Here is a 70,230-nt window from a genome sequence, read left to right on the forward strand (position 1 = left end):
ATAGGGACTGAAGGTGAAATACTTAAAAGAGTTTATTATATTTTGTCTTCAGCGTTAATTCACTTCACTCGTATTCTGTTATTTGTTTAATATATCTTCAGCGTGACGTGGATTTTATCTTCCTTTCGGTCTAGAAGCTACGTTTCTTATAACTAGTAATAACTATAGGGTAGACAAAACAAATCCATTTCTAGAAGCATGAAGATTGAGAAAAATATTTATCAGATATGGCGGTTCAGTGCATTATTTCAGATGATGCAAAGTCCAGAAGGGGTTTTGCAAATTTTCTTTTTCGCATTGCTCCAGAAAGCAAAAATTTTGCAACATAACATCATATGCCCTTGATAAAGTGTTGTTCCTTCATAACAACCAAGCTGGAAATCGATTTATGAAGAAAATGAAGCAGGTAAAAGGAATTAAAAAAAAGCAAGAAAAATAAACTTTTCTCTATTTATAAGAAATAAACTTTTTGGTTAATCTCAACCCACCCCATACCCACCCCCCCCAAAAAAAAAAAAACACCACTTGAATTGCTTCTGGTGGCAAAGAATACCCTTTAGTGCTTAAAGTTGACATCCTTCCTTGCAGAAGGCGGCCACATATCTGCGGTTTGTAAATGGTTCGGCTTCATTTTTTCACTCTTCAGATGGTTAGGGCCATTTCGTTCCTCCCCCGTGTTCTCCCCCGTCCAAGAGGGATCCACCTGAGGAAGTTGATATTCATCCGGCTTCAAGGCCAATGAAAAATCAGGCAAAATTGGCGCTGTTTCCATGATTCTGTAATAAGGGCAGAGAAACGCAACGGAAAATTTGATCAGCCAACATGCCGTTTTAATCATCCAATAATTATAGTGAAACAAAAGTAAGGCAACAGTCATCAAGTCTGGAAAACTTTACCTCTCATAAGAGTAGAATTCATGGTTTATTCGCACCTTGCTTGAGGCATCCTTGGGAATTTTTTCAGATAGATACTTCATGGTTCCCCAAAGTGGAGGATTTCTTCATGGTCGGCCATGAAAAAATAAAAATAAAAGGTCTTTAGTAATACTGTAATAGTCATCATGAAAGGAACATTACAAATGAAGTTAAGCCATCATGACGGAGAACATCAATGAAGTAGGTTCAGCAAATATAATAGGGAAATAAGAATGATATGATCAAAATCCACCCCTAAAATCATAAGTTATTACCAGAAAGCATTGTGCATGACCCCATGGCTAACACTAATACAATGTTTGGTGCAGGAAAAAGTGTTTTTTGAAAATGGAAATGGGAGATTGAAAACCCGAAACAAGACATAAAGGGATGTATAAGGGAAATAATAATAACCTTGATAGTGGAGGTGCAGCATTGAATGCCTCACAAAGCTTCTTACTTTCTTTGAAATACTCGTCTGCTGCTTGCAAAGCGGCAGCAGCTAGACCTTGAGATTTCTCTGTATTCCCCTCATCAAGAATCAAGCCATGATAATAATATGCCGCAGCCTATTCATTAATTACAATTTATGACAGATATCAACGACTTCAAATACCTATACTTAATAATTAGTGTGCTAAGACTTGAGAGCAGAAGAGACCATCACAGACCTGTGCGCATGTCTAGAATTATTTTCATTGTCTCATTAGCAGGGAACTCAGCTTAGAAACACCAAGATCGGAACGTGGCCAGTATATAATATAAAGACCAATCAACCTTTCAGTTTGTGTATTTTAATAACCAAATTGGGATACCAAGAGCCTTTGGCTCCAGTGGCACCCACACCTCTCTTCAATGAAAGAAGTTGTGGGATCAAACTCTAAGTGGGTATGTGTGTCAAACTTCCTTTTGGGGAAGGATATGCCCACTTGGAATTAGATCCCACAACCTCCCCCATGTAAGGGAGTTGTGTGTGCCACTTGAACCAAAGGTTTTTGATTCAAGTAGGTGTGTGTATTAAATCAAACTTGAATAACCTAATGAGCTCAACATAAATGCTAGCACCCCATGTCCTCAATCATCATGCAGGGAGGAGGGAGAGGAAAGTGAAAGTCTGAAATGCTTAAGTTTTGAAATAATTAAAACAAAATTAATTTAAGATATACCTTTGATTCAACATACTTCCACTTCACAAAAAGAGTGTTTTTGGCCCCAACCATTGGCTAATGGAAGGTTCATAATGTTGTCTTGAGCCTGTGAAATGCATGTTGAACAAATGTTATCAATAAATAATAATAATAATAATAATAATTCTTCACCACCCATTCCCACAAAGTCATTGGAATAAAGTTTTTTGGGTTAAGGAAGAGAAACTTGTAAAGGTTAAGCCAACCAAAAGAAATTAGATATTTTCATAATAAATTTTAGATATAACCAATAACATATGAAGGACCCCAAAGGACGATACAGTAAACATAGCCAATGACTAACTATACCTATTAGAGGAATAGAAAATGATAGCAAAGACTCAAAGTAAGGAGGGATTAATGAGAAAAAGGAAAGTATAAGCACAAGAACAACCCTTACCAATGAAACTCCAAAAATAACGAAACAGTAATGCAATATTTGGTATTTAGAGAAGTGTTTTTTTCCACCAGGGAAATGAGAAATGCATCTATCTCATTTTCTTTATAGGTTCACTTTCCATTTCCTTTCTAGAAAACACTTTTGTGCATACCTAACATAGCAACATTGCCCACAGGAAAGATAAAAAGTGCAACCCAGCCTTTGTACCTGTTGCCAATACTTGACCATCTCACATGCAAGTCTACGCTTCACTGCAAGAGTGGCTTTGGTATCATCCATTGCTATTCCAAGCTGGACATCTACACCCTAAAAATGTCAATGGAAGAAATAAACACAAATAAATCCAAATGGAATTGAACACCCACACCAGGCATGTGGATGAGTCACCCACAGATGAATCTATAAAATTTTGAATCCATGAGTTCTATCTCAAGGCACTGATCATGAGATACCCGCTTTAACAACCTTCAAACAATATTTAGCTAAATTTAATTAACTTTGGAAAATGGGAGTTGTATCAGAATCTTGACTGCTCGGTCATCAAAGCTTTGGTTTCAAAATCTTTGGTGAGGATTTCAGTTCTCAAGTCTAGGTCAGCTGTCTTTCAATTTAAACTTGCCGGATGAAAGTCAGCAAATATAATAATTCTTTCTTTATGTACATACAAATGAACATCACAATACCTGCCCCAATGCCTGTAGACATAGTGCTTGAAGAACCCCTTCTGCCAGGTCTACTGGTAAATTTCTCCTAAAATCAGAACCAGTGGTAAGGAGAAATAAATATAAAAAAAAAATGCCACGAGATTACCAAAAAAAGGTGCTGTCGCATCATATCTGTACAAACCTGAGTTCAGAAGGTAACTGGGGAAGAACATGTCTGATTGCACAATCCAGATATCCAGCTGCCTTCAAGAAGATGTCAATTGAAGTTCGTTGGCTTTGTGTCAGTGAGTACCAAAAGTCAAAATTGATTTGTACAACTAACATATAGTAGGGAAGCACTTGATATAAAAAGCAGAACAATAAAATTATTGCTGAAGTTTAATTATTTTATCGTTGAAATATAAATTCCTTTTCCAGAATACAGGTAGATTGGCACAAAAACAAACGGGAACATTATGTACTCCTTTTCCATATATCTTGTGCATGGATTTCTGTTGTACTAGAGAGGGGGGAAGAGAATCCCGTCTCTTGTCCAACACCAAGAAGAAGTACGACTCATTAGTAATTACTTTTAATCAAAATAACTTTTCTTCAGCAGTAAATCTAATTAAGTTTTCCATGAAGAGATCATTTAAGTTAAAAAAAATCATAAAAATCATATGTCTACATAACCAATGCGAGACATCTCCAAAGAAGCACAAAATAATTCAAAAATTTAACGCTTGAAACCAGTTTATCAGCCAAAAAGCATAAAACTGGGGGCAAGTACATAGCCAACAGAAGGCCTAGATCAATCTGAATTTATGCTGATTATTTGGTATGAGAAGAAAACAAAAGGGTAGAGAGAAAAAAGCAAGGAACAAAGTTATCGTGTACCATAAATTGTTGTTCAGTATTACCCACCTTCTGATACTTTTGGCTGATAACCATCAGCAGATGTTCTAGGAAGAAGTAATAAATTGGCCTGTGACAGAGATAACATTGCCATCAAGTGTAAAACTGACAACACTTCATACCAAGCATTTGACATGGCTGTTTCCTACAAGATAATAGAAGGAGAAAAAGAAAAAATATCCGCACTCATAAGTAATAACAATTAATAATAAATTCTCAAACCAAGACCTGTACAACATATCCATTATGAAAATTTGCCTCCGCATCATCCTCTTGATTAATCCAAACAAATGGTACTTTGCGTTGCAGTTGACTTCCTGCACAATAAAGATATTTAATAAATGTTAAGACATAGCCTAGATGGAGCATACTTCAAGTACATATAGAGTAAGCATGCTTACCATCTTTAACTAATCCCAAAAGGACTGGCAAGTAGTCTTCAAGAGCCCGCTGAAGATCAGCCAATGTTGAACCTCCTGCGGCAGATGGAATAATACGATGCATGAATAACATTAGACAACATTCTTAAATAAAACGTTTTCATCTTTTCCTAAGCTTACCATGTTGAGTGGCACTTTTTCTTTTTGTTCTTGTAGTTGTAGGACCTTCTTGGCCACCCATCACAACTACACGAGTTTTGAGAGCAGATAGACGTTCCACTGCATTCTTAGATAAGTAATCACCAAGATACTGAGCAAAATCGACAGGTTTGGGAATTCTTAGACCAGGAACATAGACTGAAACTTCGCCAATACTTCCTGGTTTTCTTCTATTTCCACCACATTCCCTTCGAGCAGACACTACGCAGCCCATATTGTATGGTCCGCTACACCTGCAGATCAACTCAAGTAAAATAATCATCTCAGAATCTCAGGTGGTTTCTTCGCAATAATTTGACATGACACTTCGGCGCCAAGAAGTAATGCTTTGATATAATACGGTGACAAAGAAAGTGATTTATTATGCCTAAATTCCAGGAAGGTAGTGACACTTGGAAAAAAACAAAAACAGAGAAGGGAAAAGGCCACAGCTGAGGGGTTAACCAACAAATAAGTCATTGTAGGTACTTACAAGCAGCATAACAAAAATAAGGGGGGAAAAGAGGAACTCTCTTGAGAATTTTCATTATGTTAAGCCCCATCAAAAACAAGAGACAAAGATTATCTAAACAACCTTATCCCTCACCCTTCGATGGCTCCGGTTGTCCAGTCAGGTCAAGAGGTCCAGTAATCTCTGTAAAAAATATTCAAGTAATCTCTGCCAACAACAATCGCAAAATCTGAGGGTCAGAAAGACATACATTTAAAAGCCTTTAAATCACAAGAACAGCATGAGACTTGATAAGTATTGTCTGAGTCAATGTTCTATTGTGATTAACAGAAGAAAGAGACTCCAAAAGTTAACACCAGGCCAGCATGACGATCAATCATAAAACTTAATGGTATGAATCACCCGGCAACCTATTACACTGGCCACAAACCCAGCCACAATAGGGAGAACTGATAAGTAAGATTCCCGCTCAACCAAAATTAGAAGTTGGGAACTTCAACAAGGTAAAGTGGCGTCAAGCAAAAGGTGTTAGATCATAAATTTCAACCAGGAAAACAGCTAAATTTCAGCTAAGAGTGACACTTGCGAGTAAAGGATCCCCAAAGATAAATAAACAAGCAACAATTGCAGAAACGCAAAGGAATATCAGCATTCTCTCGTCTCTTTCTTGCACTTTTTGATAACCTGTTTTCCGGCAGCCTTGAATCACCCCGTCAAAAAGCACAAGATAAGGCGTAAAGCAATAATGAACCAGAAAACCAGTGATGTTTCGAGGAAAAAAGTGAAAAAAAGCCGCATTGCGTGCATAGAAAACACAGAATCCTGGGTTCCCGAAGTGGCATTACAACCCAAAAACTCCTTGTCCGAATTCTTCTTGACCCATAGACTGAACATAGCTTGACTGATTTTCCATCCAAAACAGTGCCCATTAGCGATTTCGTTCGAAGAAGAATGATTTCTACGATTCCATTCACTTTATTTCTGGCTTGTCTCACCCTTGCATTTACCATCTCCTAAAACCATTAAAAAAAAAAAACATCTCTCTCCCCCCCCCCTCTCACACACACAACAATCATATGCTAATGGTTCTTACCACCAAAAAAACACGGTAGTGGCAAGGGACAGTTAATATCAGGAACGAAACTGCGCCATCGGCCAATTCAAAAGCAAAAGAACCCCAAAAGTGGGCTGGTTGCTTGAAATCTCGAAAGCTAAATTCAGAAATGTGATCATACCATATTCTATACCATTGCTTCAAAAAGACGAACAGATGAGGAGACAGAGACAGAGAAAGAGCTTGCGACGGTCAGAATTAGAATTAGATTAGAAAATTATATAAAACAATTAGAATAAGGTACGAGATTATTTGTTTATACGTAAACACTGCACCTAAATAACGGCTGATCGAAACAGTATTAGGTAGTGTATCAGTTTATTTATAGTGAATTTAGTGATTGCGTTTCAATGGCGCTAAACTCAACGGCCAGACCTTCTCTTTATAAAACTGTTAAAGAGTACGTAACTTCGAATTATAATTTTTTTTTAACAACTTAACGGTTTTCGTTTCGACAAATGCTATCACATTTCCATAATTAATGCCTTCGTCCTATTTACATAAAAAATTTCGCAAAAAATGCATTTATAGTTCTTTAATTTTATATAAGGATTTAGTTTTTTCTGTTAATTTTAAAAAGTATATTTTTAATCATCTAACTCAAAAAATTATTAACAAAAGTTGATGACATTGAGATCTTAAATGTTAATTAAAATATTCTTAAACACTGATATATTAAATTTAAATTTTAAAATAACTATGATTATTAAAAAAATCATCATTTAAAACTAACAATAATTTTATAATTAAAGAACTAAAGATATATTTTTTAAGTTAATGAATCAAACTGAAACTTTATATAGAATGAGAGGATCAAATATATGCTTTTGGTTGAAAAATTTTTAGAATGAAATGTTTTCATTTCTAAAATACATTAATAATTTATCAAATTTTTTTAATATAATTCTTTTTTTGCCTCGGTAATTATTTGTTAATCTTACTACATTAATTATCTCACACTACCTCCCTCTGAAAAAAAAAAGTATTTTTAAAAGATAAGGTGCGTTTTTTAGATATTTACTACTTTTAATTAATTTTAATCACATATAATTCGATCACTTGTATCCTGTAAAAAGAATAAGTTGAAGTAGAGTATTAAATATTAATATCGATATAATGAAGATGAAGAATAATCTATTAAAGGGATGAACATTCTTAGATTAATAATAATTTAATTAGACATCTCATGTGCCGAACGAATCGAAAAATTTGTATGCTTAAAGTCATGAACAGATTAAGGCCATCCTCTTCATATATAAGACGTATATGTGAATTAAGAAATGCAAGAATAAAGTTTAAGCATATTTTGCTGATTTTAGGTGTAACGACTCCAGTGATTCAGTTTTAAGCATATCATAATCACTTGAATAGTAAAAGGTTCAATTTAAAATCATGCAAGTGATGCTTTTATTTAATAATGCATTAATTTTAATTGTGGAATGGATGGTCAATAATAAGTTTGCGGGTAGGGCTTAACTGCTCATCACCCAAAACGAACGAATTTTATACTAAAATGGATGACTTTGTATTTTACTTATTTGAGTGGATTAAAAAAATTATTTAAGTTAGTTATTTGTAATAAATAGATGTTATTTTTCTTAAAATATCCTTATTAACCATATCTATTAGTTAGAATTATCATCTGGTAAAATATTTAATATGTGTAATTACTACAAAAACTACTTTAAGAAAAAATGGGTAAATATGAGAAATAAAGTAAATTGAAATCTTAAATTTAAAACTAATTTAGATATTAAACTAGTTCTTATATAGAAGATAATGCATATATAAATCAGATATTCTTGGTAGATTTTGCAGGTTTGCAGTGTATCAATTGGTTTGAATTTATTATGAATATCATTTTGTCTACGGTCCCAAAAAAAAAAAAAGAAATAAAGCGTTCCAACGGATTCGGTCCCATGCTTCATTCGTACTGGATACTCTCAGTCTTTTTTTTTTTTGGAATTACATCAGGGCGGGATCAAACCTGCAACACACGCACCCACACACACGCCACTCGGCCAAACGGCCAATGGCTGAATACTCTCATTCTTTACAGCTGGGGATTTGCACTTAACGTTAAATATAACATTTTTTATATTTATTTTTTTTTAAAATTAATTTACTTAACTCATAAGTTTATATACTACCAACAATTCTTGATATAAGATTCAGTTAAGTAATTTAGGAAGGTTAAAAAAGTTACTAAATTATTTAATTATATCACATGTTACGTGATTCTCTAAAAAATTTATATGGATCATTAGATCATATATCAATTTATAAGTGAGGCAAATTTGTGTGGAGAAAAATGATAAATACAAATAGTTTAAAGTAATGTAATAACTTCTTTAATTTTTTCAAATTAATGAATTGAGTTTTATACTAAGAACCAAACATAGTATTTTCTCCGATTCTAAATATAAGACCCATTTTATAGTATAATTTATACTATAAAATAGATCTCATATACTATAAAATGAGTCTTATATTTAGGACCGGAGGAGTATAATTTATTGTTACACATGAGTATCTTGCAATTTACAAATTTATATTATATTTTGGGAAAATTGCAGTAAAATTTCACTCAAGAGAATTAAATACAAAGATATTTTTTGAAATCATCAAATTATTTTGAAATCCCAAATTGCCCCCTTTTTTAAGTATGAATAGACAACTGAAAAAACAGTCGTTAACAATTTAAGGGGTAACAATTAACTATTATCACTGTAGGTATTAACAACAAATTGTTTTAACACATCACAAAAATATAATACATGAGTGGTCAATAGCTACTGTAATAGTTATTAATTATTACATCTTAAATTGTTAACTACTGCACTTTCAGATGTTAATGCATATTTTAAAAAAAATGATTTCAAAGGATCTTTTTGTAATGAGATCCCTTAGGACTTTAGAATAATTTGATGATTTCCAAGGATTTTTTGTTTTTAATTCTCTTAGGCGGGAACTGATTGTAATTTTTCCTTATATGTTTCATAATTAATTAATTTATTTAATTTTCTTAATATATTTAAATTAATTGAATAGAGCTATCTTTAAGTAAACAATGACCAATGAAAATGTGATAAATGGTGAAAAGCCTAGAAGATCTTGTTCTTTAAGTAAATTTCAAAATTCAATATATAAAGAATCTAAGTGAGAATTATTATTTTAAAAAAAACTTAGGTGAAAAATTCGTCTGTACAGAAAATGCTGATTTGGTAATATAAATAAAATTGTATTAAGAAAATGTCTCTTGATTTTAAGAAATTTTAAGGATATCGACGTTTTGCTGTAACCATGATATGAAGAATTATCTTCAGGCAAAAAAAAAAAAAAAAAAAAGATATGAAGAATTATCAAGCAGCAACTAAAATTAAAGTTTTGTTGGTTATGAGCAAAAGAAAAATCTGTTAAGCGATAACACATACGAGTTACCGAGTTAGGAACAATAATGATAATAAAAATTCATATATCCATATTAATATATGAACTTTAGCAAATCATATTCTTTACTAATTATATGTAATTTTTAAGGAATATAAATTTATCAGAAATTCAAAATAAAAAAACTCAAATTATTATGGTAACTCTCAACAAATTATCTAAGTGACAGGTTTTTTTCTTTTAATACATTTTCAACGCTTGCATGCACGCAAAGGGATCACTGTCGAATTTGAGCATAGAAACTCGTTCTATTTGCAAATTTAATTTATTACTAATTTTGGCCCCATATTTGCAAATTTAGCTTATTTTTACTTAAAAAAAAATATATAACTAATATTGGCCCCATTTCCATGAATTCTTTCACCCAAACCAAAACGAGTTATCCCCAGGATTATATGCCATGAACATATGAAGCCAGGATTGAGAGCAAAATTAAAAGAAGGAAGCATGAAAAACGAAAAATTGTGATGCATGAGGGTTTTGCCCCTGTAATGCCACAATTGCATGGCAGGTTACTACCCTTTCATCTTTCTCTCAGCTCTCAACTTCTGAGTCTCTCAGCTGATATCAGAGTTCAGAGGCATACGTAGTTCCTGGCAAACACTGGCTCCTGTGTTGCTCTTGAAATTAACTCAAACTTGGAGGGCCTGGAAGTAAAAAAGAGGAGGGGGGAAAAAAAAGATAAGGGAAAAGTCTTTTGGTCAGGTCTTCTCAGTCAACCGTTGGTGGGGAAAAGTAGTTGTCACATTCAACTATAGAAACTGATAAGTTGTGGTGTCTGGTGAATTATAATTAGAGAGAAGTGAAACGAAACTTCCTTCCTAGATCGCCGTTGCTGCTGTGCGAGTTCTGCCGCAGGTTGGTAAGCTTTGATTGATTACCCTGCTATCGAACTTTGAGTCTCTCAGCTGACGCCAGAGGCATCCCTAGTTCCCAGCAAAGCAGCAAATACCAGTCCCAGCGTTTATTTATCATGGCAAGTCGAGAACTACCATCCCCCTCCTTTGCCGGTGAATGGACTTACGATGTATTCCTTAGTTTTAGAGGTGAAGATACCCGCACCAATTTTACTGGCCATCTCTACAATTCTCTAAAACAAAAGGGTGTTCAAACCTTCATCGATGATGTGGGTCTCCAAAGAGGGGAAGAAATCACTCCAGCTCTTCTCGAAGCCATCCGACAATCGAGGATTGCCGTCATCGTTTTCTCCAAAAATTATGCATCCTCTACTTTCTGCCTTGATGAACTCGTCAACATACTTCACTGCGTCAGAGGAGAAGGTCGGTTGGTCTGGCCGGTGTTCTACGATGTTGATCCATCAGATGTCCGACACCAGCGTGGGAGTTACGGACAGGCGTTGGCAAAACACGATGATCGATTCCAAGCCAACAAGGAGAAAGTGAGGAAGTGGAGGGAGGCTTTATGTGTGGCGGCTAACTTATCTGGCTGGCATTTCCAACATGGGTACATTTCGCCGCAACTTTCTGTTATTTTTCATACTTATTTCTTCAAAGAGTGGAACTAAAATGAATCCTGATGTAGGGAGTGTACACTAAATTTGGCTACTAACTTTGGATTCACTTCACATGATTTTCTGCCCTGTCGCAGATCTCAACCTGAATATGAATTTATAAGTGGGATCATTGAAGAGGTATCCAAAAAGATCAATCGCGTTCCTTTACATATAGCTAATCACCCTGTTGGACTGGAATCGTCCGTTCAAGAAGTGATCTCACTTCTGGAACTTGAGTCTGATAAGGGGATTAACATGGTAGGGATATGTGGAATTGGTGGAGTAGGTAAAACAACAGTTGCACGGGCTGTTTATAACCTTATCGGTGATCAATTTGAAGGTCTATGTTTTCTTGCTGATATTAGACAGAAGGCTATTGGCGTGCATGGACTTGTGCAACTTCAAGAGACGCTACTTTCTCAAGTAGTTGCAGAAAAAAATCTCAGACTTGGAGATGTTCATAGCGGAATTTCAATCATAAAAAGAAGGCTCCGCCGGAAGAAGGTTCTTTTGATTCTTGATGATATTGATAAGCTTAAACAGTTGCAGGTACTTGCCGGAGGACGTGATTGGTTTGGATCTGGCAGTAGGATCATTGTCACGACAAGAGATAAACATTTGCTTAGTACTCATGGGGTAGAAAAATTATATGAGGTGAAGGGGCTAAATTTCAATAAATCCCTTGAATTGCTGAGCTGGAATGCCTTTAAGAATAACATGGTTGATCCACATTACATGGACGTTTCTAAACGTGCAGTCTCCTATGCTGGTGGCCTTCCGTTGGCTTTGGAAGTAATAGGGTCTGACCTATTTGATAGAAGTATAGAAGAATGGAATTCTCAGCTAGACAAGTACGCAAGAACCCCTCATGAAGATGTCCATGAAATCCTGAAAGTAAGCTATGATAGTTTGCAAGAGAATGAGAAGAAAATTTTCCTTGATATTGCTTGTTTCTTTAATAAATTAGAACTGACTTACACCAAGGAAATACTGTGTGCACATGGCTTACACGGAGACATTGGAATTAGAATCTTACTGGAGAAATCTCTCATCAAGATCGATAGTTCAAACTGTGTGAGAATGCACGACTTAATTCAAGACATGGGCAGAGAAATTGTTAGACTGGAATCAACATCTGAGCCTGGCAAGCGTAGTAGGTTGTGGCTTGATGAGGACATTGTTCATGTTTTGGAAGAAAACACGGTAAACTAGAATGGTCTCCATGGTTTTACTTTTTTTTCCCTATGAACTATTTTGGTGAAGATGAAATGGATCATTTTTTTTTTCAAATAGTTTTTCTTGCCACTTTATCGTGCTGTCAACATTTGCCTGAAGCTCAACATGCTCCTCTTATCCTTAATATAAGATCTAATTATTAAATTTGAGTAGATTAATAATGTTAGTTTTTTTAATGTTAGTTAAAATTGTTAATATGATATGTTTTTTTTTTTCCCTAAAAACATCATAAGTACTTTCCTTAATTTCTTCTCTCTCCTACTTAATTATTTTTAAGGAAATATCAATAGGTGTGAAATAGGTGATATATATAGGACCAACATTAATTGCCCAATTAGGTTCTATGTTAAGTACCAGAGGAGTGTTATGAATAAAATCAGTTAGGTGGTTAATGTGAGAATATGGATATGACATTCCTGATAAATCTGTGTGGTTTGTTTATGCTTTGGCATTCAAAGGGAAGTGAGAAAATTGAAGTCATAATGATTCACTCATGCAAATATAAAGAAGTGCAATGGAGTGGAGTGGCATTCGAGAAGATGAAAAACCTGAGAATCCTTATTATTGAAAATGTACGCTTTTCCAGAGGCCCCGAATATCTCCCTAATACTTTGAGAGTATTGGACTGGAGTGGATATCCGTCATCATCTTTACCATCTGATTTTAACCCCAGGAATCTTCTCATACTCAGCCTACCTGAATGCTGCCTTCAATTTTTCAAACCACCAAAGGCATGTGTAGATTTTATTTTTTTTCCTAGCTATTTTCATATATTCCACTGGTCTTATATATTAGTGGTAAGTTAATTTTGATCATTTTGCAGGTGTTTCATTCTTTATGTCTCATGGATTTTGAAGGTTGTAAATTCTTAACACGAGTACCTAAGCTATCTGGACTGCCTAACTTGGGAGCGTTGTGTCTTGATAATTGTACAAATCTGATTAGTATTCACGAATCAATTGGGTTTCTTGATAGGCTCAGATTGTTGAGTGCCCAAGGTTGCACTCAGCTTGAAATGTTAGCAACTCGCATCAATATGACTTCTCTTGAGACTCTGGATCTCAGGGGTTGCTCAAGTCTTTGGGAGTTCCCAGAAGTACTGGGACTCATGGAGAATACAAGAGACATTTATTTGGATCAGACTGCCATAAAAGAACTTCCAGTTTCAATTGGAAACCTTATTGGATTGAAACGGCTATACTTGAGGCGTTGTCCACAGCTTAGACAGCTACCAGGCAGCATATTCATGATCCCCAAACTCGAGGTGGTGCTGTCTTACAGGAGCAGAGGATTTCAATTATTTAGAGGGTATGAAATTCAAGAAAAACAGAGGTCCGAAGCGTCTTTGGCCAAGATTCTACTCTATTCTCTACCAGATTCTAGCAATCAAAGTATAAGGTACGCTAAGTTCGATCGCTGCCTTAATGGGTACTGTATAAGCAAAAGCGAAACAAATTTCGTTCAAATATTTCCTCTTCCACAAACTTTGGTTACTTTTGATCCGCTTTCCAGCACTAGCATCGGATGTCCTCCTTTTGGGGACCGCCCTACTACCCTCCCATTGTTGGAGAACAAAAAGACAACATTAAGAGCCTGCCGTGCAAGCAGCGAATCATCAGTTTCTTTCTGGTTCTGTGAGAATTTCCCAAAGATAGCCATATGTGTGATTGGGGCATCAGGCACAGAAATAGAGCCCGCAATCTTGGACATTAGGCTGAGAGTGTTTGTCAATGGTTCTGAACAACTTGTTTATTTGTGTAATTACATAATTTATGAACAAAAAATGCCAAAACATATGATTTGGTGTGGCTTGCGATGCAAACACAATAGGGTGATTTCAACACATAAATGGAATCATGTTCAGGTTTCGTGGGAGTTGAAATACCACAGGCCATATGATCCTCATAGGGTAATTTCAGACGACAATGGAATCCCAACAATGGAAATAGATTTGTCTGGAATTCATGTCTATGAGGAAGAAAGCAGCAGCATTGAAAATATGCGGTTCACAAACCCTGATATTTCTCTGTCTCAGGTTGAAACGATGCGAAATGACCATATAATCTATTTTCGGGGCACATCGTTTTACTGGAATGGCCGGTTGCTCAAACTGATGGAAGGTACCATCTTTTTCTCTAGCTTGATTTAATCATCTTGGTTGTATCTTGTTCATCGCTTGAGGGATGTGTTCGTGCTGGCACACCACTTTAATAATGAGTTATTAATGTAAATGAAATCAGTTTCTTTGCTTGCCTTGAAACCGGTTTTCACTCGACACTAAAGTTGTTACCGTTTGCTGCAAAATTATCCTGTGTTTTTGACACCGCTTCTCAACTAGACTCTAATAATTTCCTGTCAAGTTTGATTCAAGAATTCAGTTATCAATAGAGCTCATTTAGATTTTTATGTGCTTTATGTAAACACAAAAAGTATGATGCCAGCTTGGAATTTCTTGTGAAGGTGAATGCTCTTTTATTGATTAATATTCCAGCTAATTTACTAATTGAGTTTGAGTCAAATTTTGAGTCTTTGAAATTAATAAAAATCTGTCTGCAGGCATAGATCTATGTTCCATCTTTTGCAGGACAATATCTTTGTCAGTTACACAAATGAATATATCGGTTAATGTTTTTTTTTTCTCTTTTTTTTCCTCTTCTTTTTTCGGCCCATACATCAGTTTATGTGTATGTATTGTTATCATATAATGATCGGATATGTGCTAATCAGAAGATATCAATGTAACTGATCCTAATGGCTGAATTTCAGTCATAATCTTTATTGGAAAACTTCAACAATATAATGAAAAAGGGACCCTTGTATGGGGAGCCATTACAATTTTAGAATGTTGGGTGTTAAGTTCTTGGAGCTACGTGACGTTTGCAATGCTATCTCTTAATCAAACTTGTCGGTCTTCTTGCTTAGAGGTTAATTTCTAGAAGTTATGGATGCAGCTCATACTTTTATGGTGAATCAATCATTCTCATCTTGTAGTAAATATTTGTCATTATGATTGTTACAAAAAAACACATTTTTGAGAGGAGTGATCAAGATTGAAGCCAAAAAAAATAAGAAAGAAAGCGCGAAGTGTGCAAGATTGGACGATGGTGGTGATTATGCAAAACTTGTGACTGTGCGGCCTTTATTACCACTATTTAAGAGGTCCAGTGTTCAAAGAAAAGTTCACCGTCGGTTATAGCGGTTGTCGGTGACAGACCGCTGCTAAAACACATAAGGAATGCAGGCAGTTATAAATGACATCAATAGAACTGAAAATTATAAGTTTGATATTTTTTTTTCTCTATTATTTTAGTTAGTTAATTGAGAAGTTGTACACTGAAATGACAAATGTTTGATCTGAAAAAGACAAAAATGGAACTAGAAATAACAACTTTTGTAGCCTTTTTTTTTGTCACATTTGTGTAATTTTACAACATTTTCAAAATGTCAGTTCAGATATATTCATACTTTTTTTGGGAGATTTTCTCAAACATTGATTACAATTTTCTTTTTTTACCCAGATAAAAAAAGTTGTATTTGTTATTGAGATCAAATAGTGAAACCCAATAATTAATTACTGAATGAGGACATTTGGGGAAAGAAATGTACATTTGAAAGATATTTATTGAATTCAACTCCTTTAGCTATTAGTATACTTCAGAATTAGTTATTTATTTCTTATGAAAATGATAAAGGGAGTATAACACAGCTGGTGCTACTATTGCAGCAGCGAATTCAACTCCTTTACTTAGTTTTGAAGAACTTCGGCAGATACTTGTTTGTGAAGACTCGAGGGAGCTGGAACTTCGGCAGATAATTGGTTTTGAATACTCGGGGCTGCTGTTTCATGTGGCTTACAACTTGGATCGGTTGGTGTGGGGTACAAGACTACGCTTGATTCTAAGCGCGGGATGTGACGGGATAGAAGGTAAAGTGGACAACTATTTATTCAATCTTAACCAATAACTTTATCTGAGCGTTATTGACGCCATTATATTGTGCTGGGTGTTGCCCCCAGCTTGAGGGATTTTATCATTGTTTTTCTATCTTGTACCTCACCAAGTAACATAGTACTCCTAACATTTGTTCCCATTATGTGCGCTTGTAATGCATATGTTGTCTCAGCTAACAAAACAATTGCATTTAATCATACCATAACTAATGTATTATGCGTACATATAGTTACACGGGAGAAGATACGTATGTCCAAGAAAGGGTCGGTGGATGCCACCTGTCACAGTGATGATAGTGATGTTCCGGGTGCCGCTGTTGAAATTATCGCCGTAAGTTGGGAATAACCAGTGAGGGAGTTAAATAAAGTAATGAGAATGTTTGAACTGCATAGTGCTTAGTGCATTTTATTGCGTGCATATTGCAGGATGCCACGACTACGGAGCGGGGGGAGGGAATATCTTCTCACCAGTCCATCAGCCACCAGAAGGAACGTTGCTATCGTGTGACCTGCTTTGGATTGACCGACGAACTTATTGAGCGGGGGCGTCGTTCGGGTAACCATTATTTGGAATGGACGGACGAACTTATGCAGCGGCGGTATCGTTGGGTTAATCAGCATTTGGAATGGACGGACGAATTTAAGCAGTATTTGGAATTGCTTAGAGAATAAACCAAACTATAGTTTAGAGAATAGTTTTTGAAAAAAAAAATATATTTTGAGAATAAATTTTAAAAGAATAGATTTTACAAAAAAATGACTTTGATAAAATAAGAGTGTTTGGATAGTTGTTGTTAGAAGAAAAATTTTGATGTGCAGATTACTACAAAGAACAAAAGTTAATATGATAATTATATAAAAGATATATTTTAATTTATATTTGTTTGAAATAATAAATTTGTAAATAATATATTTTTCTCAACATAATAAATCATACTACCCCTTGTCTTAATTTATTAGTTATATAATTAACGAATAAGTACTGTGTATATAAATATAAAATTAAATATACTTTTAGAAAATTGATAATTTTACGTCAAAATTATAGACACCAAGTATTATAAATAATTCTACTGAACCTTCCCTTCCTATTTTTGTTTGGGCAACAAACCTTCTCTTTTTTCTTCATGGGCGTCAGAATCTTCTTGTTATAAGTAGGGGTTAATATTCGGTTTTTTAGTTTAGTTTTGGGTGGTAACTGAATTAACCGAATAACTGAATAGAGTAATTTTAAATACCGAATCGAAACCAATTAATCAATCTAATTGAAACCGAATTAATCAAAATATTTTGGTTCGGTTAAACGAAATATATAAATGCGTAAAGTAATTTTAAATAAAATAATAATAAAATACAATTACAACCATTAATTAATAAATATTCTTTCATTCAATGTGATTTATTATAATAATGTTTATTATAACTATATTTATTGAATATAAATATATTTAATGTTTATTTATAATATTTATTAAATTTATTAAATATAAAATATAACATATTTATTTTGGTTTTTCGGTTTTAACTGATTTTTTTCTATTAATCGAACCAAACATTGAAGTCAAATTGTTAAAAAAATAAAAACCAAATATATAATAAAAAACTGAAATAACTAAACTGAAAAACTGAAATTAAATTTGGTTTGGTTTTTTGTTACGGTTTGATTTTACTCAATTATTGGGGGCGTTTGTCATACATACATGTAGTTACACGGGAGAAGATACATATGTCCAAGAAAGAGTCGTTGGATGCCACCTGTCACAGTGATGATAGTAGTGTTCTGAGTGCCGTTGTTGAAATTATCGGTGTAATTCTTAAAACGGTCGGTGTTTGGATGGTTTTCAAGCCAAACCATGGCTTGAAGTCCAAAAGTGCTTTTTAAAGTTTGTCAAATGCCTCTTTGATATAAAATCCACTTAATTTATTTAAAAAAATTTAAAAATTTAAAAAATTATCTTAAAGTATTTATATTTACTATTTAGTTTCTCTAAACTATTCCTCTTATTTTATTTATAAGATACTTCTAGCATGTTTTACACAGATCGCGTTAACTCTCCATTAAAATATAATAACTTTTCAACTTTATCTTATTTAATATATACATGTTTAAAAAAAAATTAGACATCTATATTATAATAAATGAAGGACAAAATAATATATTTACGTTAAAAATTTAACGAAATGACTTGTAAATAGAACTCCAAAAAACCTTTTCTCTGTCTTATAAATAGAATTAGAGGAATAATTTTTACTCTTATAAATTAATAAATGATTTAATATTACATGATCATAATCATATTATAATTAACTAATTTAATAATTTTTTTAAATTAGTTAATTGACTCTTACATGAATAACCGAAGCCTGAAGGCAGCAACAAATTTCGTCGTTTCGCCATCAACGATTCGGTCTATACAATTAAATTAGAAAACAGGTGATTCGTATTTTTTCAATTTAAGTGTGAAGATGATATTCTGAAAGAAAAAGAAGAGAAAGGGACTTTGCGAGGACCTAGATAAATTATAGGACAACAATGCGTCATACGACAACAAATGGAGCTTCTCAGAATGATTAACTTTGCAGGCACTAACAAAGTGTAGCTGAATTCCTATAGTGCTCTGGAGTTTCAAATCCGCAAACTTGTGGGAATGGCACGACTAGCTTGAGTGGATGGAGGTGTTAGCTGGCACAATTCATCCCTCCTCGGAAGGAAGTCCAAAGTTCTTGATACTGACGATCGATAATTATATTGGTCTTCTTCAATGCGTTGCTTGAAGGGATTTACAAGACCAACGAACAAGTCAACTACTATGTAAATTACAATCTTATTACCCCCAAATCATCAAAGCATAACTTCTCTCAAATCCTGTGTGAACTAGAGTCTTGCGTTGTGGAAGCATCTTGTGAATGCATCAAGGATCAGACATGGTGTGCAAGAGTAAGATGTGCAGGGATTTTTTATTTTTGAAAAAATTACATGCACAGGGGAGCTTCATGTGGAGCAAGCAGGCAATTTTATATCCCTATACTTTCAATGAAACAGTTAAGATCCAATGATTTTTTTTAAGAAGAGTTGATGACAAGGATAATCTCTTTGTTCTGGATCTTATTTACTTCAAGAGAATTGGGTATGAGTAAGACAGTATTCGTTAAGGTTAACTATTGCTCCAAGTTTTTACGAAGTGTTCCAAAGAGCTCAATATCCATGTAATGTAAAAGATTTATAAATTGGATTTCTACTCAATTTATGTCATTATCATTCACATTTTCTAGGAATATCTGCGTTGTGCTGAGACCGTCTTCCCTTGATCATTTCTAATACTGATGAATTTCTCACTTTATAATCATCTATCAATGATCGATGAACTATAGATGCTTGCAAAGATCACTACAAAAATGTAGCAGCCTTAAGCAACTTAAGCAAATCCATGCCCTCTCTGTGATGCTTGGAATTCTACCCAATTTCCAGTCTTTGGCTTGCAATCTTCTAGAAACTTACAAGAATCTGGCAAGCTACGAGATGCTTAAATTATTTTCAACCAGATTCAACATCCAGACATTGTGTCATGGACATCCCTCCTTAATCTCTACCTCCACTCTAATCTTCCCGCCGAAACCCTTGCTGTGTTTTCCCTTTACATAGACAGTGGATTAAGACCCGACATCTTTTTGGTTGTTGGAGCTTTATCGTCATGTGGTTATGGCAAGGATTTGATCAGAGGGAGGGCCATTCATGGGATGATCTTGAGAAATCATTTAGATGTGAATTCTATTATGGGTAATGCACTGATTGATATGTATTGTCGAATTGGGAAAATTGAAGTGGCAGTCTTAGTCCTCGAAAGAAAGAGATTAAAGGATATCTTTGCTTGGACTACTGTGTTTAATGGGTATATTCTGTCCAATGATATGCATTCTGCACGTCAATTGTTTCATGAAATGCCTGAAAGAAACGCGGTTTCTTGGACAGCAATGATAAATGGTTATGTCAAAGGAGGAGCTCCAGTTCAAGCTCTTGAGCTCTTTCAGAAAATGGGGGTCCATCCTAGCGCAGCTACAATAGTGGCAGTACTCTCCGCATGTGCCGATACTGGTGCCCTTAATTTTGGTCTGTCCATCCATGGAAATGTTAGCAAAACAAACCTCGAGCTGGATGTCACGGTGAAGAATGCTTTGATGGATATGTACTCAAAAAGTGGGAGGCTTGGCTTAGCTATGAGAATATTTGATGAGATCTTGGATAAGGATGTATTTTCATGGACAACAATGATATCAGGCTACGCATATCATGGGAAAGTAGGGCTGTACATGAAACCTGGTAACCCGGTAAACCCGGTCCAACCTGGCCTCACTCGGTCCATTTTTTGAAGCAGTTCAAAAAAAACCCGATAAAAATCGGGCCAAACCGCGTCTGACCAAAAGACCGGGTAGGACCGAGTTACGGGTTGCCATGTTGGATTAATAACCCAGTCCTACCCAGTGATTTTTTGTGAGACATAAAAAAAATACTGCATAGGCCCATGTTACAGTTATAGTTTCTTTTCGTTTTTTCCTTCCAAGTCGGTCCATTTTTGATTTAGGCCCATGTTGAAGCTTTTTTTTTTTGTCCAGATCCAATTTTGATTTCACCGAACCGAATGTCCATCAGACTATCAGAGTTCAGAGTGACTAGGGCTGCACATGAAACCCAGTAACCCGGTCCAACCCAGCCTCACCCGATCTATTTTTTGAAGCAGTCCAAAAAACCCGGTAAAAATCAGGCCAGACCGGGTCTGACCTGAAGACTGGGTAGGACCGGGTTACGGGTTGCCATGTTGGATTGATAACCCGATCCTACCCGGTGATTTTTTGTGAGACATAAAAAAAAAATTGCATAGGCCCATGTTACAATTATAGTTTCTTTTCCTTTTTTCCTACCAAGTCGGTCCATTTCTGATTTAGGCCTATGTTGCAGCTTTTTTCTTTCCAGATCCAATTCTGATTTCACCGAACCAAATGTCCATTAAACTATCAGAGTTCAAAGTGACTAGTGATGCTGCGATGGTGCGATGGCCTGATCTGAGTAATCACTTCATCAGGCACCTAGTTCATTCCTAAATTTCCTCTCCCTCCAAACCTAGCAGCGGCATCAGTGTCTGCGTCTCAGACTCTCAGGCTCTTCGCGATTAGCAAAGACGGCGAACGGGCGAAGTGGCCAGTGGTAACCTCATTCGCGCAGCCCTACCCTTTTGTGATTCGGTCCTAGTTTGTCGATTCGGTCCTTACTCAACGTCAGCGTCTGTGTCTCAGAGTGATTAGGTTTGTTCCATGTTCAGCCCTACCCTTTTGTGATTCGCGCAGTGCCGATGACCCCATTCCCGAGTAGCTAGCAACCAAGCTTGCCCCCTAATCGATCGATTTGCAGCTCACTGGTTGCTTGCCAGTTGCCGGCTCGCCGCTGCTCTCCACTCTCCAGCTCCGTCACTGTCAGGTAAGTTCGGGCCTCTCCTCTTCTATTATTAATATTTCATTCTCCCTATCCAGCTTCGTGTGATACTGTGATCCTCAGTCAAATACTATATGTGTTTTTTTTTATTTACCAACAAAGCAAACATGTGATCCTCGATTCCTCGGTCAAATACTATGTCCAGATTCAAATACTATATCTATGATAAATTGACAGTAGTGAAAGGATCTTAATATACATAATTGAGGCAGGGACAACATAAATTACTCCAAGATAGCACACCATTTTATTGCTGAATCAGTTCATTTTATCAACACCATTGCAGCAGAAAACTGTCAAAATCTGTCTACTTAATTGCTGAACTAACTTGTCCAATTTATATATCTTTTTTAATCTGATTATTGTGAACAATTATGATAGGCTTGCCATAGTTAATTATTGTTCCTAAAGTTGAAATAATTTGTCTACTTCATTATTCTCATTGTGATTGTATTCTTATTTCTTGTTCAATTTATTATAGATATATTATTCATTTATTACTTTGAAATGGAGGAGCAAGATTCCATGTCAAGTCAAAGGGGCTCAGTGACTCCCCAATTGGGTGATAACCTAACACAAAGTAGCTCTGGACCTTCACTAATTCCTTCTCAAAGTCCTATTTCTCCCACACCAACATCATCACCTCCTCCTGTTGCCCCTACTACTGTTGCAGCACCCACTACCCAATTAACACAAGAAGCAAGAGTAATTGAGGGTGAGAATCCTAGGAAGAGAAAAGAACCAGAAAGAAAGCCTCCAAAAACATCTCATGTTTGGGACCATTTTGTGAAGCTACCATTAGAAGAAACTAATAGAGAGATTAGAGCATCTTGCAAGTACTGCAACCTAACTTATGCCTGTGACCCTAATAAGCATGGTACAACTTCTTTGAAAAGGCATTTGTTTAAATGTACAAAGAACCCACATAAGGCCGATAAAGATAAAAAGCAATCAATGTTGGGTTACCTTTCAAATACTTCTCAAGGAAATGCCTTAGTCCCTCATATGTACAATGAGAAATGAATACGAAGAGCCTTGGTTGAGTTTATTATTTGTGATAAGCTACCTTTCAGAATAGTTGAGAAGCCAGGATTCAAAAAATTTGTAAAGGCATTAGAGCCTCGATTTCCTATCCCATTTAGAATGACTGTTGGTAGGGATTGTTGGCAGCTGTTTCTTGGTGAGGTTAAGACTTTAAAGAAGATTTTAAAGAGTTGTGCATCTCGTGTTTGTCTCACAACTGATTGCTGGACTTCAAATCAGAATTTTAATTACCTTTGCTTGACAGCTCATTTCATTAATCCTAATTGGCATCTGCACAAGAGGATTCTCAATTTCTGTATAGTTGAGAATTAGAAAGGAGAAACCATAGGGAAGACAATTGAGAAGTGTTTGCTGGATTGGGGAATTGATAAGGTTTTCACAATTACTATGGACAATGCATCTTCAAATGCCTCAGCATTGTCATACTTGAAGAAGCGATTAAAGAATTGGAAGGGATTGGTTTGTGGTGGGAATTACCTACACATTAGGTGTTGTGCTCATATTCTTAACTTGATTGTTTGTGAAGGCCTAAAGGATTTGAAAGAGAACTTTGAAAGCATTAGAAGTGCTGTTAGATATGTGCGCTCATCTCCTGCACGTTTTCTAAAGTTTAAGTCTTTTGCTAAGGCTGAAAAAAATGACACAAAAAGCATTGTTTGTTTGGATGTGTCAACCAGGTAGAATTCAACCTTCTTGATGTTGGAGGCAGCATTAAAGTTTCAAAAAGTGTTTGAAAGAATGAATGATGAGGATGATGACTATTGTGCACACTTTAGCCCCCCTCCAAGGCATGAATCAAAAGCACATGATATCAAAGAGAAAAAACATGATGGCCCCCCAGTGGTAGAAGATTGGAATCGTGCACAGGTCTTCTTAAAATTCTTGAAAGTTTTTTATGATATCACATTGATATTCTCAGCTTTCCTTAATGTGACATCAAACTCATGCTTCCATCAAATTGCCCGTGTTCAACAAATGTTGGAAAGAAATATTTTGAATTCAGATTCCCTCTTATATGATATGTCTTTCAACATGAATATGAAATATGAAAAATATTGGGGCAAAGCTAAAATTAGGAATCCTTTGTTGATTGTGGCAGTTATACTAGATCCTCGTTACAAGCTGGCATATGTTAATCACATATTTGAGAATTTGTTCCATGACAGTGAAGTTTGCTTGGCTATGAAGGATAGGGTCAAGGATTGCTTATATCGTATGTTTGAAGAATATTCTGCCTTTGCTGGGATATCTTCTGAATCCAACACTGCTTCATCTCTTGCTATGCCTTTATTTTTAGTAAGTGCTATAGCAAATGTGGATGATCATGATCCAGGCCTTCAATGGTTGGCAATAGTCAAGCAAAGAAATTCAAATGATTCTCAAACTGAGTTGGATAAGTATCTTGCTGCTGATTCTGATGATATCCCTACTGATTTCAATATACTAGCTTGGTGGAAGTCAAATTTTGTTAAGTATAGAATCCTCTCTTGCATGGCACGTGATGTGTTGGCCATCCCAGTGTCAACAGTTGCCTCTGAATCTGCTTTTAGCACAGGAAGTCGTGTGGTTGATCAATATTGAAGCTCATTGTCACCTAAGATGACTGAAGCATTAATTTGTTCACAAAATTGGCTTCTTCCTGGTCAATCACTATCAGAACTTGTTGACAAGCTTCGTGAATTTGATAATTTTGAGGAGTCTGGTAATGTTTTAAACATAACAAGCTTTTATTTAAATTTATCATATCACTATAAAATTATAATGTTTCTATTTTGTGTTTTTTTTCCCTAGATGCTTCATATGTCACTGATGGTGGAGATGCTGCTATGTCCATGGAAATAGAGTAAAGCAAGGATTGAGTTCATAGTTCGTTGCCATGTGCTATGTCACTAATGATCATTCCATGTTTTGATATTTGCTGTTGTGTGATGGACCTATAATATTTGATATTGGCACGCATTTTGGTTTTATTATTAGCTATGACATTTGATTAGCTTGTGGCCCTTAAATCAGCAAACTTTGAGACTGATTATATTCTCATTTGATATTTGTTTTTGGTGTAATGGAGTAATGGACTTTCTTTCTGCACTGTTATTTTGCACTTCTGCTTATTTGAACTTGCATTTTGCTGAAAAGTGCAGCACGCACAAACCAGCAGGATGCAAGCTTTCAAGGCTGTGTAATGGACTTGTCAAGGCTATGTAATGGACTTGTTTGATAGTATATTATGGACTTTGATGGTTACTTACTTGCTTTACAGTTTTACTTTATTATTGTATTGTTTACAGCTGTTTATACTTGATTTTAATTTGTAGATTGTTTTAAAGTTATTCTTATTTGGAATTTGCTATTCTCATGATGTTACTCTGTTTAGGACAAGTAGATAGGAATTTTTTATGTAATAGATTGGAAATTATGGATTAGGAATTATAAAAAAAAAGGACAAGGGATATGGACTTGGACTGGACTGGACCTACTGGACCAGTAACCCGGTCCAGTCTGGTCCAGTCCGCCTAACCCGAGGAACAGCAGGTTCCTCATAGGGCTGGACCGGTCTTCAGGCTGAGGTGACCAGCCCAAAGACCAAAATGGACCAGACCACGGGCTAATGCCCTGCCCGGCCCGGTCTGGTCCATGTTCAGCCCTATGGGAAAGGACAACTTGCTTTGGAGGTATACTCTCAAATGTTGAAATCAAAGGTAACTCCAAATGAGGTTACCCTTTTGTCACTTTTGACAGCTTGTAGCCATTCAGGATTAGTCCTTAAGGGAAAAATGTTGTTCAACAAAATGATTCATTACCATCATCTGAAACCCAACATTTAGCATTATGGATGCCTAGTTGATCTTCTTGGCTGAGGAGGGTTTCTTGAAGAAGCAAAAGAGATGATTGAACTGATGCCTATTGAACCTGATGCTGCAATCTGGAGGTCCTTCCTCACAGCTTGCTTAGTCCATCGAAACTTGAACTTGGCAGTCATAGCAGGAAGGAAGCTGATTGAGCTAGAACCAAGTATGATGGTCTTTATATGCTTCTGCGGAATGCTTATTATGCTGCAAACATGTGGAAAGAGGCATTAGAAGTACGGAAGCTAATGAGAACTAGTAAGGTTAGAAGAAAGCCTGGTTGTAGTTGGGTTGAAGTGAATGGTATTGTTCAAGAGTTTCATGCTGATCATACATTGCCTCATTATAGCTCTGAGCTTTGTTTATTGCTAGAAGAACTGAAGGCGCTCTCAAAGACCGAGCTATTTTGAAAAGTCTCGGCCTTTAAAAAGGACTAATGGTCAGCAATATTTTGAAAGCCAGACCGGATACTGAATCGGTAGAGACAGCTGGTCATGGTTCATAAGGTCGAACCGTGGTCGAACCGCGGTTGGACCGATTATAATTAAATATATTAATATATTAATTATACATGGTATAATACTGTTCACAACATAAAAATTTAAGGTATTTATCATTAAATTTTATTATTATAATAGTTTCTAGAAAAGCTAATTTTTATGTTGATGATTTTGAAAAATATGGTAATTATGTTATTATAAATGAGCCCACGTGAAAAGAAGGGGATTGGTGAAAATGTGTGGCAGGTGAATTGTCAGTAGTGGAAACGTGTGGCAGCGAATAGAGATTTGAGGAACTGAAGAGGTAACATATAGTGAACAGTAGTGTTGAGGAATAATGAGGATTTCATTCGAGATTAAAGAGTAAGGGAACTGGGAGAGACAATGGTAGACGAAGACCAACGGAGGCTGATACATGCTTCTCTTCTTGTAAGTGATTTTCTTCTCTCACTCTCAAAGTGGTTTGTTTCTGCATTACAAAGAGACTGAGATTGAAGAGTTGAGGGTGAATTGATGTCAGACTTTTCCTCTTGTTTTTCCTGATTTCATTTTCCATCTCTGCTTTCTTTTTTCTCTCTAGCCGGCCGGCTCTCTTCCAACCGTCCCTGTTCCCGGGTTATCGGTTGAAAACGGCGTAATCCGGGCAAACCTTTGAAGCGGCTTAATAACATAAAACGACCCGCCATTGTTGCCGGTTGACGGTCAGACCGGTCGAACCATTCGGTCCAGTCCGGTCTCAACAACATTGATGGTCAGTTTTAATTTGTAGATTCATTTATTATATCTAATGCTTGGAATCAATGTGATATTAGTGCACACTAATATTGATATATACAAGAATTTTCATCTTAATCAATATCAATATTAGAGTAATTTTAACTGCACTCGTTGATACCTAAAGAATATTAGGACTATTGTTTGGGATTTTGGTTTAAAAAATATTATATCTAATTTTATGTGACTTCTTATAAATAGAATTCCAAAATACTCTTGAAAAAAAATTTGTCTTATTTATAAGTCACATTCTTAAATTTTTTGGTATAAATGTATAATTTTACCTTTAACTTATTATTCTATCAAGTTTGTTCCTGTAGGTAAAATTTAAAAATTGTTAAATTTTATGACATAGTTAATGATATTTATTCATTTTTGTTTTAATAAGATATGCTGTAAATGATTTATAAATAGGAGTAAAAGAATATTATAGGAAAATGAAAAGATAAGAGCCTAAGAGGAGTACTAAACATATTCCAACAATATAAAATCTAAATGGTAGGTGTATGAGTAAGTTTGTCCAGACTCATTGATACCAAAGGGATTTTGCTCAGGTGAAATTTGATTAGAGTGCAAATATTAGTGTAAAAACCGAAGTCGATCATGCAGATAAACGGTTTTAGTGGTTTAGATGTAAACAACGCAGAATGAATGGGAAATGATTAGGAAAAATTTCAATATGATGATAATTAATTATTAGTGTTTAATAATGATTTGAACCCATAAAATGACTTATCTTATCAAGTACACAATTACTTGTTACTTCTTCACACCCAACCAAACCAACTTATGCCCAAGCCAAACATGAGAAGGAATGGATTATCGATATGAGGCTGGGGAGGCTGGTGCACGCATTTTAGCCAACACCTTTTGCCTGCCATTTTCTTTTTTGAGGTAACATCTATCACTAAATATAAGTATCTTTCTAAATAAACATTTAAATTTTAGTTTCTCACTATTTATTTATCACTCAGTTACTATTTATAAGTCCCTTGTATACAAACAAAATTAATAATTTTTTTAATGTTTGCTCTTATTAAAAAAAGTATTAAGAATATGATTTATATTTTTTCTTATTTATTTGTTTTAACTTTCTCTAAATTTATTAAGTCGACAAACAAGAATAAAATTAAAAACATCATCTATTTATTTTATTTTTTCCCCTGTATTTTAAGTCAACTGCCAGACTTTTTCTTTACAAAACTCATTTGTTAAGAGTACGTAACTTCGAATTATAATTTTCTAACAACTAACGGTTTTCGTTTCAACAAAATCTTTTACATTTCCATAATTAATACCTTTGTCCTATTTACATAGAAAATTTCGCAAAAAATACATTTATAGTTCTTTAATTTTACATGAGGATTTAATTGTTTCGTTAACTTTAAAAAATATATTTTTAACCATTTAATTTAAAAATTATCAACAACAGTTAATGACATTGAGATTTTAAATATTGATTAAAATATTCTAAGATATTAACATATCAAATTTAAATTTTAAAATAACCATGATTATTAAAAATCATCATTTAAAATTAAGAAAAATTTTAGAATTAAAGAACTAAACATTTATTTTTACTTTAATTGATCAAATTCAAATCTTATACCAAATACATACTTTTCGCTGAAAATTTTTTAGAATGAAATGTTGTCCTTTTTAAAAGACAGTAATAATTTATCAAAACTTTTAATATAATTCTTTTTAGTTTTGCCTCGTTAATTATTTGTTAATCTTACTACATTAATTATCTCACACTACCTCCCTCTATAAAAAATAGTATTTTTAAAAGATAAGTTGCATTTTAAAAAAATATTTACTACTTTTAACTAATTTTAATTAATTTTTTAAATATGTAATTGAATCACTTGTATCTTATAAAAAGAATTAGTTGAAGTAGAGTATTAACATTAATATTAATATAATGAAGGTGAAGAATAATCTATTAAAGGGATGAACGTTCTTAGATTAATAATAATTTAATTAGATATCTCATGGCCGAATCAATCAAAAAATTTGTGTGCTTAAAGTCATGAACGGATTAAGGCCATCGTCTTTATACATAAGGCGTACATGTGAATTAAGAAATGCAAGAATAAAGTTTGAGCATATTTTACGGATTTTAACTTTTATGTGTAACGACTCGAATTTCAGCTCAAAAAAGCGTAACGACTCGAATGATTCAATTTTAAGCATATGTAATAAATAGATATTATTTTTTAAATTAGTTATTTACAATAAATAGTTATTATTTTTCTTAAAATATTTTTTTAATCATGTGTATTAACTAAAACTATCATCTAATAAAATATTTAATATGTGCAACTATTATAAAGACTATCTTAAAAAATTAGATAAATATGAAAAATAAAATAGATTCAAGTCTTATATTTATGATCAAATTAAATGTCAAACTAATTCTCATGCTAAGGATATAATACACACACAGGTATATATATATATATATATATATTTCTCTACGTGAGACCTGCTTGGTGCATTTTGCAGGTACACGATGTATCAAATTGGTCTGGACGGATTCGGTCCCATGCTTCGCTCGTATTGAATACTCTCGTTCTTTATAGCTGGGGATTTGTACTTAACGTTAAATATAACATTTTTATATTTATTATTTTTTTAAACTAATTTACTTAACTTATAAACTTATATACTATCATTGGTCTTTACTATAAGACTCAATTAAATCATTTGAAGAGATTAAGAAATATATTAAATTACTTAATTATATTACATGTTACGTGATCTTTTTAAAATATTTTTGTGGATTATTAGATCATATATTAATTTATGTGTGAAATAATTTTATTTGGAGAAAAATAATAAATACAAATAGTTTAAAATAATTTAGGTTTAATACAAATTTTGGTTCCTCAAATTTATACTCATTTTATTATTGGTGTCTAGAATTTCAAAAGCGTGATATTGGTCCTTGAAATTATATCTGTTTTAAACCATTAGTTCCTGACTACTTAGCTCTGTTAAATTCTTCTGAGATGGTATTAACACTATTATATTGATGAGCTAGACACATAGGTGGCTCGTATGTGGCTTGACGACCTGGACATAAAGTTGAAAGGGAAAAAAAAACCACCAGGAGATGCAAAACGCACGCACATGAGAGAGCCAAACATACCTACATGCACGGACGCTTGAAGGAAAAACAAAAGGGAAAGGGTTAGGTCAAGAGGACCCACTTGGTGCCGGCGATTACTGACGTGGCCATCGCCGGAGTAGTGGGCTAATCAGTGGCAGTCATGGGAAGAAGGTGTGCGAGTAATTTTTGTTTGCTTCTCTCTGTTGAAAGGTGACAAAGATTCTGTAAACCGTTGTTTAGCACTGTGTTCAAACCATTTGTGTTGAAGGGGTAGGTGCTGCAATTTTTGTGTAAAGATGAGCCTGTAAATATATTGATTGAAAGTTCCCTCGTCTTCATCTAGCATTTTGTTCGAAGAAGTCATCACATTGAGGTTGTATTGTGCATTTGAGTTTAACTGAGTAAATATTTCATTTTAGTTGCTTCTATGGTCAGTGTTTGCAGGTGCTCTGTTTTGATTTGTTTCTGTTAGACCAATTGGTATAAGGTTTAAGAGACTGTGTATGTGATTTCTCTGTGTTGTTGTTTGTTCAAATGATCTGTGGGTATAATGTTGTTGCTAAACAATGGGTATGGTTCTTGCTTTGTTTACCTTGTGCTCTGTTTTTTAACACCATATCTAAGCAAGCTCTCCTCTCTCATTCACTCATGCCACCCCAGATATACAGAGAGCTGCCTCATATATTATGCAAAGAACTATGTTCCAAGTGCTTTAAGTCTGAGTCGAAGGTCACTAATGTCGTCATCATCGTTGTCCTCGTCTATAGTTGTAGAGGCTGAACAAAAAGAGTTGATGGAGTTTCTACTCTCCAATCTACCCTTGGAGAAGAGCCCTGGGTCCACCACAACAACTAGGCATCTTTTTGTATTATTGCGAACGCCCAACATATTTAATGTTTCCAAATCAGGTAGAGATGCACTGGAGAAGAAGATAGGATTGCAGCTCGAAGAAGCCACACTAGGTGATCTTCTCATACTGGGCTATTAGTACCTTGATGAAATAATCTACAAAATAAATTATATAAAGAGAATTCTGACCCACTTCTTGGCCGGTTTAGAAGAAAGAAACACCGCTATAGTGGATGGTGATGATGGTGTCACCATATTGCTGGCATTAAGGGTTGCTCGGACGCTTCTACAAATAAAGAATGATAATAGATAATATGAGGCACCTAAAACTAGTCTACAGCAAAATTTCATAAGATATGGAAATGCCTATGTTTTTTAGTACTAAAAGAGAAGAGGTCATCCTTCTTTTTTCATTCATATAACGGTGTTAATGCCATCTCAAAAGAATTTAATAATGTCAAGGGGTTAAGGACCAACAGTTTGAAACAGACATAATTTCAGGAACCAATACTACATGTTTGAAATTCTAGGGACCAATATCAAAATTAGTCTAAATTTAAAGGACCAAAATTTCTATTAACCCAATAATTTAATAACTTTTTTAATTTTTTCAAATTGGTCAATTGAGTCTTATATTAAAGACAGTAGTATAATTTATTGTTTTTCATGAGTATCTTACAATTTACAAATTTATATTATATTTGTCATAATTACACTAATTTATTTAATTTTTTAATATATTTAAATTAATTGAATAGGTCTAGTATTAATTATTCAATAAAATGTAAACACTTATTTAAGGAGTATCTTAATAGAGCTATCTTTAAGTAAACAATGACCAATGTAAATATGATAAATGGTGAAAAGCCTAGAAGATCTTTTTCTTTAAGTAAACTTCAAAGTTCAATATATAAAGAATCTAGGTGAGAATTATTATTATTTAAAAAAAAAGAACTTAGGTGGGAAATTCGTCCAAAATGCTGACGTGGTAATATAAATAAAATTGTATTAAGAAAACGTCTCTTGATTTTAAGAAATTTTAAGGATATCAACGTTTTGCTATAACCATGATCTGAAGAATTATGAAGCACTAACTAAAATTAAAGTTTTGTTGGTTACGAGCAAAAGAAAAATCTGTTAAGCGATAACACCTACAAGTTACTGAGTTAGGAACAATAATGATAATAAAAATTCATATATCCATATTAATATATGAACTTTAGCAAATCGTATTCTTTACTAATTATATGTAACTTTTAAGGAATATAAATTTATCAGAAATTCAAAATTTAAAAAAAAACTCAAATTATTATGGTAACTCTCAACAAATTATCCAAGGCTCTGTTTGCATGAGGAAAAGGGAGGTGAAGAAAAATTTTAATAAGTTTTTTTAAAAAATTAGAAAAGTGGGGTTAAATTTTTCTAATTAATTTTTCTTCTTCTTTTATCTTATATTTTCATTTTATCAAAATTAGAAAAGCGAGGGAAAAATTTAATTTATTTTCAACCCTTGCATGCACGCAAAGGGATCAATGTCGAATTTGAGGCTTGAAAACTCATTCTATTTGCAAATTTAATTTATTACTGAGTTTGGCCCCATATTTGCAAATTCAGCTTATTTTTACCTGAAAAAAAAAATATAAAACTAATTTTGGCCCCATTTCCATCAATTCTTTCATCCAAAGTTGACACTAGGCTAGCATGACGATCAATCATAAAACTTAAAGGTATGAAACACTGGCCACAAAGCCAGCTACAATAGGGAGAACTGATAAGTAAATTCCCGCTCAACCAAAAATTAGAAGTTGGGAACTTCCCCAAGGAAAAGTGGCGTTAATTAGATCATAAATTTCAACCAGGAAAACAGCTAAATTTCAGATAAGAGTGACACTTGCGAGTAAATTAAAGGATCCCCAAAGATAAATAAACAAGCAACAGTTGCAGACACGCAAAGGAATATCAGCATTCTCTCGTCTCTTTCTTGCACTTTTTGATAACCAGTTTTCCGGCTGCCTTGAATCACCCCGTCAAAAGGCGTGAGATAAAGCGTAAAGCAATAGTGAACCAGAAAGCCAGTGATGTTTCTAGGAAAAAGTGAAAAAAGCCGCATTGCGTGCATAGAAAACACACAGAATCCTCGCTTCCAGAAGTACCTTTTTTCAGTTTTGTCTGTTTGCCCTAAAACATAGGTGGAACGCTTGTGTTAAGAGGAAAAAAGAGAGAGAGAGGGGCAGCGTGTCAGCAAGGTACTGGAGATTGGAGGCTTGGGGGGGGGGGAGCCAGGGAACGGCAGCGGACAGAGAAAGAAAAGAAGAGAAGCTGCTCCCTCCTCTCTGTTTCCCGAGGCTTTTTCTGTCACTATTCATCTCCCTCTGCCTCATTGCACTCCTCGTCACCATAGGAAACCTCATCGATCTGAATTAGATGGAGGAAACAGAGTATTCTAATATTCTCTGTATTAGTACCCAGCTTGGAAATGAGGAGATTCGCATGGCTTATTACCAGAAGGTTTGTATCTGATGACTCCCTCCTTCTGGTTTTTGTGCCCTCAGTTTTCTTTTTGATTTATTTTCCTGGCACATTCTCCCTTCTCCTTTGTTTCTATCACTCTCATCTATAAATTATAATTTCTTCTGTTCTTAACACTCTAGATTTTTGTTGAAATATAGGTTCTGGAATCCAAACTCCAGGTAGTGGTAATCAACTTTCAGTCCAAAAATACAAAACCAAGTGTTGAATGGGAGAGCTAATGGAAGGTTTGCAACTATAGGCATGCGGACCTCTAAATTGTTTAAAGATATGCTAATCTTATATATTTAAAGCATTTGTTGCATCACAGACAATCTGCACACAAATTGGTTTTTTCTTCGCAATTAGAATTTATAGATTGCCACAATTTATGGGTGTTTCATTTTACAGCTTCATGTTCCATTTTCATTTTTTATGTGGCTCTCTAAACACAAGCTAATAAAGTATGGTGCCTCAGAGTTTTAAATATAAATTTATGCTAATGGAGTCATGTCTTTCTCCTTTTAAAAATGGTAAAATTCATATTTACTTGATTTTGCATATATTTGTTTATTTACTTTTTAGTTATTTAAGTGAGTCACAGCTTGGCACTGCTGTGAAAAAAATACCTTTATTCACAATGCATGCAGCACCTAATTTATTCATTCCCAAGTCACAAAATAATTGTCGTATGTGCTTGATTTATGTGGCTTTTTTTTTTAATGTTTTATTTTATAATTATTTCTGAGAAACTGGATGCTACATTAAACCATCAGTTCCTTGGGTGCTGGTGTTGTTACTTTGATTGTTGCAAATTATGTTACACACTTTAAAGAATTATCCATTTAACTGTTATAGATGCAGTTAGTGGGGTTTATTGGTGTTGTTCCTCTTATTGCCGCTGTTCTACGTTTTTTTTTTTTAATATGGCTTGGTTTTTGTAATTTATTTATACTATGGATGGGTTTTAACATCAAGGATAATAATAAAAGGGAAAACAATATTTCATGTATTGTCATGTGTTCCGGGACTTTTTTTCCTGAGAAGATCTGTTAATAAATAGGTGGAGTAGTTGTCGTATAAGAATTACGCATATCATTAAGGCGTAGTAGTCCTTAGTTTATGGGGAGTTCATGCACGTGGAAGGTGCAGGAATTTGTTTGGAGTTGAATTTAGAGTTTTTATTATTATTTAGCCTTATTGAACCATTGCAGTGGATTTTTTTACTTCTAAAATCTACCTAACAAATAATGGTTAAATTCGGTATATGTTAAATTCATGTATTTTTTGTTTCATAATTATTTTACGTAGAAGTTGATCTAGTACGAAAGAAATGGTCATCTATATTTTTGTGACAAGTGTATTGGGTTTTTTTATCTATGTGACATATAATTTTGTCATTGTTCAAATCCTTATTTTATGGACTTCACTGTAAGAAAGTTGGTTGAAGGTTATTGAAAGAGAATCAACTTTGGAAACACAAGTTATGATATTTTCACAGGTAGAAAATCAGTACAGACTTATCTTATAGTATTTGTTTAGTCGTGAAAATCTTCTGAGATGTGTTGCAGGTCAAGGTGTATGGTTTCTTATTAAAACGTCTTGCAATACTAATATATTGTCCATGTACTTATTTTATGAGCCGGCTGAAACTTCTTGGAAGAACATCTCTTTCTATTATCAATTTTTTTGGTTATTTTATTTTTTATTAATATCTTTTATAGAATAATAATCTATTATTTTTTAACACCCTTCCTAAATATTTTACTCTTTAATTATATATATATCTTAAACCATAATTGACATTAAATTTCAAAATAAATTGAGAATGTTGCAGTGCACCAAATAAATTGTGCCTAAATACTAAACCGTTTATTTTTGAATCGGAAACACTATTCTATATATTTTAATTCTTCATAAAGGGACATTATAAGTTCCTAGACAAAAATTCTAAAAAGCAAAGAAGGTCAAAAAATTATTGTTCATGGACCTGTATATAGTTATGTGAGATTGAAAAAAAAAATACCAATTGCATTTTGAGTCAAGTTTTATTTCTTAGTTTGTAGTATTAAATGACTATTCGTTATAAAAACAAAAGTATTAAATAACTATTCTAGTAAAAGTTAATGACATTAAGAAATACAAGTGTTATTTCTTAGCACGGGGTAGTCAACGCTAGTTATAATTACAGAGAAGTGCAACGAAACTTGTTGCCTGGATCGCCATTGTTGCTGTGTGAATTCTGCGGCAGGTTGCTAAGCTTTCATCTTTGGCCAAAAAGAAAAGTTGCTAAGCTTTCATCGATTACCCTGCTCTTGAACTTTGAGTCTCTCGGCTGACACCAGAGGCATCCGTAGTTCCTAGCAAAGTAGCAATACTAGTCCCAGCGTTTATTTATCATGGCAAGTCGAGAACTACTATCCCCCTCCTTTTCCGGTGAATGGACTTACGATGTATTCCTTAGTTTTAGAGGTGAAGATACCCGCACCAATTTTACCGGCCATCTCTACAATTCTCTAAAACAAAAGGGTATTCAAACCTTTATCGATGATGTGGGCCTCCAAAGAGGGGAAGAAATAACTCCGGCTCTTCTGGAAGCCATCCGACAATCCAGGATTGCCATCATCGTTTTCTCCAAAAATTATGCATCCTCCACTTTCTGCCTTGATGAACTTGTCAACATACTTCACTACGTCAGAGGAGAAGGTCGGTTGGTCTGGCCGGTGTTCTACGATGTTGATCCATCAGATGTCCGACACCAGCGTGGGAGTTACGGACAGGCGTTGGCAGAACACGATGATCGACTCCAAGCCAACAAGGAGAAAGTGAGGAAGTGGAGGGAGGCTTTATGTGTGGCGGCTAACCTATCTGGCTGGCATTTCCAACATGGGTACATTTCACCGCAACTTTCTGTTATTTTTCATACTTATTTCTTCAAAGAGTGGAACTAAAATGAATCCTGATGTAGGGAGTGTACACTAAATTTGACTACTAACTTTGGATTCACTTCACATGATTTTCTGCCCTGTCACAGATCTCAACCTGAATATGAATTTATAAGTGGGATCATTGAAGAGGTATCCAAAAAGATCAATCGCGTTCCTTTACATATAGCTAATCACCCTGTTGGACTGGAATCGTCCGTTCAAGAAGTGATCTCACTTCTGGAACTTGAGTCTCATAAGGGGATTAACATGGTAGGGATATGTGGAATCGGTGGAGTAGGTAAAACAACAGTTGCACTGGCTGTTTATAACCTCATCGGTGATCAATTTGAAGGTCTATGTTTTCTTGCTGATATTAGAGAGAAGGCTATTGGCATGCATGGACTTGTGCAACTCCAAGAGACGCTACTTTCTGAAGTGATTGCAGAAAACAATCTAAGAATTGGAAATGTTCATAGAGGAATTTCCATCATAAAAAAAAGGCTCCGCCGGAAGAAGGTTCTTTTGATTCTTGATGACATTGATAAGCTTAAACAGTTGCAGGTACTTGCCGGAGGATCTGATTGGTTTGGATCTGGCAGTAGGATCATTGTCACGACAAGAGATAATCATTTGCTTAGTACTCATGGGGTAGAAAAATTATGTGAGGTGAAGGGGCTAAATTTCAATGAATCCCTTGAATTGCTGAGCTGGAATGCCTTTAAGAGTAACAGGGTTGATCCAGATTACATGGACGTTTCTAACCGTGCAGTCTCCTATGCTGGTGGCCTTCCGTTGGCTTTGGAAGTAATAGGGTCTGACCTATTTGATAGAAGTACAGAAGAATGGAATTCTCAGCTAGACAAGTACGCAAGAATCCCTCATAAAGATGTCCATGAAATCCTGAAAGTAAGCTATGATAGTTTGGAAGAGAATGAGAAGGAAATTTTCCTTGATATTGCTTGTTTCTTTAATAAATCAGAACTGACTTACACCAAGGAAATGCTCTATGCACATGGCTTAGATGGAGGCATTGGAATTACAGTCTTAATGGACAAATCTCTCATCAAGATCGACAATTCAAACTGTGTGAGAATGCATGACTTAATCCAAGACACGGGCAGAGAAATTGTGAGACTGGAATCAACATCTGAGCCTGGCAAGCGAAGTAGGTTGTGGCGCGGTGAGGACATTGTTCATGTTTTGGAAGAAAACACGGTAAATTAGAATGGTCTCCATGGTTTTGCTTTCTTTTTTTTGTTTGTTTATGAATTATTTTGTTGAAGATGAAATGGATAGCTGTTTTTTTTTTTTTATAAATAGTTTTTCTTGCCATTTTATCATGCTGTCAACATTTGCTTGAAGCTTGACATAATTGTCTGGTCCTTAACTTAAAACCTAATTATCTAATTTGAGTAGATTAATGATGTTGGTTAAAATAGTTAATATGATTTTTTTTCTAAAAACACTCTAAGTATCTTCCTTAATTCCCTCTCTCTCCTACTTGATTATTGTTAAGAAAATATTGATAAACATGTTAAATATGTTTTGTATATGGGATGAATATCAACTCTTGAATTGGGTTTTATATTAAGAACCGGAAAAGTATTATAAATTAAATTTAGTTAGTTAGTTAATGTGACAATATGGATATGACATTCCTAATAAATCTGTCTGGTTTGTTTATGCTTTCGAATTCAAAGGGAACTGAGAAAATTGAAGTTATTATGCTTCACTCGTGCAAATATAAGGAAGTGCAATGGCGTGGAGTGGCATTCAAGAAGATGAAAAACCTGAGAATCCTTATTATTGAAAATGTACGCTTTTCCAGAGGCCCCGAATATCTCCCAAATACTTTGAGAGTATTGGACTGGAGCGGATATCCGTCATCATCTTTACCATCTGATTTTAACCCCAGGAATCTTCTCATACTCAGCCTACCTGAATGCTGCCTTCAAATTTTCAAACCACGAAAGGCATGTGTAGATTCTGTTTTTTCTACCTACTTTCATATATCCTACTGGTCTTATATATTAGTGGTAAGTTAACTTTGATCATCATTTTGCAGGGGTTTCATTCTTTATGTCTCATGGATTTTGAAGGCTGTAAATGCTTGACACAAGTACATGACCTATCTGGACTGCCTAACTTGGGAGCGTTGTGTCTTGATAATTGTACAAATCTGATTAGTATTCATGAATCAATTGGGTTTCATGATAAGCTCAGATTGTTGAGTGCCCAAGGTTGCACTCAGCTTAAAATGTTAGCAACCCGCATCAATATGACTTCTCTTGAGACTGTGGACCTCAGGGGTTGCTCAAGTTTTTGGAAGTTCCCAGAAGTATTGAGACACATGGAGAATATAAGAGAAATTTATTTGGATCACACTGCCATAAAAGAACTTCCATTTTCAATTGGAAAACTTATTGGATTGAAACGGCTATACTTGAGGCGTTGTCCACGGCTTAGACAGCTGCCAAGCAGCATATTCACAATCCCCAAACTCGAGGTGGTGCTGTCTTACAGGAGCAGAGGATTTCAGTTATTTGGAGGGGATGAAATTCGAGAAAAACAGAGGTCAGAAATGTCTTTTCCCACGATTGTACTCTATTCTCTACCAGATTCTGGCAATCGAGGTAGTAGGTGCCCTCGGTTCGATCATTGCCCTAATGGGTACTGTATAAGCAAAAGCGAAGCAAATTTCGTTCAAATATTTCCCCTACCAGAAACTTTGGTTAGTTTTGTTCCGCTTTCCATCACTAGCATCGGATTTCCCCTTTTTGGGGCCCTCTTTAATATCTTCCCGATGATGGAGAACCAAAAGGCAATATCAACAGCCTTCTATGCAAGCAGAGAATCATCAGTTTCTTTCTGGTTCCGTGAGAATTTCCCAAAGATAGCCATATGTGTGACTGGGGGATCAGGCACAGAAATAGAGGACTCAATCTTGGACATTAGGCTGAGAGTTTTTGTCAATGGTTCTGAACAACTTGTTTATTTGTGCAATTACATTGTTTGTAAACAAAAAATGGCAAAACATATGATTTGGTGTGGCTTGCGATGCAAACCCGATAGGGTGATTTCAACACATAAATGGAATCATGTTCAGGTTTCGTGGGAGTTGAAGTACCACAGGCCATATGATCCTCATAGGGTAATTTCAGACGACAATGGAACCCCAACAACCGAAATAGATTTGTCTGGAATTCATGTCTATGGGGAAGAAAACAGCAGCATTGAAAATATCCGGTTCACAAACCCTGATATCCCTCTGTCTCTGGTTGAAACGATGAGAAATGACCGTATAATCTATTTTCAGGACACATCGTCTCACTGGGATAGCAAGTTGCTCAAACCGATGAAAGGTACCATCTTTTTCTCTAGCTTGATTTAATCATCTAGCTTGTATCTTGTTCATCGCTTGAGGGATGCGTTCGTGCTGGCAAACCACTTTAATAATGAGTTATTAAAATAAATGAAATCAGTTTCTTTGCTTGCCTTGAAACCGGTTTTTCACTCGACATTAAAATTGTTACCGTTTGCTGCAAAATTATCCCGTGTTTTTGACACCCCTTCTCAACTAGACTCAAATAGTTTCCTGTCAAGTTTGATTCAAGAATGCTGTTATAAATAGAGCTCATTTAGATTTTTATGTGCTCTATGTAAACACGAGAAGTATGATACCAGCTTGCAATTTCTTGTGAAGGCGAATGCTCTTTTATTGATTAATATTCCACCTAATTTTGAGTTTGAGCCAAATTTTGAGTCTTTGAAATTAATAAAAATATGTCTGCAGGCATAGATCTATGTTCCATCTTTTGCAGGACAATATCTTTGTCAGTTACATAAATGAACATATCGGTTCGTGTTTTTTCATTTTCTTTTTCTTTTTTCCTTTTCTTTTTTTGGCCCATATATCAGTTTATGTGCATGTATTGTTATCATATACTGATCGAATATGTGCTCATTAGTAGATATCAATGTAACTGATCCTAATGGCTGAATTTCAGTCGTAATCTTTGAAAACACTTCACCGATATAATGAAAAAGGGACCCTTGTATGGGGAGCCATTACAATTTTAGAATGTTGGGTGGTAAGTTCTTGGAACTACTTGACGCTTGCAACGCTATCTCTTACTCAAACTTGTCGGTCTTCTTGCTTAGAGGTTAATTTCTAGAAGTTATGGATGCATCTCATACTTTTGTGGTGAATCAATCATTCCTATCTCGTGGTAAGTATTTGTCATTATGATTGTTAATTACAAAAAACACATTTTTGAGAGGAGTGATCAAGATTGAAGCCCAAAACAATAAGAAAGAAAGCACGAAGTGTGCAAGATTGGACGATGGTGGTGATTATGCAAAACTTGTGACGGTGCGGCCTTTACTACCACTATGTAAGAGGTCCAATGTTCAAAGAAAAGTTCAGTGTCAGTTGTAGCGGGTGTCGGTGGCAGACTGCTGCTGAAACACGTTAGGAATGCAAGCAGTTATAAATGGCATTAATAGAACTACAAATGATAAGCATTGAACTGAAAATTATAAGTTTGATATTTTTTTTTGTTTTCTGTTATTTTAGTTAGTTAATTAAGAAGTTGTGAACTGAAATGATAAGGGTTGAATTAACAAAGATGAGTATTGAACTAGAAATGATAATTTTTGTAACTTTTTTTTTTGGGGTCATATTTGTGTAATTTCATAGCATTTTCAAAATGCCCCTTTCCTATTATTTTTAAGTGTTGGCTGCCTGAATTGAAATTTCATATATTTATACTTTTTTTTTTTTGAGATTTTCTCAAACATTCGTTACAATTTTCTTTTTTTTTTTTGAGATTTCCTCAAACATTCGTTACAATTTTCTTTGATCATCCAGATAAAAAAAGTTGTATTTATTATTGAGATCAAATAGTGAAACCCAATAATTAATTATTGAATGAGGACATTTGGGGAAGAGCCGTACATTTGAAACATATTTACTGAATTCAACTCCTTTAGCTATGAGTTTCTTTCAGAATTAGTTTATTTATTTCTTATAAAAATGATAAAGGAAGTGTAACACAGCTGATGCTACTATTGCAGCAGGGAATTCAGCTCCTTTACTTAGTTTTGAAGAACTTCAGCAGATAGTTGGTTTTGAAAACTCGAGGCTGCTGTTGAATGTGGCCGACAAATTGGATCGATTGTGGAGTGGGACAAGACTAATCTTGCTTCTAAGGGGGGGACATGGCGGGATAGAAGGTAAAGTGGACAATTATTTATTCAATCTTAACCAATAACTTTATCTGAGTGTTATTGACGCCATCATATTGTGTTGGTTGTTGCCCCCAGCTTGAGGGATTTTATCATTTTTTTTCCTATCTTGTACCTCCCCAAGGAACACATTACAGTACTCCAACATTTGTTCCCATTATGTGTGCATGTAATGCATATGTTGTCTCAGCTAACAAAACATTGCATTTAATCAGCCAGTAACTAATGTATTATGTGTACATATAGTTACACGGGAGAAGATACATACGTTGTTGGATGCCCCCTATTACCGTGATGATAGTAATGTTCTGAGTACCCCTGTTGAAATTATCGTTGTAAGTTGCAAATAGCCAGCGAGGTAGTTAAATAAAGTAATGAGAATGTTTGAACTGCATAGTCCTTAGTGCATTTTATTACGTGGACATTGCAGGATGCCCCGACTACGGAGCAGAGAGAGGGGATATCTCATCGCCAGTTCATCAGCGACCAGAAGGAGCGTTGCTATCGTGTGACCTTTGTTTTTCGTTTTTTCGCCTGTGACCCCTTTGGATGGTCCCCACGAAATTCTGAAGTGGCAGCTTTGTCTCGTAAGTTGGGTTGGGAAGAATTAATGTATAATTTAGAGAATAGCTTCTGAAAAAAAAAAATTAAGAATAGATTTTGTAAAAAAAATAATTTTAATAAAATAAGAGTGTTTGGATAGTTATTATTAGAAACACTTTTTTGATGTGCAGATTACTACAAAGAAAATAAATTAATATGGTAATTACATAAAAGATATATTTTAATTTATATTTTTTTTAAATAATAAATTTGCAAATAATATATGTTTGCCAACATAATAAATCATACTACCTCTGGTCCTAATTTATTAGTTATATAATTAATGAATAATTACTGTGTATATAAATATAAAATTAAATACATTTTTAGAAATTGATAATTTCATATCAAAATTATAAATACGGAGTATTATAGATAATTTCACTGAACCTTCCCTCTTCTTTTTTTTTTTTTTGGGTAACAAACCTTTTATTTTCATGGGCGTCAGAATCTTGTTATAGGAAAAGAAAAGCATTAGCACTGCACATGCTGACCACATCTTCTCTCTCCATCTTGTTCCAAAAGCCACGAAAAAGCCAAAAATTTTGAGAGAATTATAATTAAGTCTTAAACAAGAAAAACAATTAAAAAATAAATTATAGAAGTTGTCATTCTCACTATAGAACTTGTCATTATAGACTGTTGAGGTTGTTATTAGAACTTTTTAGTAATTATTTTTCTTCTGCAAGACTTGATTATAATTCCTCCAAAAAATTTCACTTCTTTGGATGCCTTGGTTTATCATACTAAAATCATGGGTTTAAGCAAAACCACAATTTTCTTAAATGGGTGGTGTTTGGATGGTTTTCAAGCCAAACCATGGTTTAAAACCCAAAAGTGTTTTTGTAAAGTTTGCCAAACATCCCCTTAAGATTAAAACCACTTAACTTATTTAAAAAATTAAAAAGTTCATAAATAATCTTAAAGTATTTATATTTATTATTTAGTTTTTCCCAAACTACTCCTTTTGTTCTATTTATAAAGCACTTTCAGTATATTTCACATGAACTGCATTAACTCTCCATTAAAATATAACAACTTTTCAAATTTATCTTATTTAATATACACATGTTTAAAAAAAATTAACCATCTATATTATAATAAATGAAAGATAAAATAATACATTCATATTAAAAATTTAATAAAGTAACTTATAAATATAACTAAAAAAACCGTGTCTCTCTACTTTATAAATAAGACTAAAGGAGTAATATATTACCTTTATAAATTAATATATAATCTAATAATACATAATCATAACAAATGTTATGATTGAGTGATTTAATAATTTTTTATATTTTATTAAATTAGTTAATTAAATCTTATATCAAAAACTGAATCCCCAAGGTAGTAGTAAATTTCCTCATTTTGCCATCAACGATCCCGTCTATACAAAGAAAAGGAAGGGACTCTGTGAGGACCTGGATAAATTACAGGACAACAATACGTTATACGACAACAAATGGAGCTTCTCAGAATGATTAACTTTGCAGTCACCGACGAAGTGCAGCCGAATTCCTACAGTACTCTGGAGTTTCAAACCCGCAATCTTGTGGGAATGGCACAACCAGCTTGAGTGGATGGAGGTGTTAGCTTGCACATTTCATCCCTCCTCAGAAGGAAGTCCAAAGTTCTTGATACTAACGATCGATAATTATATTGGTCTTCTTCAACGCGCTACTTGAAGGGATTTACAGGACCAATGGGCAAGTCAATTATGTAAATTACAATCTTATTACCCCTGAATCATCAAAGCATAACTTCTCTCAAATCCTGCGTGAACTAGAGTCTTGCGTTGTGGAAGCACTTCGTGAATGCATCAAGTATCAGACATGGTGTGCAAAAGTAAGATGTGCAGGGATTTTTTATTTTCGAACAAAGTACATGCGCGGGGGAGTTTTATATGAAACAAGTGGGCAATTTTATATCCTTATACTTTCAACAAAATAGTTAAGATCCGGTGATTTTTTTTTAAAAAGGTTTATGAAAAGGATAATCTCTCTGTTCTGGATAGTATTTACTTCAAGAGAATTGAGTATGAGTAAGACAGTATTCGTTACGGTTCACTATTACTCCCAGTTTTTACCAAGTGTTCCAAAGAGCTCAATAGCCATGTGATGTAAAAATTTATAAATTGGATTTCTACTCAATTTATGTCATTATCACTCATTTTGCAGGAATATCTGCATTGTGCTGAGACCGTCTTCCCTTCCCTTGTCTCATTTCTAATACAGACGAAATTCTCACTTTATAATCATCTATCAATGATCGATGAACTATAGATTCTTACAAAGATCACTAGAGAAATGTACCACCTTTAAGCAGCTCAAGCGAATCCATACCCTCTCTGTGACGCTTGGAATTCTACCCAATTTCCAGTCTTTGGCTTGCAATCTTCTAGAAACTTATAAGAATCTGGGCAAGGTACGAGATGCTCAAAATACCTTCAACCAGATTCAACATCCAGACATTGTGTCTTGGACATACCTCCTTAATCTCCACCTCCACTCTAATCTTCCCGCCAAATACCTCACTGTCTTTTCCCTTTACATAGACAGCGGATTCAAACCGGACAGCTTTTTGGTGGTCGAAGCTTTATCGTCATGTGGTCTAGGCAAGGATTTGATCAGAGGGAGGGCCATTCATGGATGATCTTGAGGAATCATTTAGACGTGAATTCTATTGTGGGTAATGCACTGGTTGATATGTATTGTCGAAATGGGAAAATTGAAGTAGCAGTCTTAGTCTTCGAAAGAAAGAGATTAAAGGATATCTTTGCTTGGACTACTCTGTTTAATCGGTATATTCTGTCCAATGATATGCATTCTGCATGTCAATTCTTCGACGAAATGCCTGAAAGAAACGCGGTTTCTTGGGCAACAATGATAACTGGTTATGTTAAAGGAGGAGCTCCAGTTCAAGCTCTTAAGCTCTTTTAGAAAATGGAGGTCCGTCCTAGCGCAGCTACAATAGTGGCAGTACTCATGTGCCGATACTGGTGCTCCTAATTTTGGTCTGTCCATCCATGGAAATGTTAACAAAACAAACCTCGAGGTGGATGTCACAGTGAAAAATGCTTTGATGGATATGTACTCAAAAAGCGGGAGGCTTGGCTTGGCTATAAGAATATTTGATGAGATCTTGGATAAGGATGTATTTTGATGGAAAACAATGATATCAGGCTACACATATCATGGAGAAGGACAACATGCCTTGAGGGTAACTCCAAATGAGGTTACCCTTTTGTCTCTTTTGACAGCTTGTAGCCATTCAGGATTAGTTCTTGAGGGAAAAATGTTGTTCAATAGAATGATTCATTACCATCACTTGAAATCCAACATTCAGCATTATGGATCACTAGTTGATCTTCTTGGCCGAGCAGGGTTTCTTGAAGAAGCAAAAGAGATGATTGAACTGATGCCTATTGAACCTGATGCTGCAATCTGGAGGTCCTTCCTCACAGCTTGCTTAGTCCATGGGAACTTGAACTTGGCTGTAATAGCAGGAAGGAAGGTGATTGAGTTAGAAGCAAGTGATGATGGTCTTTATATGCTTTTGTGGAATGCTTATTATGCTGCAAACCTGTGGAAAGAGGCATTAGAAGTAAGGAAGCTGATGAGAACTAGTAAGGTTAGACGAAAGCCTGGTTGTAGTTGGGTTGAAGTGAATGGTATTGTTCAAGAGTTTCATGCTGATGATACATTGCTTCATTATAGCTCTGAGCTTTGCTTATTGCTAGAAGAACTGAAGGAGCTCTCAAAGACGGAGCTATTTTGGAAAGCCTTGGTCTTTAGAAATAACTGATGGTCAGGTTTAATTTGTAGATTCATTTATTATATTCTTGTTTTTCTATGAAAGGAGTGTACATGTAGGAAACATAACATACTTGTTTTTTCCCCCCTCAATTAAACACAAAAATCCTTCTATTAAAGACTTATTTGAAACACTGTAGGTGCTAAAATATTTATAGCTAAGACTAGAGTCTCCAACCATATTCACCATGTTCATTTAGCTTGATTCTGACCGTTAATCGAAATTAAAAAAAATTTAAAACTCATCAATTTGATTAGTGAAATAAAAAAATAGAGACGAATCATAACAAATGATAAAAATTAGAAACTAAGAGAAATTTAACAACTCTATATATTTGTCCAAGTATGCCGCCATATATGAATGGTATTTACTCATAGAAAGTTTGAAATTAAAGGGGGCAGACAATAACTTATAGAGAAATAAAAAAAAACTAAAATAAAATCTGATGGTCTTTCTTGTTTTATTATAAATCGTAAATTTGATACTTGTGAATAAAAAATTACTTTGCGCAATTTTTTTGGGATTAAAATCACAATCTATTAATAATAAAATAAAAGATACAAAGTCAAGTCAGAAAACCTGCAAATAACGGATAAGAATTAAGAAAAAGATTTCCTAATTCTATCCTAGAAGCTAATTTTACACAAGGGAGGGGGGGGAAGCAAGTAAAGATGAAATAATATTAAAGAAAAATTAATCTGCAATCCCTTATAATTTTATCCTATTTTAAATTAGGTATTTGTAGTTTTTTCTTTTAATTTTTATCCCGTCCTTATTATTTATTTTGTTAATGGTGTTAGTCCTTCTGTCAAAAAACCTTAGAACCGCCGTTAATTAATTTGAGTTAACATAAATGAAATGGCCTAAATAAAATCTGACCAAGCACACACATATAATCTTCATTTGCCTCCTTGCACGTGAAAGCAACTGGCGCTGTGCTGTGAGTCAGTTTTGGGGCGAAGGAACTGTTAAACTTCCAACTCAATTGATCTCACAAAGTCCCTCGCAGGGCCACTCACTACCCTGTTCTTTGTTTCAAAAAACAGGGTAATATTTTGTGGAGCATTTGTCGCGCTGGAGAAGACAAGCCCATCTCATGTGTGAACACCTTATTTACTAACTTGACCCCTTAAAGCTGGAGTTCATATCAAGAGGTACTCTATGATGATTCATAAGATTGTTTCTCCAGCTTTTCCATTGCACTTTTACTATATGTTCGTTCATAAGTGTGATCCAAGAAGCAAGTGTGTGCGCGTTATGTATTCCCCACCCTGAGACACATAAGAAGTGAACCGCACATGAATACAGATTTTTCATCTTGTTCTACTTCTCCGCAGAGTTTGAGGAACAAACTACTGAAATTTTTCAAGAGACTATATATATAAATCAAATGCAGAAACAGAGCATATGGTTTTCTTTTCCTGGCATTGAGGCAAAGCATATGTTGAACTCAATGTATGTGTGTAATGAACAATGAATGGTTTGTTAGAGATTTGGAATCATTAAGAAGTAAGAAACGAGTTTGGGATGGAGCAGGTTAGTGCGGGGTTTAAATAAACCCTGTTGCAAATAAAGAAGGAAAAGCGTAGAGGTGTGAATTATCCTGGACTAGCTTCACCAATTGCCGGTTGGCGTTGAACGCAAAGAACTAGGTAACGAGCGGCTCTGCAAGAAGACTTTGTGAGATCCCTTGGGTTCCCGTAGTTCCTTCGCCCGAAACTGACCTGCAGCACAATGTGCTTAGTCAGGTTTTATTTAGGCCACTTCATCCCCGTTAACTCAAATTAACGGTGTTTGTAAGGTTTTCTGTGACAGAAGGACTGACACCACTAACAGAACGAACAATAAGGATGGAATTAAAAAAAAAAAAAACTATAAGTACCTAATTCAAAATTGGCTAAAACTATGAAAACCTGCAAGGACCCGCAAATTAATTTTTTTAATAGATCAGATTATCAATATGAGGTTGAGGAGGTTGGTGCACGCATTTTATTGACTAACATCTTTTGTCTACCATTTTCTTTTTTGAGGTAATATTTGTCATTAAATATGAGTACCTTTCTAAATAAATATTTAAATTTTAGTTTCTCACTGTTTATTTATCACACAATCACTATTTATAAGTCTGTTGTATACAAACAAAATTAATAATTTTTTTAATATTTGCCTTTATTAGAAGAAAGTATTAAAAATACGAGTTATATTTTTTCTTATTTATTTGTTTTATCTTTCTCCAAATTTATTAAGTCAACAAACAAGAATAACATTGAAAAACATCCCCTATTCATTTTATTTTTTCCTGTATTTTAAGTCAACAAAAGTAAAATTAAAAAAAGATTATTAACTGTATAAAGGAATAAAAAATCGAATCGAACCGATCAATTCACATCGAAGGCTGGTAAACCAGCCACTAGTCCAATTTGGTTTAGGTCCTAAACCAGATGGAGAGCAACCGGGTGCAAAACCAGTTTAGCTCGGTATGAACCAGAAAAAAAATTGGGTAAGTCGATGGGTTGATAGATTGCCCGATTATAATTTTTTAGGTCTAGAGAAAATTAAAAAAAAAAAACTAAAAGAAAGAAAGAAAGAAACGAAACTCCAAATCTCTTTGTCTAGAATTCATCTGTATCAATCGTTTCTAAGCTTAGTCTTCCAATCTAACTTTGCTAGTGCTTGTAGCCGTGACGTAGTCTTCACTCTTTGCTCCATCATTGTCATTTGCACTCCATGGTTATCGCAACTAGTTATCTCCGTCTCAGTATTCAACTTGACTTGTATTGCTCATGCAAGGTAAGGATAAAAAGAGGAGAGAGAAACAGATTCAACTTGGATGGAAGATAAGGAGGAAGAGAGAAAAGAGGAAAGAGTTGGAGAGAAAGGAGACAAGAGATCGGCGTGTAGATGAGAAAAATGACATCTAATACCTCTACTATTGATTATAAAATCTTATTTATAGACTATAAATAATATTTTATAGAAGTAATATATGATTTGATGGATGCGCATGCGAGGAAACAAAGATGAAAGACCGGAAAAAAAGTCAAAAACTGAAAAAGTAAAACAAGTGACGTGAAGAATGGAGGATAGAGAATGAGAAATGAACGTACAAAAAATAATTAAATTTTTTTAATGATAATACATAAATAAAGAGAAATAAAAGAAAATAAATAAAAGTTAGATATTATTTTTTTAAGATCATACCTTCTGTCCTTAATATAAGATCCTATTTGACTTTTATTTTGGTCTTAAATATAAGATTCCAGTCCACGTTATCTCTCATATTTATACATTTTTTCTAAAGTAGCCCTTCTAACAATAATAGTTCTAGTCAATACACTTGATTAGCAAGGATATTTTAAGAAAGACGACACCTATTTAGAACAAATAACTAACTCAACTTACTTTCTTAATCTCCTTAAATTAGTCAACTAGTTCTTATAATTAGGATAGAAGATAGTAAGATTTTTACACATTTTAATTATTCTTAGTTTGATCCGCTGACTTCAATCTAATTTATTAATCCTTAATTTTTCCGGCCGGTTTATTGACTCCCGGGAAGATCTATAAATAGGACAATAGTATGCTCTCAAGAAACCACCATCTCCGACGACCAATCTGGACACACCAAACATGTCTGCTTCTGATGCTCACGTCGCTCTGCTCCCCAGCGCCGGCATGGGCCACCTCACGCCGTTTCTCAGACTCGCCGCTCTTCTTGCCCATAACAACGTCCGTGTCACTCTCATCACCACTCACCCCACCGTGTCACTTGCCGAGTCACAGCTTCTCTCTCGCTTCCGATCCTCTCTTCCACAAGTCAACCTCCTTGACTTCCACCTTCTTCCTCTCGATCCAGCCACCGTGAATTCCTCCGACCCGTTTTGGCTCCGATTCGAGGCTATTCGCCGCTCCTCTCACCTTCTCTCTCCTCTCATTCTCTCCCTACAGCCCCCTCTCTCTGCTTTCGTTCTCGACATGACGTTGATTTCTCCTGTCATTCCTGTCACTCGTGCTCTTTCGCTTCCTTCCTTCATTTTCTTCACCTCTTCTGTTAGAATGCTCTCCTTCTTCTCATACCTCCCTACTTCTTCGTTCGCCGGTGATGATGATGATCTTCTTTGCATTCCAGGGATTCCACCGATCCCCAGATCTTCAATCCCTCCTCTGCTTCTCGTTCCCGATAGTCTCTTTGCCAAAATCTTCTTCCAAGACAGCGCACACCTCTCGAAACTTGATGGGGTTTTAATTAACTCTTTCAAAGGGCTAGAACCAGAGACCATAGAGGCCATTAATGGCGTCGAAAACCTCAGAAAATTACTTCCTCCTTTTTTCGATATCGGTCCATTCACGCCGTGCGAGTTTGAAAAAGTAGATACTGGCAACTCAGTGGATTCTCCATTAAAGTGGCTAGACGAACAACCTGAAGATTCGGTGGTGTACGTAAGCTTCGGCAGCAGAACGGCCCTCAAAAGGGATCAGATCCGAGAAATAGGAGAGGGGTTGGTGAGAAGTGGATGCAGATTTCTGTGGGTGGTGAAGGATAAACCAGTGGACAGGGAAGAAGAAGAGGAAGTAGAAGAATTAGTAGGACACGGGCTGATAGCGAAGTTGAAGAAGAAGGGTCTGGTTGCGAAGACATGGGTGGACCAGAGAGAGATTCTGAGTCATCGTTCAGTGGGTGGATTTGTGAGCCACTGTGGTTGGAACTCTGTGATCGAGGCAGCTTGGTATGGAGTGAGAATTCTGGCATGGCCGCAGCATGGAGATCAAAGGATAAACGCAGAGGTGGTGGAGAGGAGTGGGTTGGGATTGTGGGAGAAGAAGTGGGGTTGGGGACAAGAAGTGAAAGGAGAGGAAATTGGAGACAGAATCAGAGATATGATGAACGATGAATCCCTAAAGAAATCTGCAGCACAGCTGAGAGACGCGGCGAGGGAGGCCGTCGGTGATGGAGGAACAAGCAAAGTTGCGTTTCAGAGATTAATGGGAGAATGGCAGAAGAAGATGTCTGCAACTGCCGTCTGAGCGACTGAGAGGGTCAAAGTTGCTTTTTTTTATTAAAATAAAATAATTAATAATATTGCGTAATTTCACTGAATTTATTTCTGTTTCCAATATTTCCAGCTGGATAAATTTTTTGCCGCGCCGAGCTCATGCATTCCTTTTTCTTTGGAGGATTACCACGGCGCATTAAGAAAGAAAAAAATTACAAAAACAAATTTTAGGGATTATTATTTTCTATTCTGAAATTTATCATTATCGGGTACTCAATTGCTTTTTTTTTTTTTTTGAGATTTTATTTTAATTCTCCCTTTTTTTCCTCTGTTGCTGACAAACTCATGCATTCATCTAACTTATACGGTTATACCACACTAGTTAATTAATATTATTTCTAATTTTTAATATAGGAGCTAGTTTGATTTTTAATTTGATCCTAAATATAAAACTTTAATCTATCTTATCTATCATATTTATCTAATTTTTTAAAATAGTCCCTGTAATAGTTACATATGTTAAAAATTCTATCAAATAGTAATTTTAGCTAATATATATGATTAGCAAATGTATTTAAAAAAAATACCTATTTATTACACATAACTAACTTAACAAACTTTCTTAACATATTCAAATTAGTCTATTAGCTCTTATATCAAGAATAAGAGGTAATACTTACAAATAACTTGTAATATATTTTCTTTATATCAAGAAACTAGTATGTTGCCGGCAAGATGCATAAACTTCACATGGCATCTAAACTCTAATCAATTTCAGCGTGGCCTACCAACTCACAAAAGCCATAAATTGAACCAACTCATGTCACATCAATACAGATCCCACACCACCATTGAGTAACCCACTGACCAGGTAACAATTTTGATTCATGAATCACATGCCAGGTGCAGAAATGAAAGAACAAATTTTAAACAGACACTATAACTCCTGGATTAGTAGCCAGACTATTTCTTCTACTGACAACAACAACTAAATACTTATTAAACCACCAAAATTAAGACTTACTGTCAACCGGTAAAGTTAGATTCTGTCAAGATCACAAACAATGATTTCTCCTAGCCCCCCACGGCCGCTGCAATTTCCTGATCCACTGGTAGCTATACTGGCTTCAACGTCGGTAGTAATTTCCATCAATTTATTCTTGCAAACACTGCATATAAACTTTACTGTCAACTGGTTCCCACGGCTTAATCATGATGAAGATCTTTCACAATAATTGATTTATAAACACATAATCATATATTGGGACCATATTAGGCTATGTAAAATTAATTTGATGACAAAAAGCTGATAACCCAGCCACTTACTTCCAACTTTATCCATAGACACATTTGCTTCTGTTACAGAAATCCCCTGCATGACTCTGCAACTTTAATATTAACTTTCAATGCAATATATATTTGTGGCCGTTCAAGCATCTTTTCCTATCATCTCATTTTCTTCTTTATTTGTTCTGTTGCCCTCCTTCAGAGATTGATAATAACACTCCCAAATGTTATGTGATTGCTGATAAAATTTTAACCTTCACCAGACACGCAGTTTATTCTATTACTTGCTCATATAGTCTATTTCTTTAATTCATATATGTGTATCATGAATATTAATTATTATATAAATTGCATATCTAAACTACATACATTTTACGGCTTGTACGTGTGATGTATTATTGGTGATGATGTTTGGAGCCAATCATATGCTTGGGGTGTCTAAGCGTGATTGATGATGCCTATGCTTGTACAGATCAAATTTCTGGGTTCTCAAAATTCACAATATTCTTTTTAGAATCTGAACACGGCATAAAGTCTTGAATTGTGAGTCTCTCTGACTGACTAATCACACATTTAAAAACTAATTTAATATAACATAAATATAGCTACTGAGCTCATTAAGATGGTGGAACTCATAAAAATCTTCAAATTTAATATTGTCTAATAATCTGACATAAGAGAGTGCAAGTCAGAACATATGGCTCTGATAATACATTGTTCCATTTCATATCAGGTAATTATCTGCCAGCACCTCCTTCGCTAGAGGTATTCATCTGAGTCCATTAAAGTATGCTTATATATTGCTTGATGCATATCTAGCTCAGATCATTAGGCAATGACTTACGTATATCTTGGAGATTGACAAGACCAAATCTGTCTGCTGTAAACAAATCATAATTAGAAGTTGTACACTGAATGGAAAAATAATGCAGCAAGTAAATTACACGATTCAAGTAAAGCCATACTTAACAGCAGGATACAATGGTGCCCAGAAAAAATAGTTCCCGCAACTAAAATTTAGAGATCCCCATCTTCCAGTGGCCACACTTGCCATTGCTCAAAACTGAATTCACATTCACATTTAACAAATAATACATCCCTATACCTATAAATCTTATTAAATCACCTAATTAGAGATCCCACACATTTACACTACGTCTCCTCTGACCAAAAGACAATTATGAATTTGAAAACTATCATGCTTATGTGTATAATATTACTGAATAGTCCATTTTATCACTTCTTCACAATCTCTTAATTACATTTGATTTTACTCAACATAATACATTCTACTACCAAAAAGAGAATCTTAAACCTCTCCTACAAACTTAAATACACTAATCATGAAAAGACCACACATGCTGCATGCATTCCATTAACTACTAACATCTCCACACCAATGAAGCCGGGCAAGGTTGATCTTTATGAAAATTATGTGTAGTTGACCTTCTGAAGATTGAAAGAAACATATATAGGATCAATCCATTAATTGAAACACGCATCAATTGGCAGGATACAAGCCATAATGCATACCATTCATACACTTCAAATCATATTAGCTTTCCCATGCCCTTCATGTCATGTGAATGAGTTAAAGGATAACAAAAAAATTTTCAACACATTTAAACACCCATTCATTTTAGTCTAATGATCTCATGATTGTGTATTAACACAAGTTAACTTTAGACCAACAAGCTGCTTTCCAGCCAACTTCACATGGACGTGAGTCAGATATCAGACAAATTATTGCTGCACAAAATAAATTCAACTCTGAACCTTACCCTGCACCTCAGGCAAACGGACAGCAATTTCAGGACCACATTATAGGAAACTTCAAACAGCACGCCTTCAGCTCTCAACCTTAACAATCACGTGAAGAAACCATCTGTCAATCAAACGCCTTTTGTAATACAAGTAAATGTGTTGACTATCAGAATAAAAAACTTTTGTCAACAACTCAACAGTCAAACAAATTTGGGTCAAGGATATAGTTCAACTAACCAAACTTGATTGGGTATAATAGCTTCCCATTCATGTTTTTCATAGAATCTGAATGCTTTAGTTCAGGTAACCAAAATTCCTTAAGAATTATGCAGCTTTTTCTGTATATACGTTCGGTAAAAACACATCAAAAAAGAATTATGCAGTTTTTTCTGGTATTGATACTAAAGGTAAGACAAATTCCATCAGAAACGTGTTTTGAGTCATCAATATTATTCATAGATTATATATTCAGACTCTTTAGAACCTGAATGCTTTGGTTAAGGTAACCATTATAATAGTCCAAGAGAATTTCCAAGGCTCGTAAGTGATTTTTATTTATAATATAGGTTGATATGAGTTCATCAGAGCGTATATGGTCTAAATGGAAGTTTTGGGTTAATTTTACTGACTCAAAACACTCCACATATAAACTGCACATCACATCTAATAGAGTTTTTTCAGACCATCATCAGAGCATACTTGCCCATTTAGTACATTCCGGAACTTTTCAGACCTGATCAAACCTAACCTAATATATAATTTGATGTTTTAGTACTCCATGAACCCACAAAAAAAACATCCCCAACATAAACGAAACATCTAATCAGACAAAGCTATCTTACTAACTCTAAGAAACAGCTTCAACTCCTCAGAGTATCCTTCAGCAGCTCCCTCCTCAAGTTATGGGCTTCAAAAAATGTTGGGTTCCAAAATGCCCTTGCAGCATATGGGTAGCTTGTCAGAGATGATCTTTCTGCAAAAAAAAAACAAAATGCAAGATAATCAAAACATGCTTGGTTACAATCACTTGAGGAGGGAATCGCCGTAGATCTCACAAGAAATCCTTTTCTTGCCACAAATACATCCATGCAGGGGTTAATATTCAAAGTGGACAAAAATATAAATTGAATGTTAATCTATATGCATAAATACATGCATGCCATCATAAAAGAGAAAACTCGACTCAGCATCCTTCACAACAAATCTCAACGCATAGGTATGTGCCCCATTTTGCCTAGTAATATCCAAATCCTATGAGCTGACCAAAAGACCACAGATATCTACATAGCCAAAAAAACAGGGAAAAAACTTCTCTGCATTTTCAGAAAAGATTAACTTCATGAAACCATTTTAAGAAAAAGAAAAAAAAGAGATGAAACACACTACTTACTTCCTCATCAAAAACCACCATATCCAACCACCGAGTGCCTAGATCAACTGGCAACGGAGTCCTTTTAGCTTAACCAGAGGTCTCATGTTCGAGCCCTGCGTATGCAACAGCGATAATAACTCGGTGGGAGTGAGGTGCCCTCCGTAGTAAGCCCACATTCTTGCGATCCGGATTAGTCAATTGATAAAGGCGCCCGATACTGGAGGCAAATCACCGGGAAAAAAAAAACCACCATATCCAGCAAAAGCAACTTCTTCGAATAGCCACAATCACGATCATATACATCAAAATTAATACACATAAAAACCTGTCAACTTTGACAATGACTCTCCATAGCTCAACCGAGGAATACACAACATCCAGTCTTTCATATTTTTCGACCATCATGAGCAACGGATGGCTGGAATGCAGAAATCCTACCAAAAAAGAGAAGAACTTCATGAAGTTATGAAAATAAAATGGAATGCTCGGAACAAAAAATTGGAACTCATGGAAGACAGTGACTAGAACGATATAAATACACACTAAACCATTAAATTTTTTCCACTAACCACACAAAAATAAACCACCAAACTGCATTAAGGTTCCATCTACTAACAATGATGGTACAAAGGACTGATATAACATAAAGGAGGAATTGTATAAAGGAATAGAAAGTTAGTACCTGACCTAAAACTTTTCCCTTCAATTTTAACGATGGAAGTAACGAAGCAAAATGTTAGACTCACCACTCATATAGCATGCCTTACAAAGTAACTCACCTACATTACATAGTGAGCAATAACTGCCATGCACATGTGTCAAATTTAAAAAACAAGTGGGAACTCTCTATGACACTTAGGGGGTGTTTGGGAATTAGGAGAAGTGCTTTTTAAAAGTATTTTTCCGCAAATCGAGATAAACTCCTCCACATATTTACGTTGTATATCGTAAACTTGCTTCTGAAACCATAGTTTAATCTCCATCCAAACACCTCCTTAGTCACATAAAGTTAGTTGTTATTGTTTAATTAGCTATCTCTGTTCATAACACAACGATTGAGTGATGAGCCATTGAGGATGATAATAGGGCTCGGCCTGTAACTGATTTTTATTTGTAATATAGATATAGATTGATGCATTAAATTATTAAAAAATTTTAAATTTTGTTCTTATCAAATTCATACCTCTACATTCACAAATTATTTTCAAATATCTTCATTTTTTTTCTCTCTTACTAATAAGAATTAAATAAGGGTGAAATTAAAAAATAAATATTAACTATATTATAAGTGACTTATATCTAGGATCAAAACTTTTTCATGTAAGTAATTTACATTTAGGATTAGAACGGTATAACTCCAGCTCACACCCCTCACATTTTAAAAGAGAAGTGCTTAGGTAGTATCATAGGATTATGCTCCAATAAATAAAAATGTATATTTTGATAGACTAGTTTCTGTCGCAATTTACCTAGTTTATTCGGCTGGACAAAAATAAAAAAATAAAAAACACCTCTCTAAATCTGCATCACATATTATAGAATTTAATAGTCACTCCCCACTTTCCACTTTTTCCCATGATCACGAGTACACAACTTTTCCCATAGGCCATAATCAAAACAATGGGTTGAAACTTGTATGTTTGAATTTGCTTTTAGATAATGGATTCTGAAAAATAGATTTGCGGAAAAACTAATATTGATAATTGAAAATGTTCTGACAGTAGTTATAATTAGAATCACCATTTTATGTTTAAATTACCCAAAAAAATATAAGTTAATATAATAATTACAAAAGAACAAAAGGGTTTGCGGTTGAACGAAGGAAATTTTTTGTATATTAAACTCTGCCGACGCTATTATTTTTCTCAAAAGCCGATCACCATAATACTCCTTCAATTCTAAATATAAAACCCTTATATGCACTTGTATAGTGTATAAAGGTCTTATATTTAGGATCGAAGGAGTAAGTTTATAGAAAACAATGGTTTTGATGCAATAATCAATTTTTGAATTTTATAAGGTGTTTGGCCCATGAAAAAAAAACACTTTCCAAACACACAAAATCATGGGCCTCCATTTAAAATACATAAAATAAATAAATGAGGCTTGGTTCTATGCAAACTTGAATTATTAATTCCAAGTAATTTGATAATCATTTATTAGGCATTGGCCCATCCCAGTGACAAAGAAGTTAATATCTTGGACCAAACAGAAGAGTCGTTACCAGAATTAATTTGGTATTTAATATTTTATGATAAAATTACGCACAACAACAAAATTGAATCCTGACCTGACATTACCCAAAATTGTAATTAAGTTTTAAATTAAAAAGTTAATCATTTTTAAAGAGAAAGTATTGCTGTGCATGTATTGACTACTCCTCTTATACTATTTATAAAGTAAAGAGAAAAAATAAATTTTGATTCTATTTATAAACTAGTAAAAGAAAATTTTTATTTAAATATATAATTTTATTTTTTATTTATTATTGTGTTGATTTTATTTTATAAGGAGTATAATGTATATTAAAGGATAATAATATTGAAAAGTTGTTAAATTTTAAATAAAAATTAATAAAATTTAAAATTTTTCTTAACATGCATGAAATATGTTAAAATTGGTTGAAGTTTTTCCAAAAAAAAAATAGAAGAGATAAGTGTGTTTGGGCAAAAAAATTAGAGGGAGGTGGGATTTTTTTTTGAAGGAGGGAGAAATAATTTGATTCATTTTGATCAGAGTGCCCATGCGAGCTTTTTAATATTACAATACTTGCCACGACACTTTAAAAATGTCTTCCCTTCAGGCCAGAAGAAAACCATTGTTTCCCAACCTCTTCACTTCAGCGTCGTTTTTTCTTTTCAAAGTCCACCAATTTATTGAATTAAGTCTTTTGTAATATCTAAAAAGCCAAGATAACTTCAGCGTCCCGGTTAAAACTAAATTTTTTCATTGCTTACCATCCAACGTCTAACTGCGTGCTCCTCAGCTTTCTCAAATCTTTTTTTTATTTTTTCTCTTCATTTTTTTAAAATATAAATTGCATTTTTTCTGACAAATTTTAAAGAAAAATTTGCAACAAGGTCCCACATGAGAGGATTTAATACAAAAAGATATCTTAAAATTATCGAATTATTTTGAAATCCTAAGGAACTTCAGTGCAAAAGATTTTATTTATTTAATTACTAAATTGTCCCCTTTTTTTAGTATATATTGATGACTGAAAGAGCAGTTTTTAAGGTGTAATGATTAACAACTATCATGACAGGTATTAACAACATATTTTCTCAACGTATGACAAAAATGTGATGCAAAAGTTATTTATTAATCATTACACCTTAACTTGTTAATATCTTCACTTTTAGTTATCAATGCATATTTTTTTCAAAACATATATAATGGCAATTTGATAATTAAACAAATAAAATCTCTTACAGCAAGGTCTCTTAAGACTTTAAAATAATTTTATAAATTTAATAGACTTTTCTGTATTTAATTTTTTAATGTAGGACCTCATTATAATTTTCTTAATTTTAAATTGCATTTAAAAAAACAATCTAAGACTCAAAGCAAAAGCTTCCATAAAATACAAGAATAAAAAAAACAACAGAGAAATCCAAATAAAATTATGAGAATACATATATTTGTCAACTTTTAACTAGCTCTTCATCTTAACATAACTTCCACTTCCCCTCCCCTCTTTTTTTGAGCCAAACAAATAAGCCATAAACTATTTTAATAAATATTGTAGAACTAGAACATGTGATTTACAATTTTCTATTTATATATTTAATATATTTAATGCGAATGAAAAAAACCAACAACAAAACAGAAATAAAATTAAGAAATAATTTTTAAAAAATAACTCTTGAATTTCAAAATCGCAGAATCAGGAATCAATACAAAAATATGTTGTTATTTGTTTTTAAATATAATTAATTTCTATTAAAATATAATAAATAAAGCTGATTTAAAATTTTAAAGTTTAAGAAGTTGTTTTTTTTAAATTTTCTCTAAAATTAAAAGAAAAAAAGATTTGGACATTTTCCAAGAACAAATTTCACTTTCGAAAGATTCCACCCGTAGACCCCCCGGGGGCCAACATCCTCTAGGTCGATAAATATGCATTGAAACTCACGCATCTTACACACAGATCAATAACTCAGTGGCGTATTCACGTGTCATCAAAGTCTCTGTGAAATTTATGGAGAGGTAATAAAATTTAAAAAAATTTGTAAATAAAATCATTAAAAGCGACTTATAAATATAATTAAAGAGTTTATATAATCTAGCATTACCAACTTTGGATCCTTAGCTTCTTCAATAATGAAATGGCCACCCAATTGCAACCTCATGTAAGAAATCCTCTTTTCGGTTCAATTTGGATTTGTCTTGATATCTAATGTATTTTTTTAATGTCCTAATTATTTTTCTCTTACATGTTTTTTCACATATTTTCTTTCATTTTTTTAATTTATTATAAGGATATATTAAAAAATAAAAATCTATTTCTGATTTGTTTATTATTGCCTCCAGTCCTATTTATAAGAGTTAGTTGACTAATTTGAGGAGATTAATGAAAGAAGTTAAGTTAGCTATTTGTAATAGATAAATGTTGCCTTTCCTAAAATATCCTTACTAATTAAATGTATTAGCTAAAATTATTATTGTTAGAAAGATTATATTAAAAAATATATAAATATGAAAGATAAAGTAGATTGAGGTCGTATATTTAGGAACAAAATAAAAATCAAATAAGATCTTATATTAAAGACCGGAGATAATATTTTAACTAATTTTAATTATTTATTTATTATTTATGAATTAGTTATTTGAAACTTATAATGAAAATAGAAGGGAGTAATTAAGATTGGAGTGAATCGCCTATAAATTAATAAGCTAAGCCGAAGTCGAAGTAGTATGATTTTTAATGGGAAAGAAAAATGGATTCTTCTTTCCATTTTGGAAACTGAGAATGAAAATCTGCCTGCGAGTATTGTCATTCATTCTCACGAGACCATTATAAAGATTAAATAACTAATTTAATAATATTAAAAAAATAAGTTGAATTGATTATTTGTAATAAATATTTGATTACTTTTTTTAAAATATTTTTTTAATCACGTACATTATTTAGAACTACTCCTATATACAATTAATATGAATATTTTGAAAAAAAATTAAAAATTTAAGAGGTAAAATGAATTAAAATCTTATATTTAGAATTAAATCCAAATCTCCCAATGAGGTAAACTAAGAAGTACTACCTCCGGTCCGAACATAAAACTACTTGACTAATTTGAGAAAATTAAGAAAATAAATTAAGTTAGTTATTTATAATAAATTAGTGTTATCTTTCCTAAAATATCCTTACTGATCAAGTGTACTATTTCCGTCCTTTATTTTGATCCTAAATACAAAACCCCAATCTATTTTGTCTCTCATATTTATATATTTTTTCCAAGATAGTCTTTCTAGTGATAGTAATTCTAGTCAATACACTTAATTAGGAAGGATATTTTAGGAAAGACATCTATTTATTATAAATAAGTAACTCAACTTCTTTTCTTAATCTCCTCAAATTAGTTAACTAGCTTTTATAATTAGGACCGGAGGTAGTATTATGTAGAAATATTATTATTAGAATGATTTCTTTGGAAATAAATAAATAAATATAATAGACAAAATGAATTTAAGTTTTATATTTAGAATCAAAATAAGAGTGAAATGAGATTTTATATTAAGAATCAAAAGTAGCAATATATTATGCTACGCGAACGAGATGTCATATTTTATAGAATGGAAACTAACCGATAATAAGGAGCTCAAAAGAGAAGAATGAAAATTCACGGTATTTTATCTTTGGGTAGGTATTGTTTTGTGGGTTCTCAAATTAAGTAGGAAGTACATTATACGCTGCTTCAGTGACGTTATATGTTTAAAAGGGTGTTTGACAATCTTAAAAAGTATTTATCAGAAGTATTTTTTCATAAAATGAGACAAACTCTTTTATATATTTATTTTGTAAACCGTAAAAATATTTTTAAAATTATAATTTTGTTTGATCTAAACACTCCAAAGATGTGTGCAGAATTGTATTTATGCTGGTAGTTAATGTGAGAATACGAGTATCCACGTCTGAAGTAAATCGCTTCAACCACCCGCTGTTTGGCTTAGTGGTATGAGTGTGTACGTGCGGGTTCCATCCCGCCCCTTGTAATCCAACTCAAAGCACGTGGACGTCAACAAATCCATTTATCATTATAGATTCTTACATTGTTATCTGGGAAAATCGTTTAAAAAAAAAACACGTTGAAATTAACAAAAATGGTATGCTTGAACCTGTTCACAAAATTATTGTCACAACCAATATTAATGTTATAATGGGTTTCTATTTATATTTTTTATTTTTGAAATATATTTTTTGCCATTTTTTTCTTGTTACATTCCTTTATCACATAATTAAATTATCAGTAATCCAAAAGCCCAATTTTCTTTTGCATTCAAAGCAAGTGAGTGTTCAAATATACTTCTCTAATCTTATTTATGAGGCATTTTTAGCATGTTTCATATAAATAAAGAAAAATCAATATTAAAATATAATAATTTTTAATTTTATCCCTATTTAATATATACACCTTTCAAAAAAAATAACTATCTGCATTATAATATATGAGAGATAAAATAGTATATTCATATTAAAAAAAATTAATAAGGTAAAATATAAATAGGACTAAAAAAATATTTTCTCTCTGTCTTATAAGTAGGACCAAAAGAATTTTGATATGAATAAAATAAGAACTCATAATTTTAAGATAGAATTAACAGCTTTTACTTGTAAATAGGACTAGTTCACTGTATAAATAGAATTAAACTTGCCTCATATTCATCTTGTATATAGTTTATATCCTAAACTTGGTTCTCTCTAAGCTAATCCAAAGTGTCAATGCATTTAATCCTCAGGAGGGATTACACTTGAGGAGGAGTACTGGGCTTATGAGGTTGGTGCGCACGTTTTAACTACCACTCTTTGTTGAACAAGTGTGAGAATATTTAGTACGCTCTTCATAGTACAGTGAACGTTACAAAATAATTATTGCATTTAATACCTGAAGAATATAAGATTTAATTAGTAGTTTAAATTAAATAATAAAGTATTACTTTTCTGATCTCATTTATATAACACTTCTAACATATTTCACACAACTCAAGAAAAATCTTAAACTATATTAACTCTTCAGTAAAATATAACAGTTTTTCAACCCTACCCTTATTTAATATAAACAGAAAAGGTGGCATTTCCAAAACCTATCTGCAGTATCATTTTTGGACAGATCATCAGCATCATCATTGAATACCCTTTACAGCAGAACAGGCGTCAAATTTTATTTTATTTTTTTAAGGATTTGGATGTGTTCGAAGAAGAACCCATGTGTACAATCTTCGTCCACATTCCGTATCAAACCAGTTTCAATACTTATCAATTTGATGAACATCTCAAACTTATTAGATTTGGATCATTCAGATCTTAGTTAAATAATTCAGATTTTAAATTTTTAATTAATTATTTTTAAATAAAAAAATTATTTGTTGAAAGAAATTAAATCTGGATCATCCAAATGAAATCTGAATAATCTAAATCTGATAAGATTAGAGTACTAATCAAAGTAATGAACACTTTAACTAATTCCCACTCAGAATTAATTTATGTGCTTATCGCATTAATGATGAGTACTATCATGCTCATCGCTATGGTGAAATCTAAACCATTCAAAATCACTTCTAATAATCTAAATTTAAAATTTTTAACTAGTAATTTTTAAATAAAAAATCTATTTTTATAAAACTTATAATTAAGAGATTATATTTATTTTGAATTATGTACATATTAAAAAATATTTTTCAAAAAACAAAAACATTAAATATTAAATCTCAACCATTCATCTTAAATTTGAATGGTTGAGATTTGATGAGCATCATAATACTTATTACTGTGATTAGCATTGAAATTGGTTACTTGAAACATGAAACTAGTTTCATTTCTCATTGGCAGTAATGAACACCATGATACTTATCAAATCTTAACCATTCAAATTTAATATGAGCAATTGAGATTTAATATTTAATATTTATGTTTTTTAAAAAATATTTTTCTTTTAATAGATACATAATGCAAAATAATTATAATTTCTTACAAGTAAGTTTTTTAAGAAATAAATTATTATTTAAAAATTTTAAATATACATCATTAAAACTTTAGATTTTACTGGATGAGTGTTGGCAAAAAAAAGATTTTACTGGATGAGTATCATGATACTTACAGCCACTATCAGTGCTGAAACTAGTTTCCGCAAACATCTCCCGCATTTATAAATATGCATTCGAGTTTGAAAGGCATGCATGTAACCAAATCAAGAACCCGCACTATATTCGCAAAGCAAGCCTATAGAGCAACATGTCATCGGGGTCCGACATCGTCCATGTGGCCTTCGTCCCGAGTGCAGGTTTCGGACATCTCGGCCCGTGTCTCCGACTTGCCGCCTTGTTCCTCCGCCACCAACACTGCCATGTCACTCTGATCACTCCCAAGCCCACCGTCTCCCTCGCCGAGGCCCACCTCACCTCTCGCTTCTGCTCTTCATTCCCCGGTCAAGTTTCCCAAATCGATTTCCATCTTCTTCCTTTTGATCCTTCCACTGAAAACTCCTCCGATCCTTTCTGGCTCCAGTTCGAACGCATACGTCGCTCTGTTCACCTTCTCATCCCCATTCTCTCTTCTCTTTCACCTCCTCTCAACGCTCTCATCCACGACGTGAGTTTGATTTCTCCTATGATTCCTGTCTCTGAAAGCCTCGCTGTTCCTAGTTACATCTACTTCGGCGCCACCGCAAGAATGTTCTCGTTTTTCTCGCACCTGTCTGTTCTTGATGCGGCTAATAAACAAGCCCAGGGCCGCCCTGCTTCGTTTATCGGCGATGCTGTCGAGATCCCAGGGATTCGTTTACCCATACCCAGATCTTCGATCCCTCCTCTACTACTCCAACCAGGAAGTTTGTTCGAGAAAATATTCATGGAGGACAGTCCTAAACTGACGAAACTTGATGGGATTTTCATTAACACGTTTGACGAGGTGGAAGCCGAGGCCATGGCGGCACTCAATGGCGGGAAAGTAGTTCCAGGGTTGCCTCCTGCGCATGCCGTTGGCCCTTTCATGCCTTTTGAGTTTGAGAAGGTAAACTGAAATCTGTCAAAAACTACTCTAATAATCTGCATTGACAAAACTTGCTTTTTATATGTATTATTTTCTGTTTTGCAAACTGAGAGCTAGGGTAAATGTTTCTTTTCTACAAGTCCTTTTGGCCTTCAAAAAGTAGAATCCAAACATAACTCTCAACAGGAAGTGAGATGATTTTTGTCATGAACCATGTATAATTATTATAGCTTGGATCAGGCTCAAGAAGAAGAAAAGTCAGATGGTTCACTAATGAAGTGGCTTGATGGTCAACCAGAAGGGTCAGTGGTATATATCTGCTTCGGCAACAGGACGGCGACATCGAGGGAGCAAGTGAAAGAGACGGCGGAAGGGTTACTGCAAAGTGGCTACAGATTCCTATGGGTGGTGAAGCTGAAGATGGTCGACAAGGAAGACGACGAAGATCTGGAACAAGTGTTGGAACCAGAGGTAATGAAGAAGATGAAGGAGAAGGGTCTTGTTGTGAAGACATGGGTGAACCAGGGGGAGATTCTGGGCCACTCTTCAGTGGGAGGGTTTGTGACTCATGGGGGATGGAGCTCCATAGTGGAATCCATATGGAATGGAGTGCCTGTTCTGTCATGGGGTCAGAACGGAGATCAGAAGATAACGTCGGAGGTGGCGACGGAGAGTGGGGCCGGAGTATGGCCTGCGGAGTGGGGTTGGGGCGGAGAGGTGGTGGTGAAAGCGGAGGAGATAGCCAAGGCAGTGAAAGAGATGATGAACAACGAATCTCTTAAGTTGAAAGCGTTGCAACTCAAAGACGCTGCACGGAAGGCGGCTGCTGTTGGAGGGAGCTGTGACATTAAAATCAACAATATAATTGAGGAATGGAGGAACAAGAAGAAAAAGGCTGTTCAATGATTGACGAACAGTTACAAATTTCCTGTGCTTTAATTTCCTTTAATTTGCTACCGTACTACTCGAGGCCCGCAGCAACAAATAAAATATCATGCATCTTCCACCATATCATATCTGTTTAACTTCTTAATTTACCTAAGTTAATTAAATAGCTCATTACATTAAAGATTAGGGGAGTATCGTAACATGCCAAATTTTAAGACCCTGAAAAAGTGGCCAAAAAGCCTAATTTGTGGTGAAAAATTCAGAAAGATGATTAACTAAATTATTTAAGGCTGAGAAATTTGGAGAAAAATCATGGAATGTTAGTTTGAGTATTAAGGAAATTTATGAAAAGGTTTACTTCTCTAATTATACCTATTATTAGAATTACCTCTTGGTGCGAATCCCTTGATATATACATTTAAAAGATGAATATTTTGAGAAAAAGTTATAAATTTGAGAGACAAATGCTTTATTTAATTATGGCCAGATCTAAACCCCTCACAAGCTGTAATAAGGACCGAAGGTAATATTATGCCAGGTCAACAAGATGCCATATTTTATAGAATGGAAACTGAAAGCTATGGAAGACCGACAGAGACTATGACTATGGAAGGAAAGAGAAGATAATAAAAAAATTAAAAGAGAAGAATGAAAATTCACCATATTTTATTAGCGGGGTCATTCGTGATTATATTTACGTGTGAAGTTTAAATCACACCAACTCATCAAAGCATGAAGAAAAACACAATTGGACATCAACAAATCCACTTATCTATCACTAAACAATAATTAATTCTTACATTTCTTTATAGCATAACTTACATTAAAATACAAAAACTGCACCAAAATAGTAGATGCACCTCTACCTTCCTAAAATAGTTTCCATTAATCAACTATACAGTGGTTACTAAAGGATTGCTTGTTTCTGTTTTTTTTTTGGTTGCATTTAAAACAAATTTATAAAATTATTTTTTAGAACAAGTTTTGAGAATATATAAAATAAAAAAATATGCTTGGTTTTTACCAAACGTTAGTTGCTAGCTATTCTAAACGCCCAGTTTTCTTTTGCACTGAAAGCACGTGAATTCAGATTTATTTAATATGAATAATATAAAATAAAATAAAAAGAACTCATAAATTTTTAGATAAAATCAATAACTTGTATAAAAGATGCTACAAATAACGGTGGAGTGAGTTAATAATAATAGAGTTAGCTCACATAGAGTGGTTTGTTTTTATCCTTTACAAGATTAAACTTGTCTTATATTCATCTTGTTTATATATATACTCCTATGAGAAAAGGTGTACTATTTATATGGCATTTTTTTTATATAAATGTACAATTTTATCATTTATTTATTATTATGCTGACTTTGTTTATATGAGGTATAATGTATATTAAATATGGATAAAGTTAGAAAGTCATTAAATTTTAAATGAGAGTTAATCAAGTTTAAGATTTTTTTTTATCTGTGTGAAATATGCTGGAAGTGCCTTATAAATAGGACCAAAAGAGTACTCCTCTGGTCCTATTTATAAGATAGAAAGAGAAGGTTTTTTTGTCCTATTTATAAGTCATTTCATTAAATTTTCAGCGTGAATGTACTATTTTGTCTTTTATTTATTATAGTATAAGTAGTTATCTCTTTTGAAATGTGTATATATTAAATATGGGGTAAAGTTAAAAAATTAATATATTTTAATAGAAAGTTAATTCATTTTAAGTTTTTCTTTGGTCTGCGTAAAATATACTAAAAGTGTCTCCTCTGATCCTATTTATAAGGTACTTTCAACATATTTTATACAAAATAAAAAAAAAACCTTAAATTACATTAACTCTTTATTAAAATTTTATAACTTTTTAATTTTATTCTTATTTAATATATACACGTTTAAATAAGAAGTACATTATATGCTGCTTTAGTGACGTGATATGTTTAAGATGTGTGCAGGAGGTAGGTAGAAATCGCATTTATGCTGGTAGTTAATGTTATCCACGTCTGAAGTTTAAATCGCTTCACGCCCAACTCAAAGCACGTAGACGTCAACAAATCCATTTATTATTATAGATTCTTACATTGTTATATGGGAAAATCGTTAAACAAAAAAAAACACGCTGAAATTAACAAAAATGGTATGCTTGAACCTGTTTACAAAATTATTGTCACAACCAATATTAATGTTATAACGGGTTTTTATTTATATTTTTTTATTTTTGAAATCTCTTTTTTGCCATTTTTTTTCTTGTTACATTCCTTTATCACATAATTAAATTATTAGTAATCCAAAAGCCCAATTTTCTTTTGCATTCAAAGCAAGTGAGCGTTCAAATATAATTCTCTAATCTTATTTATAAGACATTTTAGCATGTTTCATATAAATTAAAAAAATCTTCATTAAAATATAATAAATTTTTAACTTTATCTCTATTTAATATATATATTTCAAAAAAATAACTATCTGCACTGTAATATATGAGGGACAAAATAGCACATTCGTATTTAAAAAAATTAATAAAATGAAGTATAAATAGGACTAACAAAATATTTCCTCTCTTTGCCTTATAAGTAGGACCAAAAGAATATTTGATTGAATAAAATAAGAACTCATAATTTTAAGGAGCTCAAAAGAGAAGAATGAAAATTCACGGTATTTTATCTTTGGGTAGGTATTGTTTTGTGGGTTCTCAAATTAAGTAGGAAGTACATTATACGCTGCTTCAGTGACGTTATATGTTTAAAAGGGTGTTTAGCAATCTTAAAAAGTACTTATCAGAAGTACGTTTTCATAAAACGAGATAAACTCTTTTATATATTTATTTTGTAAATAAAAAACTTTTAAAATATAATTTTGTTTGAACTAAACACTCCAAAGATGTGTGCAGGAGGTAGGTGGCAATTGTATTTATGCTGGTAGTTAATGTGAGAATACGTGTACCCACGTCTGAAGTTTAAATCGCTTCAACCACCCGCCATTTGGCTTAGTGGTATGAGTGTGTGTGGGGTGTGTACGTGTGGGTTCCCCGTCCCTTGTAACAAAAAAAAAACAAGAAAAAATCGCTTCACGCCCAACTCAAAGCACGTGGACGTCAACTTTATCATTGTAGATTCTTACATTGTTATCTGGGAAAATCGTTTAAAAAAAAACACGTTGAAATTAACAAAAATGGTATGCTTGAACCTGTTTACAAAATTATTGTCACAACCAATATTAATGTTATAACGGGTTTCTATTTATATTTTTTTATTTTTGAAATATTTTTTTGGCCATTTTTTTCTTGTTACATTCCTTTACCACATAATTAAATTATCAGTAGTCCAAAAGCCCAATTTTCTTTTGCATTCAAAGCAAGTGAGCGTTCAAATATACTTCTCTAATCTTATTTATGAGGTATTTTTAGCATATTTCATATAAATCAAGAAAATCTCTATTAAATATAATAATTTTTAATTTTAATCCCTATTTAATATATACACCTTTCAAAAAAATAACTATCTGCATTATAATATATGAGGGATAAAATAGTATATTCATATTAAAAAAATTAATAAGGTAAAATATAAATAGGACTAAAAAAATATTTTCTCTCTGTCTTATAAGTAGGACCAAAAGAATATTTGATATGAATAAAATAAGAACTCATAATTTTAAGATAGAATTAACAGCTTTTACTTGTAAACAGGAGTAGCTCACTGTATAAATAGAATTAAACTTGCCTCATATTCATCTTGTATATGGTTTATAACCTAAACTCGGTTCTCTAAGCTAATCCGAAGTGTCAATGCATTTAATCCTCAGGAGGGATTACACTTGAGGAGGAGTACTGGGCTTATGAGGTTGGTGCGCACGTTTTAACTACCACTCTTTGTTGAACGAGCGTGAGAATGTTTAGTACGCCCTTCAGAGTACAGTGAACATCACAAAATACTTCTTCCATTCAATACCTGAAGAACATTAAGATTTAATTTGTAGTTTAAATTAAATGATAAAGTATCGCCTTTCTGGTCGCATTTCCGAAACCATCGGCAGCATCATTTTTTGGACAGGACATCAGCATCATCATTGAATAACCTTTACAACAGAACAGGCGTCAATTTTTTTTTCAAAAGGATTTGGATTTGTTCGAAGACGAACACGTGTACAATCTTCGTCCACATTCCGTACCAAACCAGTTTCAATACTTATTAATTTAATCAACATCTTAAACTTATTAGATTTGCATCATTCAGATCTTAGTTAAATAATTCAGATTTTAATTTTTTGCTTAACTATTTTTAAATAGAAAAAATTATTTGTTGAAAGAAATTAAATCTGAATCATCCAAATGAAATTTGAATAATCTAAACCTGATAAGATTAGAGTACTCATCAAAATAATGAACATTTTAACTAGTTCCCATCAAGAATTAGTTCCAGTGCTTATCGCATTAATGATGAGCACCATAATACTTATCGCTATGATGAAATCTAAACCATTCAAAATCACTTCTAATCATCTAAATTTAAAATTTTTAACTAGTAATTTTTAAATAAAAAAATTATTTTTATAAAACTTATAATTACGAGATTATATTTTTCTTGAATTATGTACCTATTAAAAAGAAAATATTTTTCAAAAAACAAAAATATTAAACA

The 70,230-nt window shown here is 33.9% G+C and overlaps 5 protein-coding genes and 1 pseudogene across 5 annotated transcripts; 5 read left to right on the top strand and 1 right to left on the bottom strand.

The window, feature by feature from the left end:
• Positions 1-316: 316 nt before the first annotated feature.
• Positions 317-5,897, bottom strand: LOC114715823 (uncharacterized; annotated as a pseudogene).
• A 4,748-nt stretch (positions 5,898-10,645) lies between these two features.
• Positions 10,646-43,846, top strand: LOC114715809 (TMV resistance protein N). Its single transcript, XM_028900699.1, has 8 exons — positions 10,646-11,138; positions 11,283-12,390; positions 12,882-13,154; positions 13,247-14,543; positions 41,497-41,655; positions 41,914-42,002; positions 42,098-42,254; positions 43,707-43,846. The coding sequence occupies exons 1-8, from the start codon at positions 10,648-10,650 to the stop codon at positions 43,844-43,846; spliced, it is 3,714 nt and encodes a 1,237-aa protein (XP_028756532.1). The 5' UTR covers positions 10,646-10,647.
• Positions 35,816-40,465, top strand: LOC114715813 (TMV resistance protein N-like). The gene is made up of 5 exons (XM_028900703.1): positions 35,816-36,383; positions 36,528-37,635; positions 38,121-38,393; positions 38,486-39,782; positions 40,214-40,465. The coding sequence occupies exons 1-5, from the start codon at positions 35,893-35,895 to the stop codon at positions 40,264-40,266; spliced, it is 3,222 nt and encodes a 1,073-aa protein (XP_028756536.1). The 5' UTR covers positions 35,816-35,892; the 3' UTR covers positions 40,267-40,465.
• Positions 43,847-45,441: 1,595 nt separating the features above from the next.
• LOC114715810 (pentatricopeptide repeat-containing protein At2g20540-like) lies at positions 45,442-46,074 on the top strand. The gene has a single exon (XM_028900700.1). It carries the CDS (start codon positions 45,442-45,444, stop codon positions 46,072-46,074), a length of 633 nt encoding a protein of 210 aa, XP_028756533.1.
• Positions 46,075-49,522: 3,448 nt separating this feature from the next.
• LOC114715830 (UDP-glycosyltransferase 13-like) lies at positions 49,523-51,226 on the top strand. The gene has a single exon (XM_028900730.1). It carries the CDS (start codon positions 49,714-49,716, stop codon positions 51,106-51,108), a length of 1,395 nt encoding a protein of 464 aa, XP_028756563.1. The 5' UTR covers positions 49,523-49,713; the 3' UTR covers positions 51,109-51,226.
• Positions 51,227-63,941: 12,715 nt separating this feature from the next.
• On the top strand, positions 63,942-65,708 carry LOC114715838 (UDP-glycosyltransferase 708D1-like). Its single transcript, XM_028900736.1, has 2 exons — positions 63,942-64,729; positions 64,949-65,708. The coding sequence occupies exons 1-2, from the start codon at positions 63,953-63,955 to the stop codon at positions 65,612-65,614; spliced, it is 1,443 nt and encodes a 480-aa protein (XP_028756569.1). The 5' UTR covers positions 63,942-63,952; the 3' UTR covers positions 65,615-65,708.
• Positions 65,709-70,230: the final 4,522 nt, after the last annotated feature.

The sequence above is a fragment of the Neltuma alba genome, unplaced genomic scaffold, assembly GCF_004799145.2.
Source record: "Neltuma alba isolate B1F8T4 unplaced genomic scaffold, ASM479914v2 tig00011614_pilon, whole genome shotgun sequence".
NCBI classification, from domain to species: Eukaryota; Viridiplantae; Streptophyta; class Magnoliopsida; order Fabales; family Fabaceae; genus Neltuma; species Neltuma alba.

Bases quoted from the DNA above. Each gene is read 5' to 3' on its own strand.
- LOC114715838 (XM_028900736.1), top strand. From the start codon at position 63,953: ATGTCATCGGGGTCCGACATCGTCCATGTGGCCTTCGTCCCGAGTGCA. The intron at 64,730-64,948 runs GTAAACTGAAAT...AGCTTGGATCAG, and splicing joins TGCCTTTTGAGTTTGAGAAG to GCTCAAGAAGAAGAAAAGTC.
- LOC114715809 (XM_028900699.1), top strand. From the start codon at position 10,648: ATGGCAAGTCGAGAACTACCATCCCCCTCCTTTGCCGGTGAATGGACT. The intron at 11,139-11,282 runs GTACATTTCGCC...GCCCTGTCGCAG, and splicing joins GGCTGGCATTTCCAACATGG to ATCTCAACCTGAATATGAAT. The intron at 13,155-13,246 runs GCATGTGTAGAT...ATCATTTTGCAG, and splicing joins AATTTTTCAAACCACCAAAG to GTGTTTCATTCTTTATGTCT.
- LOC114715813 (XM_028900703.1), top strand. From the start codon at position 35,893: ATGGCAAGTCGAGAACTACTATCCCCCTCCTTTTCCGGTGAATGGACT. The intron at 36,384-36,527 runs GTACATTTCACC...GCCCTGTCACAG, and splicing joins GGCTGGCATTTCCAACATGG to ATCTCAACCTGAATATGAAT. The intron at 38,394-38,485 runs GCATGTGTAGAT...ATCATTTTGCAG, and splicing joins AAATTTTCAAACCACGAAAG to GGGTTTCATTCTTTATGTCT.
- LOC114715830 (XM_028900730.1), top strand. From the start codon at position 49,714: ATGTCTGCTTCTGATGCTCACGTCGCTCTGCTCCCCAGCGCCGGCATG.
- LOC114715810 (XM_028900700.1), top strand. From the start codon at position 45,442: ATGATATCAGGCTACACATATCATGGAGAAGGACAACATGCCTTGAGG.